The 60,948-nt window shown below is 43.6% G+C and overlaps 3 protein-coding genes across 3 annotated transcripts; 1 reads left to right on the top strand and 2 right to left on the bottom strand.

Moving 5' to 3' along the window:
• Window positions 1–945: 945 nt before the first annotated feature.
• Window positions 946–9,541, top strand: LOC128804128 (cystatin-A-like). The gene is made up of 3 exons (XM_053971625.1): window positions 946–2,401; window positions 7,207–7,308; window positions 9,332–9,541. The coding sequence occupies exons 1-3, from the start codon at window positions 2,336–2,338 to the stop codon at window positions 9,458–9,460; spliced, it is 297 nt and encodes a 98-aa protein (XP_053827600.1). The 5' UTR covers window positions 946–2,335; the 3' UTR covers window positions 9,461–9,541.
• A 224-nt stretch (window positions 9,542–9,765) lies between these two features.
• LOC128804248 (cystatin-B-like) lies at window positions 9,766–15,121 on the bottom strand. Its single transcript, XM_053971863.1, has 3 exons — window positions 14,730–15,121; window positions 10,969–11,070; window positions 9,766–10,580 (listed from the first exon to the last, which is right to left on the bottom strand). Exons 1-3 carry the CDS (start codon window positions 14,793–14,795, stop codon window positions 10,452–10,454), a joined length of 297 nt encoding a protein of 98 aa, XP_053827838.1. The 5' UTR covers window positions 14,796–15,121; the 3' UTR covers window positions 9,766–10,451.
• A 2,009-nt stretch (window positions 15,122–17,130) lies between these two features.
• Window positions 17,131–59,316, bottom strand: CASR (calcium sensing receptor). The gene is made up of 6 exons (XM_053971944.1): window positions 58,896–59,316; window positions 50,396–50,702; window positions 47,066–47,947; window positions 26,715–26,945; window positions 23,141–23,264; window positions 17,131–20,279 (listed from the first exon to the last, which is right to left on the bottom strand). Exons 1-6 carry the CDS (start codon window positions 59,078–59,080, stop codon window positions 18,829–18,831), a joined length of 3,180 nt encoding a protein of 1,059 aa, XP_053827919.1. The 5' UTR covers window positions 59,081–59,316; the 3' UTR covers window positions 17,131–18,828.
• Window positions 59,317–60,948: the final 1,632 nt, after the last annotated feature.

Here is a 60,948-nt window from a genome sequence, read left to right as displayed (position 1 = left end):
TGGTCATCTTTGATCACAGGTCTGTGAAATGTCAGCACTTCAAAGTAGTTTCATTAAATACTTGTGCAGGATGAGTACTGCATCCCAGTCTTAGAAATATCACTGGATTTTGGGACAGCCAGTAGCACTGTCGTGGAAAGGAAACAGTCTGATTTGCCTCTGTAAACTTCAGCATCAACTTGCTGACAATTAGTCTTGATTTTTTTCCCCTTGTGCACAACTGTGCATTCTGGGGGAAACAAGTTGTTATGCTTTAAAGTAAAAAACCAGTAAACCCAGAAATATGGAGTCCAGTAAATGATTTCCAGATATTATTAATATCTTCAGTTTCACACCTATTCTTTCCAAGATTATAAATGAACCCTCCTAGACTTTGTGCTCAGTGTATTTGTTCCTAGACAGAATCAAGAGTTCTCCAGGAGTGTACTAGTGCCCTAGGGATCTTAACATCCCTTCCCAAGGAACTTAGCAGGATGTGTATCCTGGTGAGTGGACAGGTTTATAAAATATCCTGTTTTAGTACTGGTGCTGTGCAGTTGTGGGACACATTCTCTGATTTCTGGCCTCAGTAAGGTGAACTGGCTCTTCCAGTTCCTCAACTTATCTGTCTTGCTGTATGAATAAGGCACAGTTGGCAGAACATGATCAGCATTTGAGTGAATCAGCAGGGTCTTATGTAAAAGAAGGTTTGAGTTGTCATCAGCTCCATGAATAGGACTCTGAGGAACTCCTCATCTGGAGAGAAGTTGTTGAAAGTGGCAGAATTCCAGTTTTAACAGCTGCCACTCCCTTTATTCCTGAGTATTGGAAGGATTTTTTTCTGTTCACAAAAATACTGTCTCAGGACAATGAATTTTCCTCAAATGCTTTTTGTCCACTTCCACAGCACTGCTGCTCAAGTCTGGAAAATTCTGCAATATCTTTTTCAGTAACATGCTGTAATACTCATCAATACTGCTGAGTGTAGGGCCCCTACAGCCCCAGTTTCTCAATCTCAGGGGCTTTGTACCAAAACCAGGCCTCGAAGTCAGATCTGAAGTACTTTTTACAGTGTCTTGCATAATTTGTTATCTCTAAGGAGGAGGTTCAGTAGTATGGGTAGGACACAGATAAGTTTGTTGATATGGCCATAAACCCACCTCTTCCTAGCAAATTCCCTAATACTGATCCTAGCAGAAATGCCCATTGCCTGTGTGCAGCACATATTCTCATTTCATCTGCTCCCATGTACCTGCCCCCGCAGACTAAAAAGTGTCTGGTCTGCTGCTGCTTCTCTGGTCCTCACGCTGGAACAACATTCCTCTTATTTGCTGCTGAGGGGAATGGCAGGAATATTGACAGGGAGTAATTTTATCTGTGGTCTTGAAATGTTAGTTCTCCCTTCCCAGGGAGGGCTGTTAGCAGTTATTAACCTTCCCCCAGTTGGATTTGAGCTTTGTACATTCACATTTGTGAGTGTGAGTGTGCCATGGCACTGTAACTGCAGAATGAATACTTCTGACTATATGTTCTCATGTGATCTGTTTCAACAGCATAATTGAAAATAGGACAGCTTTTGTGTTTTTTGATTGTACTTTGTCTTCCAGGAAATTGGCACTAGAGTTAGAAAGCAGATTTTATTGCACATTCAGTTGGTATTATGATTGCTGAATGCAGTTCTTGGTTTGATGGGAATGAAGCAGAAATGCCTTATTTTCAGTACTTACCTGAATCTGGGATTGAATTATTTTCTACTTCTGATGTTAGTGTTTACCCTGGCAGCTTTTTGGTCAGGCAGAGGAAAGTCAAGTCACTGAATGTAAGATGCTGTCTGCTCCTGTTTCCCCTCTTAGAAGGATATTGAGAGATTAAAATTTCAAGTTAAACAGGACCTATGCTAAGGAAAGTGCTGCATCCTTTCCTCTGATCAGTAAAGGTGTTGAGAAATACTGGGTGTGTCTTTGATATGTTTCACAAGAACTCAGCCTAGTCATCTGCACATGGGTGGGGAGGCAAGAGGTTCCAGCTGCAGCTCAAACTAACTCTCTTTAAGATGCGGGTGACTGGAGGCTGATGTTTGCTTTTCTTTTGGATGTGAAGACCATAAACACTTCTTTAAGTGCTTTTTACATTTATTAATAATATTGTCAGTGCTTTACATTGCTTTTCTCCCCCTTTTCCCCTTTTGTCTCCTTTTCCAGATCAGTAATGGTAGGCTCCGTGTGTTGCAGGTCACATGGTTCCATGACACATGTGTGTGTGTGTATATATGTGAGATGCCTGGGGACTCTGCTCAGACTGCACTGAACTTCCCTCTTCAGAGCCACTCATCGTTTCAGAGAAGTCACCTGCCACCATGATGCCTGGGGGCTTATCTGACACCAAGCCTGCTACTCCAGAAGTTCAGCAGCTTGTTAACCAGGTGAGTTGCACCCTCTCTTTAGATTAAGTTACTTGTGTGCAAAGAGGCTATTCCTGAAGCTTGTGTAAAGCCTGGGAGACTGAGCCAGAATCTTATGATGAAAGTGGGAATCCCCTTGATTGGCAGTGTTTTCTTAGCATTCTATGTAGGAAGTGCCTTGGTAAGACTGAGACAAACCACTTCTCTGTCTCTTCTTTTTCCATGGCCAAGCATGGTACTGGCTACCTTCAGTTAATGTCTGTGTGAAGTTCCAAGCCCAGCTCTGCTATGCCAGCAGTGAGGTCACTTGTTTGAAATGAGAGGTGGCATATTGGAAGGGAAAAGGTTGTACCTGGCAGAGTTCATTCCTCAGTTGAAGGACTGCATAGGACAAACCACATGCTAGTATGCAGTAAAGAATTATATACGCAGGACAAAGCTTTTAAATTGTGTGTTCCCTGCTGGCATTATGTGTTTTCTAGAGTCACAGCTGTGATACAGGGGCTGCTGCTGGGGCAAGATGAGCTTTGCACAAGGCAGGGCACTAAGTGAGCCCAGTTGCCAGGTGATTGGTTACAGGCAGTGGTCCTGAACTGGAGCAGCTGTGTGAGCAGCACCTCACACAGACGTGATCCTCTAATGCCCTGCAGTGTAGCAGCTCTTTTTAATGAAAGTATAAAATGCATCCTGAGGAATGAAAGGGGTTCCCACCCACTCACCAAATCATCTTCACCCTTCTGACTCTGAAAGACGAGCTCTTGTCCCTTTGGCACTTGCACTCAAGCACTCTTTGAGGAAACAAAACTAGGAAGTAGCAGGGCTGAATGCATTGGCCAATACTGCAGCACACTCACTACACCTGATGTGCACGGCTCCCAGCTCTCTCCTTTGCTGTGCCACCGAGGACAGAGTTTGCACCAGCATCATGCCATGTCTTCCACGATCTTGCAACTGAGACCAGGCAGCCCAGTATTCTGACAGGACTCTTTTTGGTACTCCACCAGTGGAGGGGATAACTTTAACATCCAGTTTACTGATTAGAAGATACTCCATGTCACTCCGTGTGTCTGATTTAGCAGAGATACAAATATGCTGGTAACTTGATACAGGTCTAAGTTACTCTTAGCAAAATGTAGCGACTGCAATCCCAGTTCTCTGAGGATACCAGCGTGTTCTGCACTCCTGGTGTACAACACCCTCTGTCACCACACTGGGCATCCTCAGTGACTGGGAAGGGGGATGTGGGTTGAAGTCAGCTCTAGCCAGCAGTTTTCTTCAAAATTCTTTTGTCCAACCATTTAGTTTTTATACTCAGGGTTGGGCAGAGCCATGTGTTCACTCTCCACATGCTGGTCTGGCTAACTCAGGTGCGTATTCGCTTTCTCTTACTGAACTCGAGGAGTTGCACCACCACATGATCCCTTCCATTGACAGAGCTATTTATCAAAAACACCCTGTGGTCAACCTTTATGTTGAGATAAAGTCAGCTCATTTGCAAAAGCTGTGGTCAGTCACACCCTGCATTATTCCGAGTTTCATGGGTGGAAAGTCACCCTTCCCCAGCTCCTCTGAGCCTTCTTCCATTATAGGGCTTTATTGATCAGTCACAGCTTGGGGTCACCAGAGCTGGGGACATGTACATGAGGGAGGGCTGGAGTTTGGGGTAACTGGTTAGTCAGAGATGATTTACTGCAGAGCAGAAATGGATGATCTACAGTTGTTTGGGGGCCACTAACTAAATTACTTGGGAGCAGTACAACTCCTCCTTCTATGCCGGCAGGAATGTTTGAAGGAGCAGCACTTGCAGAGATCAGAAATTCCCTTTTACATATGGAGGGGAGACCTTAGCAAGGGACTTGTAGCACCTTTGTGTATTTGCCATTTTTGTTTCCTCATGTTTAAGATGGGGCCAGCTGAGGGCTGTGAAAATTAATTTATGAGTCTGTGAAATGCCTCAAGCACCACACTAGATACTGAGCTTCGTTTTCAATGCTGGACTGTGTTATTTATGGGTCATCAGAAGTCTTGCAGTGTGTATTGGAGGTGAAACCACAGCACTTGGGTGTCTGTGAGCAAACAGGCACTTGAAAATGTGAATGCTGGTTTCAGGCAGTGTTAATGTCCCCGGAGTACAGGGCATGTATGGAATCTGAAATGTGGATAGTGCAAAGTTTCTGTTTGATTCTAGAAAAGGGCTGATCCTAATTTTAGTGTTCTTTTGTAGCTTCAGGAAAATGAAAGCAGATTGTTCTTTGCTCTTTATTTTCTTCAAGGTGAAATTTCTGCCCTGTGCTGAGAGCAGGAGAGAGAACACTTCCTGGTCCTTTCCCCCTCTGCAGAGGCTTTGGTACAGTTGTCTATGGAAAATATACTTATGGAAACCTTATGTTGGGGAAATCCTTCCAGCATAAGTGTCACCAATTCATGAAGCAATTCTGGGGGCTTTTATGCTCTGCTGAGCAGAGAAGCAATTCCTATGATTTCAGTGAAGTTGTGAAGAGCGTTTGCAGAACTTGTGATGCTCAAGGTCTGTCTGCTCACGGGATTACACAATTATTTTCTTATACCTCTGCCTTGTCTCTAGCCATCATTAGTGAGCTGAGAAATGCTATTTACTTGGTCTCCCTGTTTTACAGCTGTTGCCCAAAACTGAGGAATGTTTTGGATTTAGGATGCTGTTAGATAAGAGCTTAGGAATGTTACATTTTTTCACCTGAGGATTAAGAAGCTGTTTGCCTTCTTGATTTTACTTATGGCTTAGTCTGTAAATAACAAGTGGGGGATACAGTGTCCAGAGGAGAGAGAGCAAAACTGGAGAGAGGTGGCTTTGTTTTGTTTTATTCTGAGAGAGGAATATAATGCACCAAAAGTTGCTACTTAGGCGCATTCTAGGAGGCCCCTGCCCCAGTCAGCTGGAAGGTTGTTGGGAATTAAAATTTCCCTGGTTTGCAAGAGTTAGCAGCTCCTCAGCTGAAAGTATAGTTGTCTGTTCGTGGGGATAGAAATCCTGTGAAAGCTACTCAGCAGAAGAGCAGGGTAAAAGATCATGAGGAAGCTGAATAGGATGATAATTTCTGGCTCTTTGGAAAAGATCTGGATGTTTCTTGGGTGCTTTCTGTGGCCTTCCTGCTAGGAAGGAATGTCATGGGAGTGGCAGCCAGCTGTAGGTGCTTGTGCTGGGAAAGTTAATTAATTCAGTGGGTTCTTGTGAAACAGGTGGGTTGTGAGAAGCGCTGAGGTACTGCTGGCCTGGCCAGGGCAGCCTGAGGAGGCTGGCACTGACACTGCTCCTCTGCCCAAACTCAGTAATGCACCCGGTCATCAGTGTGGGTGTCATGTGCAGAGGGGCACTGTGTCACCCAGCGCAGGAGAGACTGTCTCTGCTTTCTGTGTGGTCGTCATGCAGTGATCATGAAATGGGAGAGTTTTAAATTCTTGGAGAAGTAAGGAAGAGCAACAGCAAAACCACTGCCTTGGACTTCAAGAGGGAAGACTTTGGCCTGTTTGGCAGACTGGTTGAAAGAGTCCCTTGGGAGGCAGTCCTGAAGGGCAAAGAGATCCAGGAAGCCTGGGCATTTTTCAAGAAGGAAGTCCTAAAGGTGCAAGAGCAGGGTGTCCCTATGTGCCAAAAGACAAGCTGGTGGGGAAGAAGACTAGACTGGCTGAACAGAGGGTTTTGGCTGGAACCCAGGGTAAAAAATAGAGTTTATAAGCTTTGGAAGATGGGGCAGGCAATTCAGGAGGATTATAAAGGTGTTGCGAGGTTATGCAGAAAGTCAGAAAGGCAAAACCCCTATTAGAACTTCACTCTGGTCACTGCCAAAAGCAATGACAAAAAGTGTTCTTAAGAATACATAAGCAACAAAAAGAGGGCTAAGGAGAATCTCCACCATTTGCTGGATGTTGGGGAAGTCATGGCCACAAAAAATATAGAAAAGGCTGAGGTACTTAAACCCTTCTTAATCTCAATCATTAATAGTCAGACCAGTTGTCCTAAGGGTACTAGCTCCCTGAACTGGAAGACAGAGACAAGGAACACAATGAAGCTCCCACAATCCAGCAGGAAACAGTGACCTGCTTCTCCATGTGTAAATCTATGGGGCTGGATGGAATCCACCTGAGGGTACTGAGGGAGCTCATGGAAGAACTCTCCAAGCCACTGTCCATGATTTACCAGTGGTTCTGGTGAACCAGGGAGGTCTCACACAACTGGAGTTTGGCTAATTTGATGCCTCTCTAAAAGAACATCTACAAGAATGGTAGGAAGGAAGATCCAGGGAACTACAGACCTGTCAGGCTGAGCTCAGTGCCAGTGAAGGTCAAGGAACAGCTCATCCTGAGTGCCATCACACAGTGTGTGCAGGGTAACCAGGGATTCAAGTCCAGCCAGGATGGGTTCATGCAAGGCAGGTTCTGCTTGACCAACCTGATCTCTTTCCATGACATGCTGAGTGGATGAGGGAAAGGCTGTGGATGTTGTTTCCCTGGACCTTAGTAAAGCCTCAGACTCCAGTTCCTACAGCATTCTACTAAGAAGCCTGGACAGGTGCACTGCTCACTGGGTGAAAAAACTGGCTGGATGGCTGGGCCCAGGGAGAGGTGGTTACATCTGGCTGGTCAGAGGTGGTGCACCCAGGGCTCAGTGTTGGGGCCAGCTCTGATTAATATCTTTATTGATGATTTGGACGAGGGGTTGAGGGCACCCTCAGTCACTTTGTGGAGTTTCGTTAAGGGAGTATGTGTGAAAGGATGAAAATTGGAGTGGTATATGTGAAATAAATCCCTAAGTATCAACCTGCCAATAATTTTTCCATTTCTTTTTACAGGTGAAGCCACAGTTTGAAAGCCAGACAAACATGAACTGTGCTGTCTTTACAGCCATAGAATATAAGACTCAAGTGGTTGCTGGGACAATATACTTTATTAAGGTTTGTATATATTGTAGGAGGGAGTGTTTTGGAATTAAATGATACAGGTGACTTGCAGAGTGGCTTACAGCTAGAAAGAGAACAAACATAATAGGAAACTGAGTAACAGAAGTTGGGACTACCTCCAAATGCTTATAAAATTCTTCTGTTTGGCACTACTGTAAGCAGGAATATAAATATTATAAAACATGTGCTGTGTTTTTTCAGATGTGACTGGTAAGCTTCTTGGGATCATCTCCCTCAAGGACTATAGATTGCCTTCCCAACTCAAATTATTTCAATGAGTGTAACTGGTCTCCTGTTTCCTTTCAAGGCAAAATAGTATCTGAGTCCTTCAGTTGTGTTTGTTGGGATGAAATTGAAGTCAGCTTAAGGAACTGATGGGAAGATAGAGTCAATTTTGTTATGCAGTGCACACATTTGCTGACTAGTTTTGCATGCAAGCAGGTGTGTTGATGTTTTGGTTCTGTGTCAGATGCTGCAGAGGTACAGCCTGCCTGCTGGTTCTTTCTGTATTTTCAAAACCCCCTCTCTGATGCAGAGGAAAAATTGGGTAATGCTTAATTTGGAGCCCTCTGATAGCACCATTCCTCCTCTACTGGAAACCCATACCAATGGATGTGAGCAGCTTTCTGTGAAGCAGCAGAGAAGAAATGGCTGAGTGTATTTTTCATCTGAAGGCCAGCAAGCAGTGCTGAGCAGCAGGCTGGCCTTCTGGAGCAGAGCAGACATGGCCTGTGACTGCTGAAACCTCACGTGTGTGTGGGCATGTGCCTGACAGGGTATGTCATATTCCAAGGGAATTGGAATAATTCTTTTATTAGAGGAATTGGCCTGTAATGTTTGGGGGAGCGTAATTCTGCAGAGAGACACTGTGAGCATTAGCTCCACACTTCTCATACTTAGTTGATACCAGGAAGGACAGATGCTGCCAAACCTTCTTTCCCAGGTGCTTCCTTAAAAGAACTCTTAACTCAGAAACAAAGATTGATTACTGAACTTGGAAGAAATCCATTTGTAACACTGGAAATTGATGATTTGTCTCTTCTTTCCCAGTTTTACCAGTGATGGAAAACAGTTCCTCATTTTAGCATTAAATGGAACAAACTCTGGCACAAGATTCATTCTAGCATTAAATGGAACAAACTCTGGCACAAGATTCATTCTTTTATATTTCTGAATCTTCCACCTCACTGATCTTTTACCAGCAGACTTACAGCTGAGCTGCAACCCAGACCAAGCATAGTGCCCCACTGCAGCCACCAGAAAGCATGCAAAAACCTCTTGGAGCCAAAGGCATTAAAGTTTCCATGTCCCTCACCAAGGGAGAGCTTAGCACTTGTTGTACTTGGCTCTGTAAAAATGAAATTTTACAGCTTCCTACCAAGTCTTCATGTGAGGACTTTCTAGGGGGGAAGGTGAATTTCTTTGGAAGAGTATTTATTGTAGGCACTCCCATAAGCACCGGGATATGTCAGGTTCCCTGTTCAGGCATGGATGTGTTTGGAATAACTCTGCAGACCAGGGGTCCTGGCTTTCAGGTTGTCATTGCTTCTCAGGACCATGTTCTGGTCTTTATGTATTAGATGTTTCTGTACCCTTTGGGAGCTGACATTGTGTCTGCACTGTGTCCCACCCCCAAGCCATGGAGGTTTCCTCATTGTCTCTTGACGAGTGTGTCAGGAGGCTGTGAGCAAATGTGCTGACATCCTGGTGACTGAAATAGGACACCATCAAAACCTTTCTCCTGTTGCATCTTCTGGTGCTTCCACACCAAAGCAGTTCTGCTCATTTCCCCTTCACCTGAGTCTGAGGGTTTTTAATAGAGTTTTCTACAGGTGTAGATAGTTTCTGCCACCAGTTACTATCCAGACTTGGATAAGAGCTGTTGAAGTAAAAATGAAGGTACATCTAAAATTAAGATCCTGAAAAAAGATGTTCTTTCAAGAATGTAAAGAACAGCCTTTTGTTTGAACCTGCTTTGAGCCCTTGATCCTCACTTCCCCGCTCTTTTGGTTTCTAGGTCCAACTTTCCGATGCTGAATATGCCCACTTAAAGGTGTTTCAGAGTCTTCCTCAGGAGAACCTAGGTCCCAGCCTTGTCGGTTTTCAGACTGGCAAAACCAGAGATGACCCTCTGACCTACTTCTAAGACATGATGTGTTGCAGTGCCTCACCTCTGCAAATCCTATGGGGATTCTGCCCATGACAGTAAATAAAATAATTTTGGAAAGCTATTGTCCATATTTTCCTTTTGCTGCTGATATACCTGCAGAGGTCTTGTTATCTTTCATGTCTGTCACAAGACTAAAATAAAGTTTTTCTAATTAAGACATAGAATAAACATAACCTTATCTGGAATATAAAAAACACTTAAGGAAAAAAAGCGGAGCAAGATAATAATCAATGGTGAAAACCAATGAAGAGAACACTAAAGCACCAGTCAAAGATGCAATCTCAAGTTAAAAGAAATGTTTATTGTTTTAAATGCAGAAATGCTCGTCCAGCTTAAGTTCCTTTCCAGGACTTTTCCATAGGACCGAGAACATAATCAAGCTGGTTTGGTATTTTAAACTCACACACCCTCTATGGGACATTACATGTTACTGCTGCAAGAGGATGAGCGTGATTACCAAGGGAATGTTTGTTTCAAACTACTCTAAGCCTCTTCCTTACAGAATTGCTTCCACTCAAGTCTCTCATCAGATCTTTGCCCATAAAATACAAAGTACAATTTAAATCTACACATATATTCACAGTTGCAAAACAGCACAGAAAAGACTGAGGCTTTCCTCTTGTTCCTTGCTGCAAATATATGAGTGCTGGTGTCATTCCCCTTTTGATTTCCGGACCAAGGAAGTCCACAAACAGGACTCAGCCACAGTATTCTTGTTAAGTTGCACTAAAGCCTAAGTTAAGTTGCAATAAAAGTAGGATTTACATTAGTGCAGGTAATAGGAGAGCTCTGTGACTCTCAGGTTTGGAGATTGCACAGGAAGGGAATGGCATAAAAGAAATTGATTTTTCCACCATGATGTTAAAAAGACACTTTTTTCTGCCTTTGTTGGCACAGGAATCAACATTTTGCAGCCTGTAGAAAATGTACATAAGAACCAGCTAGGGAAACACAGCAGAGAAGGTTGCTAGAAATAAGCCAGTTCATCATGCTTTGTCTTGCTGCCCTGGTAACTGTGGAGGCTCAGCTGCTCATTCTCATGGGGGAGGCTCTTGAATACCCGCAGGTGCATGAACTCCTCATTCCCAACATGGACCTGCAAAGCATGAAACCCAGTGAAATCTCTGCTGGGGGAGCAGCCTGCAGCAGGAGGGGTGGCAGAGGCTGGGCTGGTTTGAGGATGGAGCAGCAGACAGGCAGTAAGAAAAACCATTGGCTTGTTTTAAACCAGACTAGGAGCCGTGACTTTGCAGAAATACCAACTAATCTTCCCATGAAAATGGAGAAAAGAGGATCTCTCTATTTAACAGATAGGAAGAGGGGCTGGGAGGTGGATATTTGTAGCTTTTTAATGCACAATTTTTTTTTCTTATAAAGGTCAAATCATAAGCATTCTCTTCTAGTTAAGAAAAGGAAAAAACCCACCATTCCAAAGATTATACACATTAATAGAAAAGAAACAACCCAGCTTGTTGTTGCTCTACCTTGATGAAGTAGTTTGTTCCAGCAACCAACTGAGTTTTAAACTCCACTGCATTGAAGACATCAAAGGTCTTCCCTTCTTTTTCTTCTAGCTGAGCTTTTACCTTAAGGAAACAATAGGTTCTTTAAGACTGTTGCAAGATTCAAGTATTTAGGACTTAAAGCTTACAGTTCACTGCTGCTGAATTCCCAGACACAGAGTTCCCACTTTTCCAAGACATTAAAAGATCAAAATGAATCATGTTAAGTTTTGTGTGAAAGCAGGACCAGGAATCTAGAGAGGTGGCAAAGCTGAGTCAGAGGTGGGAGTCAGTCACAACAGGCTAACACCAAGTCTGGAAAACACTTGACAGTTCTTTCAGCATGTCTGCTGGAATCTGTGTTTTCAAACTGAAAAACAGTGCTCAAGAAGTCAAAGTAACCTGTCCAGTACCCAAGAGGGAGCCATGAACTCCTGAGATGCAGCTCTTCTCTCCTGCACTGGGCACTCTAGCACATTGTGGCTGTATGGAAAATTCTTGGTCAGGAAAGCAGATTTCAGCTTTTGTTTTGCAGGGCAAGAGGAGTTAGTCTTGGAGTCCTTGCTTGGAAGTCCTTGTCTGCTCCAGGCTGCACCTCCTGCATGCATCATTGCATAGCCCTCCCTTCATTCCCAAGGCAGTAGTACCAGCAATGAGTAGATCCTCCAGCTATATGGTGTACTTCTCCTTCTTCCTAAATTCAAGGAAAATAGATACATCTGCACTCCTGCCTAAATCCCACAGGCTTCCTTGGGGAAAAACAAGTGCCAACTTGCCACTGGTCAGGTGCTGTAGGTGAAGCAGGAACAGAAGAACCATTCCTGCAATGGGCTGTGTTCTCCCACCTCTCCAACTCCCAGAACTCTGGTGCCTTTTCAGTGACCATCCTGAGAGCTGTGTCCATGCTTTTTATCTTCTCTTGGAGGTCATACCTCTACACTTCCTCCAGATTATGATCAGTATGTCACATGCAAGATAATAATCTTTGAACACTTTCCTGTTTGTTCTTTGCCATACGGAAATCCAAGATGCATTCTAAGATGCACTGAAGGGCACAGCCCCAGAAAGCACCATAATTCAATCCTGCCTCCTCCCCTTCTCCTGGCTCGTGTCCTGTACTCCATTAGCAATCCTAGGCACTGGGCAGCTTGGTTTCTGAGGTCACTAAATCACTCCAGCTCAGCACATTTTGTATTTCCACCACCAAGCTGAACACTGGACCCTGGGTACAGATGGCTCAGAGTCCTGCAGCTGCAAGCTTGTCATGGTGTTTGTGGCAGTGAGTCATCACAGCATGTGACAAACCACCATCCTGAGTCAGGGTGGAGAGGGAGATCCCAGACAGAAATACTCTTCCAAAGACCTGGTTCTTGATCTCAGTCTGGATTTGGGAGTCCTGGAGGACAGGAACCAGCACTGTGTCCTAGTGGTAGCAAAGTTAATGGCATACTGGGCTGCATCAGCAGGAGCCTAGCCAGAAGACAGGCAAGTGATTATTATTACCCTTTACTTGGCCTTTGTTAGAAAATGTGGAATCCTGTGCCCAGTTCTGGGCCCCCAGTACAAGCCAGACAGCAATGAACTGCAGTGAGCCCAGTGAAGGATCACCAGGAGCACTCCATGAGCACACCAGGATGGCTGGAGCACTTGTGCTGTTAGGAGAGGAAGAAAATGAGCTTGCTCAGCCCAGGGAAGAGAAGGCTTTGAAGAAAACTTTCCAGTACCTACAAGAAGCCAGGGTCTTTACAGGGATGAAACTTTCCACATGGCAGAAGAATGAGACAGAGTGGTCATAAACTGAAACTGGAGGTTCAGACTGGATATAAAGAGAAACATTTCCCCTGAGGACTGCACTACAGCAGGAGTGTTCAGAGAAGCTGTGCAGTTTCCATCCTTGGAAATTTTCAAGACTGACAGGACAAGGCTCTGAGCAGTCTGAGGATGCTGACCCTGTGCTCAGGCAGGAGGTGCAGTCCCTTTCCACCCAACCAATCCATGATTCAGTCACAGGGCTGGAAATGATCATGCCCTGAAGACTCTCCACTGCCCTGCATGGCCTGTTTGCCATGCACTGCCAGAGCAGTTAACTAAAAAGCAGATGGTTCACAATCACCCTGGATAAGCTCTGCCACAATTACCAGTGAGGAGCCAAAGCTGAACAGGCCTGGGTGGAAATCCTTGCCGTGAGGAGGCTGTTCCTATGGGATTCCTAAGCCAGACACTGCCAAAGGAAGCCTTTCTGCCCCGTGTGACACTACACCCGCTGTGGGTCACAAAACTGAACATTTGGCCATCACAAGGATTCTTATGAAACTGTAAAATGAAGGCAAGAACTGGAAAAGCAGGAACAGGGAATATGTTTATGGCAAGCAAACTGGTAGGCTCTAATAAATCTCCACAAAGACCTGACTTTAAGCAAATAAAATGATTTGAGAAGGCTACCTCGATTTAACAAAACTAGTGTTTTCTCCAGCAGTGTCCAGATGAGGATATGAGTGCATGGGCAAGTTTCAAGTTTGGGTTTTCCCACATGTATTTCATTAAAGGAAGTAATTTAAACTGGCAGTCAAACCAAGCTGGCTAAACTTTAAACTATTTAGGTGATTTAAATGAAAACATGAGTTTTTTGGTTAATTCTGTTTATTTCTGAATCCAACAGGGTTTTGTTTTTGAATTACCAAACCACTGCAGTGTGCTACAGAACAGAAAGTCAGGATTTCGAACCTAGTTTTAAGCCCATGTTAATTGCATATCTGCATTACCTTTAACACGACATGTAGGTCTTTTTTCAGATCAAAGCAATAATTACAACTCTCAGCAATTCTCAATCATGTGCTTATTACTGAAAACTCAGGCTGGTGCTTAGGAGATGCACATTCTCCTTTTTCCTAAAACACAGAATCCTTACACTGTACAAGGTAAATGTTAATTTCAGTATCTGCTGTGCCTTTGGATGCTCTGTATGTGTTTGGGAACTCCTCCTGCCTGGGAAACAGGCCCAGGCAATGACAAAGTGTCAGAAGCTGGAGCGCATCCTTTGTTTTGTGCAAGCTTTGCTCTCTAGCTCACCACATCCTAGCCGACAAAGCCAAAAAGCAGAAGGAACTTGAGTTTCCATGACAAAAAGAAGAACGTGTGCTTTGAAAGAACTTAGTTGCACGATGGCATTTTTAGAGTAAAAGCATGTGCTCCAATAACATGAGTGGTAATCTCAGGTACTGTAAGTAGTATCAGGATTTGGAGCAGGTTGGAGTTGAATTCTGTGCTGGGGAAAAGCAGAAGCAGCGAAGAAGCTTTCTTGCTTATTCCACGTTTCACCCCCTCGGGGAAAAAAAAAAAAAAAACCACCAAAAAAGCCACCCAAACAATCCCCCCTTTCCCAGACAAACAACAAAAACCCAAAACCCCAAACGTATGCACGCGGTTCAGATTCTGTAAGAAGCACAGGAGCTCGTTCCCCGAGCTCAAGGCCATGGCTTTGTCGCGTTTCCCCGCGCACCCAGCGCTGCCCACGGTCCCTCTGAGTCAACAGGGCCACGCCAGGCGGGCACAGAGAAGGAGAGCTCCGGGAGCCGGCGGCTGCTCCGTGCATTCCCCATTCCTTCCATCTTTACACCGGGGGGCGGTGTCTCGGCGCTCAGCCGCGCAGAGCAATGGCCGAGCACACGCTGGGCCCCGGACAGGCCCTGCGCGGGCCTTTCCCCGCCTGCGGGACCCTCCCGGGGCGCGCCCCGGCCCCTCACCTGCTCCGCGATCCGCTGCGTCTCGTCGGTGGCGGGCCGGGCCGCCGAGGGAGCTCCGCACAACATGGTAGCACCGCTCCGCTCCGCTCCGGGCCGATCCTGCCCCTCGGGCGTGCCGGGGCGGTGTCGGGGGCGGTGCCGGGCCCGGGGTTGGAACCCGCGGGCGGGGGCTCGGCGGCCGAGGCGGCGGCGGGCGGGGGCGGCCGGGCCCGGCTCCGCCCAGCCGGGATCAGCGCGGCCCTGCGGGATCAGCACTGCCCGCGCTTGGCGGAGACATCGCGGTCCGGCGGCCGATGGAAGACAAAACCAGCCTAAAGCGACACTTGCAGTGAAAGCTGCCGGCAGAATTTATTCAGCGCCCTGGACAGAAGGGCTGCAGCCGCTCCTCAGCGAGCGGCGCCTCCGTGACAGCCCCGCGAGAGGACAGGGCTGCTCTCAGCCGCTGTGTTTTCCCTTCCCGTGCGCCACCTTTCCCAGCAGTAGCGTGTTCACTTAGCTGCACGGAAAGGTCCATCTCCGGACTCCCTCGTTCACCACGTTCATCATTCCCTCTCCCACGCTGATTTTGTCGCTCCTCAGCCAGCAAGCTGAAGGCGGTGGTGAATTATCCAGCCTCTGGGGCATCCCTGGGGAGATTTTAGTCTGAATGTTAAGGTCTTTACCTAAATTTCCCCACAATTTAAACATACAGACTCTTGCAAAACCAACAACAAACACCTACCTTACTCCTCCCGCTTTGCAGCACCTCTTGGTAAAGTTGGTCAATATAAACCTAAATTTAACAATAGCAGGTATTGCAAACTGAACAGAGCTCATGGACTGACAAGGAGGACATGGTGAAAAGCATGAAATATGGAAGGTTTTCTTTCCTCTGATATCATCTAGAAATAAATTCTCTGCTGGGGCTTTCGGTAGGCAGAGTTCTGCCAGGTTTGTCAGGAGACTGGGAATGAAGGGTTGGGCTCTTCACTGGGATGGTACCCAAGTTTTCCAGTGGAAATCCCACCAGACAGCTGATACACTGTTGTTGTTTCACTACTGGACAGTTCACACTGAGGCAAGCTTTCCAGTGGATTTTTGAGCCGTGGTGGGTGGGATGAGGCATTCATGTGGGCATCTTCTGGTAGGAAATGTCAGTGGAGGTTCTCAGGCTCATGCTTTCAACAGAAGAATGTTCCCCAGCATGGCTTCATCAGTGTTGTCATGTATGATTCACTGATAGGCTTTTGGACAGGTGCCTGAGCAAGCCTTCTCCTCTCCTGGACTTGACAGGATGAGAATATATCCCCCTCTCTGTGCATGGGAAAATGGGTTTGGTTACAAAGAACCTTCCCAAAGGGGTCCTTTTTTACTGAACTTCCCTTGTGTCCAGCGTGTGTGTCACTGCTATCAGCTGCAGCAGCAGCTCTCATGCAGCATGGAGCTGGAGGCTTAGGGCTCCACATATGAGAGCAAGGAGGGTGAAAGGGGCTTCCCCAGCAAATACAACACAGTTGGCCATGCTAAAAAATGATTGCAGCTCTTGGAGACTCATTGTGTGCCAGGGTATAAATTCCTTTTAAATAAATGTAAAGAATTAAAACCACCCAAGGAATGGAAAGCACCCAAATACATAGCTAGTATACATAGCTAGTGAATATTGCTCTTCAGACAAGGCAGCTGATGGTGAATTTCTATTTCTTACATTGCCTGTGTTTGTACACAGTCTTTGGTTTGGACAAGTAAATTCTGTTGTTTTCATTTCACTCATTGAACTCTTACATGTTTCAGTGCTATCAGCTTCACTTCATGGGTTGCTGAGCTGGGTTTGCTCCAGTAGGAATGATTTACTAGCACTAAAACTACTTGGCTATTGGAATTTTGTGTAGACCATAACCAAAATGCCTTTTTTAGCCCTCTCTGCCATCTAGTGCTCATCCCTGTTCGTGCAGTTAGACTCAGGAAACCCTGGAGCTCAATTCCGTACCCTAAACTGAGCCCACAGCCACAGTCAGCAGCCTGGGGAAGGGACCTAGGTTTCAGAAGCAGTAAGCAGCTCTTGGCTGGGTCCAGGGGCAGAATGTAGTTTCCAAAATTTGGGCTAGAAGGATTTGTGTTTTCAAACTAACTTCCCCCCCCCCCCGCCTCCCCAATCATCTGAGCCAGAGTTTTAATCAAATATTGTCATTTGCCAGCCTTACAATTATAGAGTTGGTCCTTATGTGGTGTAGTTAAAATTTGAGCCCACTCCAAGGGGGATGTAACAGATCAACAGAAGGGTTAAAACAACTTGTCTGAATAGCCTGCTTCTTCGGGTTCTGGACTTCCACTTTGCTCCTGTAAGTCAAAATTTATCTTCCTTGTCAACAAGTGGAGGTGGCAAAACAAAGTTTTTATACAGTAATCTCACCTGTAAGTTTTATTTGCCTGCCCTGGCAGAAGAACAACCAAGCAAAAACAGTAACAAGAGAGTTGTGGTGTTTCCCCCAGTGCATTCGAACACAGTCCTTTTGTCTCTGCTCACACTGAGCTGCAGGTCCATCTACCTTTCTAGAAGAGGTCTAGACTACCTTCATGCTCAATGAGGGAGGGTACTGACATCTTCCTGACAGATGCTTGATCTTCCACGGGGAATCTGGGAAGAGGGAATTAAATTCTTCAGTGTAACCCTAGCCCCTCCCACCAGGCTGTCCAGGGATGTTTCTTCTCTTATTAGGCTGCAACAAATCTCTCTGCAAATGACTCTCTTCAACTTTTCCAGCACAAATCAAAAAGAACAAGGCATGCCTTAAAAAACCAGGAGCACTTATGTCTGCTTTAGGAAGAGTAGAACAAGAGTAATCAAGTTCTGCTATGCTCTCTGCTGACATCCTTAGTGTTTTTCTTTAGATACAGTCCACCATTCTTGTGCTAGGTGCCCTCTCTTCAAACTCGGAAATAACCTAGTAGGTGGCCTTTAGGAGCAAAACTGTATCCAGTTCATCCATTTGTCTCTATGTGTGTCCAAGAACCTAGGTCTGAATGTCTTTCTCACCCAGTCATCTACCATCATGCATGCTTCAGATATTCACTGCTCCGGTGATCCTATTACCTCCTCCATCCCCAACTCCATTTCCCCTTGTTTCATTTGCTGTGCCAGGCCCACCAGTACCGCCAGGACTGTCGCAATGCTCCATGTAGGTGTGAGGCAGATTAATACAGCAAAGCACAACACTGACTATGGTGTGAAAGGGTTAGCCATGTATGCCTTGTGGGATAGTACAGCAGCAACACTTGGTTAAGCATACAACTACTAGCGACATAATCAGGGATACATCTCATTGTGTTTTTGCAGCGTTCTCTGGGAGGGATTTACAAGCTGTTCTCCCCCTCCACCAAAGCAGGCAGGCTGGAGGTAAAGCTATTTCAGCTGGAGGAAACCAGTAGGAATCTAAGTAGCTTGGTCTAGTGCAATGGAATCTACGGAGAGTATTGTCCAGTATTTCCTGTTGGGCAGAAAGGAGAGACTGGGGCATTACTAAATATAAATAGCAGGGCGCTCTGTCACATTAAATACTTTACATGTTCACACCCTTGGCTGTACACAGCGTGTAGGATGTTGGGGGCTTTTTTATTTTCCCCATGACTGTGCTTTCCTGAAGTGAAACCGTGTACCTTGCTTTTGTAGAGCCAAGAGTCCTGACGCACATGGTTACAGATCACATATACTGGATAAAGAGGGAATATCATACATAGTGGGAAAGAGGAATATTATACATAAATGTAAAAGCAGGGTATAGTGGAATTGCCTAGTGCCTCCCATAGTCAGCTGAGTTGCAGTCTGGCAGGAGAAGCTTATGGAGGCAAGGCAGCATGCAGACTTCTGCTTAAGCCCCACCAGAGGCGATCTTTACTTGTCCTTCTGAGATGTCCTGGTTTCAATAAAGCAAATGCAAATTCAGTCCAAGGCTCCCCAGACACAGTCCTTCCTCTGGAGGCACATGTGCTACCCTGCTGGCGCTAACTTTAAGGTGTGGTGGGGCTGTGTCACAGCACTGTGTCTTTGTTGCCTTTCCCGTTCAGAAGCAAGAGGTGAGCAAGTTCCTCTTGGGGCTGGTGTACTTTTTGCAATCTTCTTTCGTTAGGAATGTACCGTATTCTCTGTGACAGAGCCACCTCCAGTGCCTATAAAATTTCGGGAGTTAACCGATGGCAGGGAAGGCTCTGCCTCAGGGCTTGGTCCCTCTTCTTTGTTGTCTCCCACCACCGACTCCTGTGAGCTGGTCTCTGGGCTGGAAGCTGCCTGGAAGCCAGGCTCAGCCCCGAGGGGCTCATTGATCTGCAGGGGAAGCAGGGCCCGGTGCCGCATCAGGCTGTCGTCACTATTCTGGGCCTCCAGCGAGTTCTGGCGCTTGGCGTTCCTGTTGGCCATGGCGTTCTTCTGTGGCTCCTCAAAGCTCAACGACAGGGTGACCGTTCCACTCCCAAAGCTGACTTTCTGCTTGCACCCGCGCTGCTGCTGGCGTTGCCGCTCGGCGCAGGCTGGTAGAGGAAAAGGGTCCTCGTGGTTGCTTTTGCTGCTGATGGAGGAGGAAGGGGTGGAGCCGGTGGAGCCCCCCAGACTGTTGGAGCGCTTGCGGGACACGTTGCTCCGTCTCAGTGTGGCCCTGGCAGCCACTTTGAAAGCGTGGGCAGCTGTACTGCAGCGCACCTCCTCAATTGTGTTGCGGGAGGGCTTGAAGAGGATGATGTAGACTTTGTTGAAGAAGATGCAGGCCAGAAGCCCAAAGCTGGCAGCCAGTATTGCAATCACCTCCACAGCAGACACGAACTTGCCGTACGTGCTGGCGTAAGCAGGGATGAAGGAGATCCACACGATGAAGAATATCAGCATGCTGAAGGTGATGAACTTGGCCTCGTTAAAATTCTCAGGCAGCTTTCGAGACTTGAAGGCGAAGAAGAAACAGATGGCCGCCAGTAGGCAGGTATAGCCAATGAGGAAGCCGAGGGCCATCAGGGAGCCTTCATGGCAGGTGATAAATATGATCTCATCCTCCAGTTCATGGTTTCGGTAACTGGATGGTGGGGCTGTATAAAGCCAAATCACACAGATGACAATCTGCACAAATGTGCACAAGAAGACTAGGAGGAACTGAAGGTTGAGGCCCCACCACTTTCGGTGGAGACTTGTGGGGATCTTTGCCTCAAAGACAAGAAGGACACGGTTGGTTTTCACCAGGATGCAGGAGATGCAGAGGACAAAGCTGATGCCAAAAGCTGGCTGCCGCAGACGGCAAGTCCAATTCTGGGGCTCACCAATGAAGAACAATGAGCTGGAGAAGCAGCATAGCAAGGAGAAGAGGAGGAGGTAGGATAGCTCCCGGTTTGTGGCCTTAACGATGGGTGTGTTCCGAAATTTGGTGAAGACTCCCAGAACAAAAGAAGTCAGGAAAATTCCAAGCACAGCAAAGAGAGTCAGAGCAATCCCAAAGGGCTCAGTCCAGGCCAGAAACTCTATCTGCTTGGGGATGCAGGACGTGTGGTTCTCGTTGGACCAGTAATCCTCAGGGCACTTGTCACAGGCACTTGCATCTGAAAAAGAAGTGACAAGGAGAGGGAAAGTTTGTCAGAATGAGAGGCTGAAGTGTGGGATGACATATATGGCAGCTACACACCAGCCTTGATCTTAAATACATGGAGTGTTCCACTCCTGTGCGCGGATCCCCAGAGTCATATGTTGATGCCTCGGAGTTTCTTACTCTGAAACAACCAACCTCCCATGGGCCATATAGCAAAACACAAAATATGCTTGGTTCCGGCTTAAAAGAGGTCCTGCCTCTGCACTCATGTTTTTTGTAATCCATTTCTTGGCAAAACTTTGCAAACTTTGATTGCTATCAACTCTTACACAGGCTCTGGTTTTCCCTCTTGTTCCTTTACTTTTATCTTCTACTGCTGTCTGTCTTCACGCCTCTCACACTTTTATCATCATTTGAATATCCTGCCTTTTTCTATTACAGAGAAAATTAAAAACGTGCTTGCCTCCTTAAATGATTTGAAAGCCTATTTTGCATTCCATGGAGGCAAATCTTAGTGTTTAAATTGCTCTTCCCTGAAGGCAGGCAATGCCCTTGACTTGCAGCACATTCTCATTTCATGTTGGAATGCCAGGGAAAGATGTGTCTTAATAATATCACTCTCCCTACACCCATCAAATGTCCCACTAATACTTGCAAAGGGAAAATTGGTGCCTCCATCTCCTTCATGAAGGTGGTTGGGCCTGCTGTGATAGCATGGCCATGCCAATGGCTTGCATGATCAAAAAGTAAGGACCTGTTGCTTCTGCTCTTCTTCTTTGACTCAAATGGGTCTTGTGCTCTAGCAGGGAGGGTCACAACTCTTTTGATGGCAGTAGAAAGGGGTTGAGAGCAGAGGGTTGGAGGTCTCAACTTACCTCTGCTTTTGGGATCCCAGAAGGATAGCAAGAGGGCTGCAGAATCCACAAACTCCTTTAACAGCAAGCACCCTCTGAGTTTTGCACCTGAGCACAGACACAGACTCTGACAACAGCTTCCAGAGCAGAGATTGATGCTAATGAGAAAGTCAGGAATGCCCAGCTAATGAGGCCAAAGGTTTTCAAGCTCTCTTGTTCTTGAGGTGTGGTTGGAGAGACCATCCATGACCTGGTATGACGCTGCTTTCCTACGGACTTTTTGCCCAAGGCCTTATTTGAAAATCTGGCACTAGATGCAAAAGCTCAGTCAGAAGCTGTTATCACCACATAATTTCATTTGCATCCATTCAGCCAATAATTCTTATTTTTCTTGTTCCTTTTACCTGGAAGTTCATTACAAACTGCAAGCTGCAGACAAAGCAAAGTTAATTTTGTGTAGCAGGGAATCTAGCAGCCTCTGCCAGAGACAGCTATTTAGCACTGCACCCTAAAGACAAACTTTCACTGCTGTCTTGTGGTGGCTTAGAGACCATGCTGCCACTGAAGGGAGTAAACTAAGTCTCCCTCCTCCTGCAAGACTGCTCATTCTTTCCCCCTCCCTTGCGTTGTTAACACTTGAGGGCACACAGCTTCTCATTCTAGTTAGAAACTCAGCCTCCCAAGAGCTTGTTTTCAGGAAGACCAAAGACCTGATCCAACTCACTCCATGGTTGCACAAGTACCAGCACTGCTCCCAGGCAAAGTGTGGGAGCAAACAGCTGGGAAAGGACAGATTGCTTCCACTGGTAGCATCACTGTCTCAGCTGGATGGAATTGGTTGTAAAGCTGCTCTCTATGCCTATAAAACTGGCAAGCACAGGACATAAAGACTGTTACTGTCAGCTGAAATTGCAGCAGGAAACTGTAGAGTCAGAAGATAGTCACCACCTCAGCCCCATAAATTTCACCTCCATACCAGAGCTAGCTCCCAAAATTATGTGAAAAACACCAGAAGATCCCTATTACACATGACCAGAATTGCTTCTATTCAATCTGAAAATCCTGCTTCCAAGCATCTGTAAGTATCCTATATGATCATGCTAAAAAAATATCATTCCTGTCCGATAGGACACAAATTAGATTCTCCCAAAGAACACTTGTTCAGTTTTGCAAACAGTTTACTGAATTGCTCATCTCTGGCAAGGTCTGCAGTGTTTGCTGGGACCAGTGCACTGGAGAGGCTGTGAGGAGGTCCCAAGAGCCTTACAGTGTTGAGAGGACTGATATCCTGAAATATTTTACTTGCCTTCATTACCCTGGGGATGCCCAACACTGAGGGAGCACTAGTGGTGTTGGAAACTCAAAATTTTTAAACCATTTCTAGGCCTGAGTTTACTTTTTCCGTCTCTTCCAGAACCTGACTAGCTTGATCCAAGCTCCCAATGAAACAAACAAAAAACGTGTCCATGGTGCTTCGAAGGATCCACAGATTCTGATCTTTTGTAGTGCCAGTGATCAACAGAACCTGTAGTTGGTGAGTCCATAAAGGGAAATATTTCTCTCTGCTTGTGAAATCTGGGATGTAATGGATGTTTTTTCTTTGTAAAGCATGAAATAAAACCCTGACATTTTGAGGAAAACATGGGGGCAGACAGATAACTACAGAATTTAGGATGGGGAATCTCTCCCTCCTCCAGGTTTTTGGAGGAAAAAAAGCTACTGCTACAGTGCAATGGAGTTTGCTTGTGGCTGCCTGAGAGGCTTTCTATATGTAAGTTGTTTTTCAGGTTCTCTGCCTTAATTTTCCTAATGCAGAGCAGAAGGGACAAGCAGGCTTAGCAGTAGACAGGACCTGAGGACCACGGGACTCAACTCCTGTAAGCTTTTCAGAAGTCTGTGAAGCCTCCTGGCAAGGCAGGCACCAGCCCAGGCCTGCAGGGAAGTGATTTCAGCACAACTGCAGGTGGTGCCTGGAGGGCACTGCCCTAGACAAGGCCCAGAGCAGCTCTGTGGGCGTTACCTGTCTCATCACTGTACTCCCCATCGGGGCAGTCCACGCACTCGAAGCAGCAGGTGGGCTCCCCCTCAATGATGCCCTTCCTCGTGCCCGGCAGGCAGTCCCTGCTGCAGTTGGAGAAAGGCACCTGAAAGAAAAGAGCAGGTTAATGATGCCAATGCCTTACTATGGCAAGATCTTGGCTTCCACCAAGGGTATTATTGCTTGGTTGGCATTGCTGGATGAAGACCCTCAAATGCTCACCTCTTCCTCCCACAGAACAGACACATTTTGCACAATAGTCCTTCCCCAACCCACTGCAGTGAGATTTCTCTGAAGGAACACATCAAGAGATAGTAAGTAAGATCAGCAGACCTTTGTAATCTCTACTGTGTTGTGGGCATAGCAAACTGGAATGTGACCATGATATACATACCCCAAAACAGTCATTAGATGGTTAGAAGAAAAGACAATCAATCTCTACTGGCAAGAATTTGAGTCAGCCTTGGAGATGATGGGCCCTGACGTCTGATCCCCAAGCTGATATATTGCATATTTTCTGCTAAAAATTCATGGGAATTGTTAAAAAAGAAAAAAGTTTTCTGAAACTCGCTTCTTCTTTAAGAACACTGAACATCGAAAGATGCAAATCAGTGGTGCTTTACAGATCCAAAGATTTCCAGACCTCGCTGCTGTAAATGACGTCACCTGCTGGCTGTGCATTTATGCTGTGCCTGAGCCCACCTGAGCATTGTAGTGTCCTGGCAGCAAGTGGTTGCATGGGCACACTCACTGCATGCCTGTAGTACACTGACACAAAGACTTCAGCATGATGAGTGGAAGCCTGGGCCTTTGTTACACAGAGTCATGACCCGAGGTTGAGCTCAGCTCTTTCCAAATAAATTAGAGAGCTGACACAGAACATGGCCTTCTCAGCTCAGGAGAGTTAAACCTACCATTGCCACTGTTAGCAAAGTACCATGATCCATACATAGTTAATGGCTGTTCTGTTTGGAAGCCTCCATTCACCTATTGGAAGTTTGATGCTAGTTTACCCAAGTGCTGCCAACCTGCTGATCTCCAGGAACCTCCTGTGTTGATGCACTTATGCAATGAGTCCTAGCTGTGGTTTGGAAGTTGCCTAGCCACAGGGGATGCCTTAGCTACAGGGGAAGCAAAGCCCTTGCTAATGACATTTGCTATGCAGAGATGACCACTCTGTGGCTCAGGTGAGGGCAGTCTGTTACCTATCATTCTGAAGTGCAGCTGCAGCACAGTTTGGGAATGCTGTTCCTAAGCTGTTCATCAGGATTACATCATTGATAGGACATACACAGGGCAACTCCCTGCAGCTCCCAGCTTGAAGCACTCTGCTGTTTGTGCCTATTGCTATAAATACAGTGCTCCTATTCCTTGGGACAGTCTTTCAGCAGGCAGTGCATCCATGAAGAGGACTTCATCAGTCTAGGCTGTCTTTCTCTAGGCTGCCACCAGATTTTTAACAGAGCGGAATCAAAGGCCTGGCTGAAGTTACATGCTGCTTCCCCATTATCTACAAAGTTGGTTGAGCTTCCAAGGAGGAAAATTAAATTGCTTTGGCATGAGTTTATCTTGACAAATACATGTTGGCTTGTTCTTATCAGTTTATTATCCTTTAAGTGTTTATAAATGGTTTAATTTTTTTTATCAAGTCTTTTAGGTTACTGAAGCTCAACTCAATTGTGTATAATTCCCTTGGTTCTCCTATAACTGCTTTAAAACCAGGTATTATGATTGCTCTCTGATCCTTTGAGACATCATGCATGCTCCACATTTCTCAAAGATGGATTGCTAGTACTTTTGTGATTGCTTTGGCTGAATTCTTAAGTATTCTGTGGGGAATTTCATCAGGTTCTGCCAAAATGAATCTATCTATCTTACCTACTCTTTAACTCATGCTTTTGCAAGTCTGCCCAATGCTCAACTTCCTGAATGTTAAAATTACCTACATTTAAACTTTTGTTGGGGATGACAAGAGGCACAGTGAGTGAAGTACTGGCTACTCTTTTTGAACAGAGCCTTTTATCTGAAAGAAATTAGAAATATATAAACTGAAAAAAAGGCTGCAGCAGACACAGAGATTGCAAACCCCTCCACTGCACAAAATTTACATGCCCTGGCACTACACTCAGCAACATTCTGTCACATTTTTAACAATTTAGGACAGAGAATGAAGTTAAATATCACACTCCTAGAGAAATTTAGACCAAGAGAATACAATCACTCAGATTAAGTAAAAAACAATAAATTCTAACTGTTGGAAAAAGTGCAAGATTCATTTGCAACAATCAGAAGGAGGGATTATAATATCAGGGGTTTTTAAGTTCCACTTGTAGTTTGTGCTTAGAGACTCCAGGTGGACTTAGAAAAGCTCTGAGCTCAGTATTTCTGTGGTAGTATGCTCTGTTCAATTCATGCCTCCTTCAGAGTGCTCTGGACTTGAACCAGAAGTGAAGTTGGAGTAAAGGAAAGGCTGAACTCATGCTGTAACTGTTTTGGGCAAGTAGCTAAGGCAGAAGCATTACCTGATCTGCCAGCCAATGTTAATAATCACCTGGAAGTGAATTGCCTCGTTCATTAATCAGGTGCTGGCTTAACACATTGAAACATCCCAGCAGGGCCTGGCAGTGACATTTCTGAGCTAATACTCTACTCCCTTTGTCAATTCCCAGACCAGAAACCATATGCCCACTCAGTATTCCCTCTGGGAGTCAGAGTTTCTGCCTATCTGGCTGCTGCCAGCTATGACAGCAGCTCATTTGGCTCTGGTCTGGAGATGTCTGCAGCACATTTCCATCATGTGGGTCAGACACAGCCTGGCTGCTAGTGACAATAATTATGCTGAAAAGATTAAATATATGCAAGACAGTGGAGAAGGACTTAGGCCTGACTGAAGTCAATTGATACCTCTTGAGATATCTGAGGCTACTTCTGAGGCTGCAGAAGCATCCTCAAGGAGAACAAAAAAAAAAAAAAGGTAGCAGGTGCTGGCATCTTCCACTATTTGAGCACCGTGTCCAAGTTAACCCAGGCAGATTGACGGGGCTTGTTCTGTTGGTTTGCAAGACAAGGGTGTGAGGAAGGCTCTGGGACTTGGTGGGTGAAGCTAGCAGAAAGTATTGTGAATATAACTAAGAGCAAGAAGAGACACTTCTTGATACAGAAATAATGGGAGTGAAAGAGATGGCTCTTTTCAGCAATGAAACTCCTGAGCTCAGAAAAAATTGATTTTGTCAACAACCAGACTTGGGTAATGAATTTTTCATCCTTTTGAAACCCTGCTATAAAATTCCACTGTATCTGCTTGGGCTAGGGAAAAAAAGACATAATTTAAAACATTAATATCCAAGGTGAACAAATGTACAGAAGGGGAGGAGACATTGTGTGTTGTTTTAGTCTATAAGAAGGGTATGAAAGACTATGGTGGAGACTGTGTATACAGTAAGGTGAATGGATCCTATCATGAGACATAGAGCCATAATATGAGGAGTGTGCAGGGCTAGTTCAAATTTCTGCTTGTGGATCAGGAAAACATTGCTGTGAGGATTTAAGCACTTACCTCCTTAGAGAATCCACCCCATAGGATCTTGTTTTCATTGATAAAAAGCCTCTCCCCTTTCTTGGCATAAACGTTGTAGTGCCCAACCTCTTCAAAGACGACTGAGCCATCCTCCGGAGAGAGATGCCAATTGATTATTGAATAATTTCCTACCAGGTCCCCAAACTCATCAAAATCCACTTGCTCCCCCATGTTATTGGTGAAATTTAAGTGTCGCAGATGCTTGAGAACCTAGAGAGAGACAGAGAGACACTATGAATGCCTGTGTGTTACAGCCTGACCACAGCACACATCTGCTACAGGGACAGAACTGGGAAGAATCACTTTACTACAAACTTTAATCACTTAAAATCTTTTATTTGCAGCAGTAGGAGGTTTTCTATCACATGAACAAACAACTGCCCTCTGGGTGGTTGGCAACCCATCTGTAACACTTACTGATGCTACCCCATCATCCATTTAGCATTCCTCTTTGCTCCTCTGAGTCACCTCTGCAAGCCCAGAGCTCTTTGTTAGGACCAGGGAAGTGGCAGCAGCCTCTCATGTGTTTCAGTCACCCATGCATTGCTGTCACCCTGCTCTTGCAACCACTGCATGAATGCTCTCAGTTGGTATCTCTAGTCTCTGGATGATTGATCACTCATAAACAGGAGTGCTTGAGAAACAACTCAGACTTAACTCTGGATTGAAAAAGCCCAAGCCCAATGCACTTCAGTAAGAAAACCCCAACAAATCAACCTCATTTGCCATATGGCAGACCTGAAGAATTCTTACCACTTTTTTGGGCTTCCGTCTCATGGTTGCATAGTTGAAAGTAATCACATTCTGCCTGTTCCCAGGAGTTCTTCCCTGTAATTTTCACCTCATGCCTTTAAGTGTTATATAGAATCATAAAGTGTTATATAGAATCATAAAATCATTAAGGCTGAAAACTACCTCCAAGATCATCAAGTCCAACCATTAACCCAGCACTGCTCTACTGCTCTATTTACCACTAAACCATGTCCCCAGGTGGATCTCCATATGTTTTTTGAATCATTCCAGGAATGGTGATTTCCCCACTTTCCTTGACAGCCTATTCCAATGCTTGGCCACCCTTTCAGTGAAGAAATTTTTCCTAATATTCAATCTAAGCCTTCTTTGGCACAATTTAAGGCCATTTCCTCTCATCTTATCACTTGTTACCTGTGAGAAAAGACCAACCTCCTCCTTGCCACAACCTCCTTTTAGGGAGTTATAGAGAGTGATAAGGTCCCCCTAAGCCTCCTTTTCTCTGTCTAAACAGGTCCCTCCTTCCCTCAGCTGCTCCTCATGAGACTTGTTTTCCAGACCCTTCACCTGCTCTGTTGCCCTTCTCTGGATGTGCTCCAGCACCTCAGTGTCTGTCTTGTAGGGAAGGGCCCAGAACTGGACACAGCACTGGAAGTGTGGCCTCACCAGTGCTGTATATGGGGGACAATCCCTGCCCTGGTCTTGCTGGCCACACTATTGCTGATAGTGCCAGGTGCCACTGGCCTTCTTGGCCACCTGGGCACAGCTGGCTCATGTTCAGCTGGCTCTCAACCAGTATGCTGCATGTCCCTAATCCCAGGGACAACTGTAGTTGTAAAATTCATGATCTAGATAGCCTAACAAGTAGACCTAAGAAACTGCAGCATGAAAGAAAGCCTGTCCTGGCAACTGTGGTACCATTCATCCATATCATATTTCTGTTCAAAAAATAATTGCTGGTTTAGGCACTTATCAGATTTCTCCCCAGACTCATCCATGGAAAGATGAGGTGACTCTGAGGGTTCCTGGCTGTCAGTTGCCCCTAGACCCCAGCAGCACAGCTGCTGCTGTGCTTCTACTGCCTGCGTCAGCTTGTAAGCCCAGTCTCTCTCCCTGTCTCTCTCCCTCTCCCCCCCACCCATGAGTGCCCAAACATACAGCTCTGGATGGCAAAATGTAAGAGAAGCCAAAACTAAATCAATTTGTCTGGGCAGGCAGAGTCCTCTTCACCCCACATACAGAAGAGACAATATTGTTTTGATGAATCCTTCTCACCTAGAAACACAGGGACAGGGGAACAGAATCACTTCATTAATTCCTGTCAGTTTTGCTAAATTGTCTCATTTTTCACTGTTTCCTTTTGGGATCCTCCTATCTCAAGCTAAAATCCCCAGAGCCACAGACAAAAAGGATCCTCCTGTCTCAAGCTAAAATCCCCAGAGCCACAGACACCCTCCTCCCACTGCCTGTTTCAATGCCAGCCTGAGAGAGTCTGGAAAAATCATTGTAGTACTACAAAGGATGTGACCAACAAAACCTTTTCAGCTTGTGTGATGTTGATGGAAGGATATAAAAATATTGCCACAGTATTCTGTCTTTGAATAATGGGTGAGACAGAGAAGGCAGGACTTTTTCTGTCTTCCTCATCCCTGTTGCCCCTCCTTTGGAGATCAGCTCACCCATAAGGTGTACAGCTGGAATGATCTCACCAAAGAACCAGGACCTGTCCCTGGAAGATCTCACCCTCTGATGGACTCAGCAAAAGAAGGTGCTCTGTGCTGGCACTTTGCTGTGGAGAGCTGGGCATTGCCTGCTGGGTAAAGAAATAGGAGACTGCTCCCCTCTCCTCCCCTCATTCCTGAGGGGTACCCAGGAAGGTGCTACTTGCCCAGCTCCATCAGAGGACAGTGAGAAGAGAGCAGAAGCAGCTCTGAGGTCAGAATGGGTGACAGGGTCTGCAGCTCCACAGTGATCTGTTGTACTGCCTCACCTCACTTTGGCCTCATCTGCACAGGGGCTTCAGTCTTGGTCTGGTTGTTACCAGAAACTTTGTCCATCAGCAGTGCAGGTGCTCAGCAGGACAGCTCACATTCCTCCACAGGTTCTGGCACCTACCACAGGGTGACAGCTGCAGCTTTGATGTCCAGATCAGGTTTGTCCTGATGCTGAGCCTAATGCCATGTTTCTCCTCACTCCAACTCAGTGTTGGAGACACTCATGCAGCACTACTGTATCCTTCTGAACGACACCAGGATATCCTGAGTATCACTGCTGGGTTGACTGTTACCTGCATAGACGGGAGACCTTGCCCTTGTTTTGACTGCAGTTGCTACACACACTAGGAGATAATCTTGCAAGAGGCATATTGAAGATTCTTCAATTCAAGTCCTGTCTCTCCTGGTCAGCTGCAGCAGCAGGAGACTCACTGGCCTTAGGGTCAGCGAGATGCATGGTGGAGAAACTTCTGGATTCCCTTAATGCAAATTTTTGCTTGTTTAATTTCATAACATTCATACAAATTAATTTGTTCCTTGGCCTTCCCTCCTGTCATTATGTTTCTTAAAAAGTAATACATACCCCTGGCTTCTAGTGGGGTTTTGTAGGATTAGTTAGATAGGATCTTTCCCTTGGTCACACACACACTACCACCTGAGGATTCAGGTTATAAATGATTTCATGTATGACCTGATATGTCTGTCTGACTGTTAATTTATATAAAAGCATATAAGAGCACTGATCTGCAATTAATGTTGTCTTTCCCCAGGCATAGAATAACAGCTTCAGCTCTGCAACTGTAGCCAGAGGGTACAAAATGTGTATCAGTTCATGCACGAAAGGCACATGACCTGATTAAAATTCCAAATGGAGAGGCAACAGGAACAACAGAAATAAAAAAGCCTGTTTTTTTTTCTTTCCAGAAAACAACAAATTTTATTTTCAAATCTAAATTTCTGAGGGGCAGCTTGTAAAATGAACTACCAGAACATATTCCTTTTTTAGAGAGCAAGAAAGTCCCAGGATCATATTGCTGTATCTTACAAGTTCTGCTCTTTACAGGGTGAAAATACAGTTTAAACAGACAAGGAATGTATAAGCACTAAACTTTGAAAGAGGAAGTTGTAGACTCTGAATAACTGCAGCACTATTTTATAATCACCAATCTATCAACGATTAGCTAAAGGCTCTACAGTTAATAATGTGTTTTGTAACTAAAGATAGAAACATACATAACCAGGACTCAGTCCACAAAGACCTAAAAGACCCTGCTTCAGCCAGGCCAAGAGCATGTGTCAAGGGTAGGTGTATCATATCCTGGAACCAAGAGATTATGAAAGAAGTGCTGACCTTGTGGCTTGGATACACTGTCAGCAGCTGGTGGGGAGAGCATTGTGCAGGCTGCTGTCTTCAGATATTTCTTTCTGTAATTTTTCCTTCTTTTCTTTTCTCTCTGTCACAGACTTCACCTTGAATTGCAGTGCCTTTTAATTAAAACACCTATTATCGGAAAGGACTTGTAAGCTGCCCTCTAGTTCAGTCTTCTTCATCAGTTCTGTGTCCTGCACATGATACTGAAGAGAGATGCACCAAAGGGTTGAGAAAGTGGCCCCAGGACACCCTGTTTACCTCTCTGTCCCTTTTCCAGTGTGACTCTTCTTAAAAGTGCATTTGCTTTTTTTGACTACTCTTCAGATAAACCTGAGGAGTCCACCATAGACTTGATCAACTTCATTTGTGATAAGTCAAGTCTTATAATTTATTTTTATCCTCTGCTGACTATCTTTCAACCAACACACACATAAGTTCTGAATTTGCTGACAGACTACCAGAAGATGCCTTCAAGAAGCCTAAGCATACTCTATGAATAGAAGTTCCCTTATCCATACACATCCCAAAGCCTTCAAAGCACTTCAGGATGTTTGTGAGGTAGGGCTTCTCTTTAAAGAAGTCATGGTCATTCTTCCTCAGTATATTCTATTTTTCCTTCCTAAATTTTTAAACCCCAATTTTTAATAATGTGCTCAGTCAGGCTCTGCTAGTTCCTTGGATCTCCTCCAGAACCCTTTCAGAAAATTGATGTCTCATCTTTCAGCTTTCGAGACCTCAGGGCCTAGGATTTTTCAAGTGAGGAGATGGAAACCACAGCCAGCTCTTCTGTTATTTCATCTGTGAGCTCTGGCATATCCTTTGGGTGAATATTGTTCACTTGCCCTGAAGTATCAAGGTTCATTTTGCTCTTGTGTTCCATAGTTTCTTTGATAGTCAGTTCAATTAGACAGATCCTATAAAAGTACCCCATAAATATCTAAACCTTCTTAAGTTTGTCCATGAGGAACACACTTTTCTTCTGTCATGGCCTTACCTTGTCTTTTGCAGTGATAATCTATGGCTCAACAAACAATCCTACTCCTAAAATGTTTAAAACAGGATTTATGAGCTTTTACCCCATTTCAGGATATTGCTAATTCATTTTTCTGGCCTGCCTTATTTTATTTGTATGTTTAATCTGCCAGAGTTTACGAATCTTCCAATTTTACTCACTGAACATAACTCAGTTATTTGAAGGATGCTGTCTCACTTTTAATGAACTCCACCTAATATCTTTGTTTTGCCAGCTTCCTTTCTCCCCCTTTTCTTGATCTACAGTACACACTCACTTCCTGTCACTAGTATTGAGGCTGGTGGCAGGCAAAAACATCCTTTTTAAATTTTGGATGCTGTCAGATAGCAGAGAATTTTGTGTTTGCATCAATGCCCAAAGCTGAACTTTGAGCTGTGATCTGAAGCACAAGCCACAAACTAGTTGAACATTTTGATAGCAGCTGGACTAAACAATAGTGGCATGTCCTAAACACTCCAATTAGTAACAAGATAGGAGACAGATCCACCAGTTAGGAGGCTGATTGCAACCAAAACCTAGGGCTCAGGGCTAGAAGCATGAAAGTGAAGATCATGTTTGGATGAAAAACACTGATGTAGGGCAAGATCCTGCAGATGAAGGACATGTGTGGAGACAAATGTTAGGGGATGCTCAGTAACCTATGGCCAGTAATGCTTGAGAAAGGCAACTGAGAGGAGCTGCACAGCATAAAGTGAAAACTTCCACCTTGAGAGACCTCCACAATGTCCCTACCATGAAGGGAAGGTGAGACCTGTTATGTAACACTGTGGGGAAAGCAAGAGTGTGTGAGATACCAAGCAGTTAAAAGTTGTAGTCTTGTTAATTCCTAAATAAACATAAATAAACGTCAGTATCTAGGTGTGCTATGAGCTGTCCTTTACTTTGTCTCAACTCTGACAGGTCCTTAACTAGTCTCCATATACTGTCAAAGGTTTCATATCCTTGGCTTCTTTCTGCAGTTTCTTTCTGATGTTTTTCCTCCCTAGGTCAAATGATCCTGCAATGGAAGGGAACCCGGGCACATTATAGGTGTATGTCACCATATAAAAGACAGACAATTACCCCTCCTAACACAGAGTTGCAAGCAATCCTGTCTTGACAATTAACATACATTTTCCCATGCTTAAGTTTTAATTTCTGTCTACCTATCTCTCTTTAGGCCTGTAAAACAGCTCTGGACTGATAGGTACCACATGTTTTTCTCTTTGGTTTGGTAGAGTGCCCATGCTAAGAGCATCCCCATCATGGCTCAGTGTGAATGAAAATGAAAAGCTGGCAACTGTCCTCAAGATGGCAAGTCCTGACTTTCACTTTCAATTGCAGAGGGCCCAATCTTCTCTCTTGTTTTGGATCTCTCATCAAGCACATTGAGAAGATGCCTTCATAATGCTGTAACAGGCATAAGGACTTGAGAGATCATCTATTGCATTAGGCCATGGGTTATGGTGCACAGGACCAGGGTTTTATCAGTGCTCAAGTATCACAAGGAAATATGCCCAGGCCAGTTCTGAAAGAGCCACTCGTAAAATAAGAGAAATGTTGTTTGAAGCAACAGTTTTTTGGGTTTTTTTTCTTTCTTCCTTTCACTTTCAACTACCTATGTGTCAATCTTCGTTTACAGGCTAGCAAAACTCAAGTTTTTACTTTCTGTATCAAATCCTTGATTCCTGCTGCATGCTCTAATTTAGAATATCTTGTTCTGCCCTTTTTTTTATGTAGGGACAACTCTTGGGGTCTCTGAAAGGCAGTGCTGTCATCACAACATCAACAAGTTCTGACACACAGGAACAGAGCAGGCAGGAAGGTGCTGGACCTGGCCCCCTGTGTCAGTAATACCTGTTTCCAGAAGCCTGAGGCAGGGCAAGATGAATTTCACCCTTCTGTCCAAAGTATTCTTCTTGCCAGCAGGAGTTGAACTTTCCTTCCCCTCTATAATCTCTCCCCCTTCCCTGCTGCCCTTTGTACACCAAGAGGTGTACAAACATCAGCATGTAGTGCTGAAGTTGTTTTTAAAACCAAGATGCCAGAATATGGCAACACCATTAATCTCACCTTTTCCAAAAGCCGTTCAGAAGATAATGGAATTTTTCAGCCAGTGAAGGGTGTGATTCATTGCCTCACACCACTTGATACATTCACAGAATCATAGAATATTCTGAATTGGAAGGGACCCACAAGGATCATCAAGTCCAATTCCTGACCCTGCACAGGACACCCCAAGGATCACACCATGTGCCTGAGAGCATTGTCCAAATAGTTCTTGAACTCTGTCAGGCTTGGTGCTATGACCACTGCCCTGGGGAACCTGTTCCAGTGCTCAGCAACCCTCTGGGTGAAGAACCTTATCTTAATATCTAATCTAAACCTCCCCTGACACAGCTTCAGGCCATTCCCTTAGGTCCTATCTCTGGTGACCAGATTCTACCTAAGCTGCCTGGTGTCTACTGGTTTACTGCTCTGAAGAAGTGACTGTTAATACTTCTTATCACTATAAGGGTATCTTAGGTGGAGAAGCTGAAAGGTACCAAGGAACAGAGCTGTGATTCTCACTGTAAATACCTCACAAAAAATTTGGATGTCTGCCTGTTACACACGTCAGGCTTCATGCACAAGTAGTGCCTGGTGTGTAGTTTGGATGCTGAGCACTTCATGCCAAAATAATGAAAACCAGTCAGCACCTACTGTGCAAGGCCTGGGCTGTACTCCAGGATTAAACTGTCAGGTTGGTAAGAGGGCAGATGAACAAAAGGAGATAGACTCTGGAAGAAGGGCTGGTGTTGAAGAGAGAGGAATTGATGGTCAGCCAGAGATACACAGACAATACTCCAAGGGAAATATGGCAAGACAGGATGGACATCCCAGCTCTGGTGAAATGCTAGATCTGCACTGAATTGAAAAACAGAATGAAAGCAAGAGCTCATTCAATTCTCAAGAATAGCTGTGTGAAGCCTGAGAATAACTCAAGAACATTCAATGTTGTTACGTTTTGATAGGAACCAAATTATTTCCGTGTAAAGCTGGGAAGGTCATTGGGTAACACAATTAAATGTCTATGACAAAAACAATGTTCCATATGTTAGAAGTAATAATTTAAGCTATTCATAATCTTTATTGAAGAATATTAACTAACCTCTCAAGACAAAGACCTGTTCATTATTGTAGGCAGCTCAGTAAAAACACTCTGTGCCTTTTGCAGTGGGAAGAGCAAACTAAATATTAGGATATGAAAGTAAGAAAAAAATACACTGAAAATATAGCACCAATAGTACAAGTCTGCTCTGGAAAAAGCTGTTATTTCAAGTCATTTGATCAGAAAAAAAAGAATAAATTAAATTAAGAGAGGTCCGTCCATAGGTTGTGATGATAGCTCTTGGACAGTTAGTCCTCTATTTCAAGAGAAATGAAAACATGGAATTATTTAATTGTTTATGACACACACACAGTGATTTGTGGGAAAGAGGTAGTATGTTCTCACAGAAGAAGAGACCCCTGTCCCTGAAAAGGCAACTGACCTTATTCAGGTCTCCAGAGAAATACGGGACATCCAGTTGACACGACAAGATGTGCTGATTGTCATATTGTAACTGATAATTGGTTCTGTTCTGCTTCTGTCAAGGATATGATCCCTAGGCAGATGGGGGCTGGATCTTTCTGCCTCTTCCATTGACCAGTGCCCTGTCCTCGAGGAGGGGCAGCACTGGTGCTACATGGGGACCCATGCATACATTATGTCCTTTCTCTGTGAGAGAGGAGCAGGATCTCCAGCAGAAACTTGCAGAAATTGGGAGAGCAAGGAACTCATGTGGACTGTGTTGGAAATACCCTCACTTGCTGCTCAGAGGAAGGTGCAAGGTGCTTCCCTTGTCTCATTCTATTCTGTGAGTGCTTAGTCTGTTTGGAAACTGGTGAAGCCTAGAGTTTCCTAAGACAAGGACCAGTTTTAGTGCCTGTAACTGGGCTTGATGGGTCAGCTTATGTGGTGTTCTCACCAGCAACCAAGTGACTCTGCTCTGCTGCTTAAAAACTGCAGCAGCTTTGATGCTTTCTTGACAATGAAAGGTGACAAAACTAACAAATTAATAGCTACTACTACAGCACTAGAAGCAAGTAACTTAAACCAAAAATGTCAAAGGCAAGCATTTCTAAATGGGACTTGATATAAAATGGGACTAATCTGATTTAGGATCAGATTTACTACAGTACCATATTTACAAGGATGTCCAGAGAGAAATCAAAAGCCCAAGCCTAGTGGATTTCATAACAGAGGCTGCACAAGTCAGGTCCAACTGTGATACTTCAGAAAAACCCACGTGGTATTTACAGGTGGTTGCAGATGCCTCAATTCCATTGCAAACCTGAGTCTGAAATGCTTCCAAAAGACTTGTCTGATGAATCACAGAGGTTCCCAAAGGAAATGATCTTGCAACATTTTGGCATTGCATGGCTGCTTTTCCAGACTGATTTAATCATCAGTTAGGAGGTTGTAGGACACAGTAGGGATGGGACCAGTATATTTTGTTTCCCCAAGGTCCTCCACAACTCCTGCTGGCCCTTTGCACACTTACAGTTCTAAATGCAATTGTCCATAGAACACCAGTCCTGAGCCTGTACTGTGCAATGCTTAGCTGCTAGTAAACAGCACCTCAGATAGGTGTGCTATGGTAAAGAATAATGATTTCACCCAGTGTGACCAAAGATTTACATAGGGAAACGTGAAATCCTGTCAAATGAAATTCAGTACAAACATATTTTTTAAAGTCAAACTCAAAAGTGTGACCTTCAAGTGACAGTTCTTTTTTTTTAACTGTAATTACTTATTTTTAGAGGGGAAAAAGGGGAAACAATTAATTTTGAGTCTGTCAAAATGCTGGTTTGGACAGTGATGTTTCCATTAACTGCAATTAGTGAATTTGACTAGCTTGAGAGTAGAAATGAGATGACAAAATACTTTTTTACCTCTAACGTTTTCCCTTTTTCTGTTTTAAATTAAGATCCAGCTGTATGATAGTACTCCAACATATTTGTATGGCCCAAAGCATTATAGTGTAGTATTAGTGCCCTAGAGTCCAAAAAAATCCTTCCTACAAGCAAATTCAGGAGTTAGGGCATCTGGACTAGCTTCAATCCCAATTCAGTGCCATCGCAAACAGACTTAAACTGATCTACTGACTGCAGTAGGTTTATTCTGGGGAGAAATGGCTGAAGTGACTGCACCTCTCCCCTCAAGTTCTGTGACCATTAATTCTTTTCATAGGAATCAGGACAAAAATTATGGCAGCAAAATCAAAAATTATGTCTGTGGAAACCCCCCAGATGCAGGATATAATGCTATATAAAATCAAGGAGACTTCTGACTAGTCTCTGCTCCGATGTTGTACAAGCATAGGACAGCAGTGATGGAATTCCACAGAATGGAAAAAAAACATGGACAAGCTAGAGAAAAGGACTGACTGAACTCTATGCATGATAAAGCCATTTTCAGTTCAAAAGTTTGCCTATGCTCATTAAAAGCATAGGCAAACTTTGCTCATTAATAAGAGAGTGATGATATGTTACCATCCTCATAATACAAACGAAGCTCAAATAGCAGTATTTATTATGGTGGGCTCTAAAAGCACTAATCCAACATGGAACATCCAAATAAGACTGAAAAACACAGGTGTTGTATTGTCAGAAAGCAGAACATAAAAATTCCTGGAGAACAAAGAAGAAAAAAATGACCAGGCAATGTATAAGAAGTCCCTTGAACATATTAAAATTGAAAGGTGCCATGTATGCCAGATTCCCACGACATGAAGTAAGCTGTAAGAGACAACTAAAGAGGATGGAATGCTAAAGAGAGAGCTGAGGAGGAGCAGGAAAGCTAAATGAACAATGTGTTAGTACCCTTGCTATCACAAAAAAATCATAGACATTCTTATCTCAAGGGCACTTGTTTTGGAACCATAATGTGACATTAACTGAGGTAGAAAGTCCTTAAAGAGAGATTAGAGGGCAGCCTGAGCAATTTAAATTGGATTTAAAAGGCTGACAGAACCAGACAGTTCATCACAGCAATCCATGAGCAATAAAGAGAGCCCTACTACAGTAGGTTTATGATATACACATAAAAATGCCACTGGCTTTGAATGACAAAGTCAATGTGCTATCTAATCTTATTCCACAGCAACCCCAATCCACCTTTCTGCTACACCTGCAAGTGTAATGCATTCCCAACACTGTATCCAAAGTTCTGTTCAGTGTCAGCCTCTGGTGGGCTGCAACAGCTGCCAAGAAAAGACAATACTGTAGAAGGCAGAGGGAGGTCCTCTGAAGACAAAGGCTGGTTAGCCTGACATGAATCACAGGAAAAACAATGGAAAATGAGAGTTTAGGGCTGAGGAGCAATTAATACAAAACTGTAGGATGGAAACATAATTGCTACCACCTAATAACATTTGGGAAATACAGATCTTCTTAAATTCAAGTTGGATTGACAGAAATAACCCTTCAGAAGTGAAATAACTGAGCTTTATACTTCATGTAACATGGATCAGGAATTGCCCAACAGATATCAACAGAGGCAGATCATCAGTTCGTGGGGAACTCCTCCAGCCTCAGTAAACAACTCACTGCTTCCCAATATGTTCATCAGTACCCTGGCAGCAGCTACACAAGCACTGCTGGCAAAATTTGCTGAAAATTCATGGATTAAGGTAATTGTAAATAAGATTAAAGAAAAAGCATTTTCCCTCAGATTGCTTTGAAATATTTGTGTTTAATAGAGTGAAATTCAGGCTTGTGCATCAAGGTATAAGGAATTCACACCTGGCACGGAAAGGGTACCACCACCTGCTGCAAAGGATTACTGGCGATTTAATGTGACTTTTCCATTGCACATGGTGGCACGGAAGGCTCAGGTACCTTGTGCTCCTACAAATGAAGAAGTAATAGGAGTATGCAAATGTGGGATTTTTTCCACTGTCTGGCTGTGCTGAGTCTGTTGAAGGAATACTGAATACATGCCAAAAAGAGGGATGAGTGAATGGACAAGGTATAGAACTAAAGCGGAAAACATACCTTATGACTAAAAGACTACTCTGTTTAAATTATCAAGGTAAGACCAAGGAATAATTTGATCAATGTGCATAAATATTACATGGAGAAAAATGATGCATACTTCATCTGGACTTTTAAATCTAATAGAGCAAGCTCAAGTAAGGACCAATGAAACGAAAGGTCAGTAAATCCCAACAGGAAATCAGACATGATCTGTAACAAGAGACGTGGCCTGCCATGGATCATACTAATTAAAAAAAAGGCCTACCAGTCAGCATGTCTTTGGGGAAAATAAATCTTGCTAAACACAAGTTTGGCTGTCAAACATAGCCTTTCAGAAATGAAATACCTAGGTTTTATATTCAATGTGAAGCAGCCTTTAGCTGGATCAAGATTAGTTACTTTCCTAAATGTGGCATAAATTTACATAATTAATTATAGAAAGGATTTCAAGCTGCATGATCATTTAGAAAGTGACACTGTTTAAACAAGTTTTAGGTTTTTGCTGAGGTTTTGTGGAGAGAGATGGTCTCCAGACAGAAAAAGGCAATCGTACAGGTACAATGAAACTTAATTGTCAGTGCTGCTAGATGGTATTTTGTGTTGTGTGCTCCTGTCTTTACCTACAGCCATGGTATGAAAAAAAATCAGAGCCACTTAGTCTAGACTTGATGCCATTATTGCTTTGGTTTTCACTTGCAGCAAATATAATATGGAGAAATCCATTGGGTATAATAGCCCAGGCTGCTGTGTACTAAAGGTGAAGGATCTATTGGCAGGAGTCCTAACTTTAATGTTCTTGAGACATCATGATACTGCACAATAACTGTTACAGAGAAGTACCTAACAGCTTAAGATAGGGCTCTTTTATTAATTTAAGTTTAATATTAAATAATATGTTAAAAAATTCCTATTATTAAAGCTACTAGTAGACCCTAAGGTTCAAGTGCTCCATGTTTTCAAGTAGTATAATTCATGTATGTTGTCTTGTGTAAAGAAAGTCTGATTGAAATGTTTATTTTCTGGGAGACTTTAATGCCATCCCTGCCCAACTGTGCATTTACAGTCCTTTGCTGTCACTTTCTTCAAACAACCCTTTATGGATCAGTCTCTTCAAAGTCCCAGTGAGGTCTGAAGCTGCATCCTGCACAGAGCATTGCTGATACTGCTTTGAAGAGCTGTGCTGCTCTCTAGGCCAGGAGAAAGTCATAGCTTTCGAATGTAAATTCGTTCCTATTTGGAGCTATAGGATTAATTCCTTCAACACTTGGGTAAGCTCTTTGTTGGAATGAGAACCAACAGATTCTGCACTCTAGGTGTCATTTCTTTTAACAGAACCATGGTAATTCATGAAACCTGAGTTCAATGCTTATTTATAATTGATTCAAGAAGTACTATCCATGGGGAAAAAAAAAAAGAGTCCCAAAGTTTCCTATAGTCACAGTGAGTTAACTGCACTCATGCAAGTGTTTCAGACATTCAGAGTGTGCAAGCACAGTCATAGGTCCAGGAATGGTCAACTAATGTTCCAGGGGATTCAGTTACTGTGTCTGGGCACATGTTCCACTTGCCTACTAGCTTAAATCTGGTTTTTCCATTTCCTCTATCAATGTAAGTCTTGGCCAACAAAGAAATCTCATGTCAAGACTTTGATTTCTTCGGTCTTTTATGTCTTTCTTCCTACAGACACTGGTAAAGGTCCTTTCAGGGCAAAGTGTTGCTTCTAGTCCAGTTGGAAGATCACTCTTATAATTCTACAAGGCAAAAGGGTTACCCTAAAAAGTAATTTGTTCTCATTCCTCCTAACTTCTGTGTGGAGCAACATGAGTCCTTCATAGTGCATAAAAGTTCACTTTGGGGATAACTAACTGTGACTGGTTAGTAAAGCATTTGTGAAGATAGCTGACTACCCAGAAAGAAATTAAATAATAACCTATGCTATGAATATAATGACTTTGAAGTTAGCTTCAACTCCATCTTGGGATAAATGGGAATTTTTTATATATCCACTTATTTCCTCATCCCACTTTGCGAGTGCCTTTAGGAAGCTCTCAAGGTGCCCTTTGTCACCAGCTCCATTTGTGAGTAGTATCAGGAAAGGTCAGTCCTGGAAGAAATTTTACGTCCTTTTGTGCAACAAAGGCATGCTGTGTCTTTGTAACAGATACTGGTGTCTGAGGTCTTGGTAATTCAAGGGATAATTGTTATCTGAAGTTGTTACAGAGAGACATTGTATGAGCATTTCATGGAGCCTTCCCTAAAATTCCCAGTATAAGCTGAAAAACTGACTTTTCCCTAACTGACAGAAGTACTTCATAAATGAGCTTCATAAATATAAAAAAGTTCTATTAAAATACAGCTTTTGTTGTAGAGCAGCGCATAAATGACTATATCAAAAGCAACTTTTGTGAAAAATTCAATGTGTTTAGGGGCAGACAAGAATACTGTGGGTTTGGTTATCAGGCAGTGTGTACTACCCCAGTTCAGAAGAATCTCAGCCATTCTTTACTTAGTAATTAATAACCATAACTCCTTTGTTGTATTTGCTGCATGCAGTTCATTCACCCTTCTTCTAGCAGCCTTGTCAGGGCAATCGTTTCCCAGCACATTTTCTGCTGGTGAGTCCTGTTAAGTCTTTATCCTTTTAGCTGTAGAGACTTCTAAATATTACTCCATCTATTGTCTGCTTAGTTGATGTTCTCAGCTGATGGCAAGTTCTTATCTTCAAACTGATGAATAAGCAATTGTCTGTTATTGGCCTGGTGGGGAAACAGTTGTGTTTGCTCTATTGACCTCTATATTTCTGTGTGTGGCTCAAGTAGTGTCCCTCTCAATTCTGTCTCCCACAACAAAGGCACACCTCTTGCCTTCTGTTCACAACAAATACATCTCCAGTGCATTTGTAATGCAGAGTAGGCAAGGTTTTGCAGTTGTCTGACATTCAACAGCTTCCTCTGTTTTCTTTGTGATTCTCCCCAAATTACGAATTTTCCCACCAGCCATAGCTAATAGCTGTTCTGATACTGTTTAATTCTATACCACAAAGCAGCTGGTTTTGAATTGTTCGACAGGCCTCTAGTTTAATAGACACAAAAATTGATTAGATAACCCATTAGGCTCAAAGGTCTATGTCATCTAAGGCATTATTTACTTCTTTAAAGCCTTGCACAATCAATTTCCAGCCAGGCAGACACACCTAAATGTAAAGCTGGAGAAGGCACCAGTCCATTTTTACCTCTTCACAAAGCGCATCACCAGCTCTGAGGAAGGAGCTGTTGGCTGGGAGGTGCACAAGAGTAATAAAAAAATTCAGGTGTTGCTAGGTGAAGCGATTTTGTATTTTTTTTTTTTTTTATTTTGTGGAGCAGCATATGGCAACTTTTCACTGAGTCTGAGGTCAGTCAGATAGAGTAATACACACAAGCATGTCTCTAACCTGAGAATCATTAGCACAACACATTTTTCAGCCCTTGCAGAGTGCTTTGCCTTGGTGCCTAGAAGAGCTCTTGTTTTTCACTCATGCCAAAGTTCAAAGCCTCCAGTGCAACAGCAACCTGCAAACTGTCTGGGAGTCAGCCCAAAGATGCTCTGCTAAATGACCCTGTGGCTGCACACCCTTGCCTTCTCAGATCATTGGGAGCCTGTCTTCCCAATCACATTTAATCACAATGCTTTTACTGCAAGAAACAAAGAGAGGTCCAGCACCTGCTCATCAAGAATCCAAATGAATGGGCAGAAACTGAGTGACCTCAGTCTGAAGAAAAGACAGGTCTTTCAACTTCTCACACAGAAATAATATGAAGCAGGAAATATTTGCTCTGAAGGACAGATTCTCTGTTAGTTTTCTTCCTATTTTTTTTTTGCAGGATCACAGAGTGTTTGTAGTGAGAGAGAGACACCAGAGAGGCTCCTGTAAATGCTCAGAGGGGAACTGAAAAAAGAACAGATGGACTTATGGACTTTTTCCTAGAACTGACTGCAGAAATAGCCTCATGAGATATTTGACTAAGAAAATGAAGGAACACGAGGGACCTGAGAAATCTTATCAGGGAAGATATTAAGAAAAAAGGGCTTCAAAATCAGACTGTTAAAGCAGTTATGGAGAAACAGGCCAAAAATACAGGGAATTTTGACAGAGAGGCAGCATCAGTACAGCAGTTCTCAGCCTGTATCCCACCCCTTGCCATAACTTCCCGCTTCCATTCTGTAGCTTATGGGAGAGCCTGTGTTTGGGGTAGGCAAGTCCACAAACCAGAGCAACACACAGAATTAGCTGTACTTGATATGGTCTCCTAAAAAGTCACAACTCCCCAGCAGAACAGAGTGGTCTTTTGACAGCCAGAGGTATTGGAAACCTTTATGAGGATTTTTTCCTGTTCTACTATTTGCACCCATGCACTTTAATTCTTAGTGCTTTTTATAAAATTTTGCCTTGCCCCAAAGTGACAGCATTTATCCATTTTGTTTTGGGGGATTTATCCATTTTGTTTTGCAGGGATTGCCCTGCACCTTTTTGTTACCTGAACAAAACAGTGTGAAAAGAAGTAATTAATCTGATCTTGTTCAATATTGTGCAGGACACAACAATGGCACATGCAGACAATACTGTCTGCCCTTTGCAGGCATCTTGCAAAGGTGTGCACTGTGGGAGGGGTCCCCGCCCTCCCTTGGGAGGCAACTTCAATATAGCCAGAAGTTGTCAATCACATGCTGTTTCCCTCCCCAGTTGAGGCTGTCTGTCAAAGCTTAACACACTCCCCGGTTCTAGAAAGTTCTTCTGTTCTGTTAATCCCATTGGACCCTGTTAGAATGCCACTCCTCTCCTGTATCCCGATTGGTTCATTACATGTCACCCCATCCCGTCTCCTCCCCTCTACCCGTTACCCATTGGTTGGTTTGTGCCCTAGCCACTCCTATCCCTCTGCCCTTATATTCTCAGTCCCGCCCTTGTACTAGGCTCCCTGAGTCAGTTTTCCCTTCGAGAGGTTGCTGTTCCTCTCCTACAATAAACCTCTCGGATCCTGCTGCTCGGGAGACGTCTCGTCTTTATTTGGTGGAGCTTTCTGGGTTTCATCTACCCCTCCCTGCGGACCGGCCAGCCGAGGATCACTCTCCGGACTGGCTGGGAACCCAGGGAACCCCCGGAGGACCTAAAATTTATACAGTGCACCTCGATTATCTTCTGCCTTGCAGCAGTGTAAATTCTTAAGACAGCTCAGATTGCTCTGAATAAGGGCAGCACAGGCATCCTAATAAAACCTGCAATTTTCTGCAGAGTTCTGAAGTGCCAGCTGCCCCATTTTCAGATACAGGATTCTGAATTCCCTGGCCAGCTCTGCATATGGAATGAGTGGCACAGGTTCCTCTGGGCACAGCCTGGAAGCTGTCCTGCCTGCTCGCCAGCTCTGCCTGTGCCTGCATCTCTGCACATGCTGGGCAGCCAGACAGCTTAGGCTGGCCAGTCCCATCTCCACTGGGAATGCCCCTAGCCAGCTTCAGAGGCACTGGTAAAACAAAAGGAAGCAAGACTGGGTTTATGGACAGGATCTGTCACAGATCACTGACCCAGGTGGAGAAAATGAGCCAACGGTTTCTTAAACAAGTAGCTATAAATTTTGAAAGTTGGTAGTATTTGATATTTCACCTTAGGAGACAAAAATCCTGTGCTCCTCATGCTGAAACACACCTAGAGCCTTCTTAAACTATAGATGGTAAATGCTTTATAGGAGAACTTCACTCACAGTGATTTGTGCTAGGCTGTCCATTTCAAATGAACTGATCACTGAGGTAAAAATCCTGGGTTTATATATGGACCCACACAAGCACCCTCCACAAATGATACAGAACACAACCCCCAGAAGATTTGTGTTATAAACACGTAAAATTAGCAATTACCAAACAACAATAAAAACTCATATGTGTTAATAGGATAACACAATTGAAAGGCAACAAAATTAAATAGTACATAATTAAATTGTGGAATGTATAATTTTTTGCTCCTCAGCCACTGACCCTGCTGGCAAAGGCTGCTCCGGACAGGAGCTCAGGTTAATGGAGTCACAAGTTCAGCAGGTTCACCTTATCTGTACCAAACAGCACCTGGCCAGTAATTGCACACATCGTGAGCAGCTGCCCTCCAGTCACAGGTGTGGGGGCCTCCTAGCACTGTCCTTGCTCTCTCGGGTCACTTCCCATCAAGAAAAGCCTGACCTGACTGTGAGAAAGGGAGCAGGCAGTGAACACTGGCAGAAGTACCACTGCAAATGAGATTGACTTTACTAGAAAGACTTTCTTTCTGTGTGGTTCTCAGAAAATCACTCTGGAAATGCTGGAGGCTGCGTGTTTGTGAGGTAAACTCATTACTCCCAGGGCTGAGGAAAGCTTCCTGAAGGTAATGAGCTGCAATGCCTGGTATGAAGTAGGTGTGTACACAAATTTGGCATTTACCTGCTATTCATGTGTTTGATTTTGAAACAAAGTGAAAAAAATGCACAAGTAGGCTTGAAAGCCATCATATGATGGTGGTCATTATAAGTATAGCCTGTTCCTTTGTTGCACTCCCTGCTCCTGCCCATTGGGGTTATTCTCTACATACTCCTTGCTCATTCCCTTCTCTCAGGCAGGTATGTATATCCAAATGCCTAGATCAGCAGGATGCTTTACATTTTGATGTGTATATCCTTCAGCACTCAACAAGCAACACAGAAATGAGAGGTCATGCTTCTCAACCATGTAGTCTTCAACAAACACCTTCTTTTACTTAGCAATGGCATGAATATCCAGCTTTACTTTCCAAGCTGACAAGGCATAAAGGAATGAATTAAACTACATTTATTCTGGATAATTTTTACTGACAACAGTGAAAGCTGAATCTGTCTGTGACTTGCCCATTTCTGCCAGTATTTTCCTGAAAAGTGGAATAGCTTTGAAAGACAGAAACTTTACAGCCAGCCAGCAATTACAGGATTCCTCTAAATCAGGAACTCGAGTTCACTTGGAGTTGCACTCATCAACTCTGAGTAAAGTGGTTTTGATAAACCTATACAGACACCTAGAGCAGTGCAAGTTTCCCATAAATGCCAAGACAAAGCTTTTACTTTGATCTGACTGATGTTTTTCAGTTAACGGAAACTAGACAGGAACCAAACTGCAGTTCCCATATGTGAATGCGACCTGACATCTGTAGTTTGTGGCAAGGGCAGCCTTTATTTTGATTAGACTATCCCAAAGAGAGGAAAACACCAATGCAAATGGGGAGGTGATTCTCCATTTATTCACCTGTGTTGTTCTGATTTCAGGCATGTTTGGGCGCAAGTGTTTTGTGACAACCAGAATGAGGCAGACAGAATTTGCTACATAATTGACATATCATCATCAGTCCATGCTAATTTTGTTAAGAATGCAGTAGATATTAACACCACAAAGTGAATACCACATTGGATAGCATGATCAAACACATTGTAAGGTAGAGAGTATTCATAAAGGATCAGAAGACAAAATGTGATCCATGTGCCAGTGGGCAGAATGCATTGAATGAATGAGTAAATGGGACTAAGTCATTAATATAATTTCATCAGTTCACAATTACCACTGCCAAATCAAAGCAGCTATCTATTTTCTACCCAAGAGCCACACATTATTTTCCTTCATTACTCAATCTTCTTTAGTTTGATGCTATATAAGCTTAAAACTGTGAGGAAAAAAACACAGCCTGTATGGAAAATTGCTGTGGGATTGCAAAAGATATAAAGCTTGCCAAGGAAAATGAACCCTGAAAACTGTTTTCCTTGTTTATGTGTTCTCCCCAGGCCCTCTTGTTTATGTAAAGCTCAATATATGATCAAGTTACCTTGCGTCAGGCAGGCTGTGGTAATTGTCTGTGTGTGCACTTTTGGCCCGCAGCAATTGCAAGAAAATTTAACCTGGTTTAAGCCCCTTTCACTGCAGGCCTAGCCCAACTTACCTTACATTCCCTGTGGGGTGGGAGCATGCACCTACCTCAGACACAGTCACACACTGAATCCGAGGAGCCTTATGCTGTGTCTGAGACCCAGGATTAGGAAAGGCACCCTAAAGGGCATTTGGGAGAGCTTAACTTTCCTTCTGCAGGTATATTCAACAGGCACACGAATGAAGAGCTTACCTGCCATGCCTCCACTTTCTTTATGTCTGCACAGGACCCATTGGTGAAGAGTCCCTTCCCAGGGGTACAGGTATAAATATCCTGCAAGGCATGGGCGATGGAATACACTGCCAAGTACACATTATAGGATATCCGCAAGTGTGTGTAGTCCATGTATGGTGTCTCCACGCTGGTGATGTTCTCATCCCCTGTGCATGGAGGTCGGAAGGCAGATGTTCCATTTCCAGCTCCCAGCCCCTCTTCATGGCCCTTGTGGAAGGAAGTTGAAGCAGGAGAACTTTTGGATCCATCAGGGAGATAGCAGTTAAATGTCTCCTCCCAAAACTCCTTGGCAAAGCCATTGTTGGTGGACTTCTTGGGATGCACCTTCTGCAGGAACTCACGAAAGCCTGGGATCTGTCCTGCTTTCAGTGCAAACCCGATGGTGCTGCCAATGACACGGAAAAACTCTGGCATGGCTATTAGGGAAGAGCTGGCCCAGGCCTCGCTTGCCAGCCAGATCTTGCCAGTGATGTTTCTCCTGACAATCTCTTTGATGAGAGGCTCCAGATCTGGGCCACTGGAAAAAACAACAATCACTCTTGCTGTGGAGTTCTGGATGACCTCTACCACCTGCTGGATCTCCTCTTCGTCTGAGTACTGGGAGATGAGCTCGCTAAAATCAATGCAGATATCTCTCTCCTCTGCCTCTTCCCGAAATTTTTCAATCCCTGGCCGGCCATAGTCATCATCAGCTGCGATTGTTCCCACCCAGTTCCAGCGAAAGTACTCGATGATGTCTGCCATGGCTGTGGCCTGATGCTCATCATTGGGGATTGTGCGCAGGAAGGACTTGAACTGGTTCTTATTGCTCAGGAGACGACTGGATGAGGCATAGCTGACCTGTCAGAGCACAGCAAACAAGCAAAACACATCATGAAGTGAAATGCCTGAAATAAATTGCCTCCATTTACCTAGCATCACTGTCAGCCTGGGAACCACATTTTCTTAGCCTGTGTTTGCAGGTGATCCACTCCGAGGGCCTGTACATTCTTCTAGCTGTACCTATCCTACAGAGGCACTCATACAGGAGCAGCTGCTCAGACCTGAGAGGCTGGAGCCAGCTTGTAGCTTGTGCCCACCTGCAAGGTCAAGGATCTGAAGGAGAGAGAAATGGACACTAGATTGGAGAAATAGCAAAGATTTCTGTCAAATTCAGAAATAAAAAGAATGTGCCATCTAGATAAATGAGGGCAATGCACCGAATTAAGACAAAACACAGGCTTTCTCTGTCCTGAACCAGACATGAGACAGCAGGATGGTATTGCCATTCCAAAGCTGCTCTGTCTTCCTCTCCTTGCCTTTGACATCCATCCCCAACCTTAAACAGGCTCCTTTTGCCTTTTTATACAATCCCTGTCAGCTGATATAAGAAGAATGTGATGTATATCAGCTTCCTTGATCCTGCAGAGTGTTATGGTAATGCTACTTGAGCAGTGTTTCCTGATTGCTGGCCAGAATCAGCAAAGAAGCCAGTCCATGCTTCATAAGCCGCCATGTTTTATGGTTAAAACTGGATTTTATTTCATTTTCTAAAACTATCTAGAAATATTTTATTTTCCTAATCACAACAAGTGCCACATGCTCTTAAGATATAATTTGAATTATCTACAAGTAGGAAGAAAACCATAAACCCCAGATAATAACTGTTTAAAGATCTGGAGAACTTCTAAAACACATTTTGAGATTGGTATCTGAATTCTTTAGGACTGACTCTCACTTGAAAAGTCTTCTATAAATAGTTCATTTTGTACAAAGTGGAAATTTACAGAAAACCTTATCTTCTCCTTAAACTCTGTTATTTAATGTTTCTGCAGGAAGAAAGAAAAGGAGGTCTTATAGTGCAGTTTCAAGGGCCCCCGGAGTAAATCCTCCTTTCACAGAACTGTACTCTCCCCTGGACAGGCTCTTGCCCAGTGCTACTCTCACCTCCATCAACCTTTTTCCAGGAGTACAGGCAATGTGTCCCACTGCCACGTGTGCTGTAAGGGGACACAGACCTGAGGTATTGAGAAACAGAACAGAAGTTGTAACATTTTCAGTGTCTACGTCAACAGAATGAGTAATGAGCCATACATAAATTGTAAAATACACCTCCAACTCCTACTGAAATGCAGGGCCTAATAAGCCTAGATTTGCTAATGGCCTTGATATAAATGGCTGTGACAATTCTACCCAACATCTGCCAGTCTAAAAGTCTGCTTTCAGTTGTCATACTTCAACCACCTAGCTGAGACTTCGTTCCAGAACTGAACCTCCTGACATCTACCCTTTTCTGCAGCCTCTAGATAAGGTTACTGCCTCATAGGACAAATGTAATTCTCTGTTTAAAGAGAAAGTCTGAGAACTGCAAACATCTCTTATGTTCAGTTGAACTCACCAACCCTTCTCAGCTGCCCTTGTTCACCTGGTAATGTGATGTGTAAATCAACAATGCCCCATAAGATGTTTATTACATGCCAACTTCAAATGCCACTCTGAGCAATACCCAGATGGCACAGCTTAAACCATTCTTGCCCTGCTCAGAGACCAAATGTCCAGTTTTTCAGGCTCCTGCAAAGGAGTCAGACTGATAAGACTCAACAGACAAGATCTATTACTGTGCACAGGGCAATCAAGAATCCTTCCTTCTTCATTCATGGTGCAGATGAGAATTGGAGCCCTGGCTGAAGCAAAGATACATTTCTCAGCACAGACTGAGAGCACATTCTGACACAATCTTGTTTTAAGGGCTCTTGTGAGCTCTGGCACCTCTATTAATTTTGGAAGAGAGATTGGAAGTGTTCGGCTATACAAGGTAGCACTTAAATGGATAAGGCCAAGCACTTTTTCCAAAGCTGATTTCAGTGTAGAAAAGTAAAATCAAGAGCACCAACATTAAGCCAGCCTTGTACTTTACTTAAGGTCTTGGCAGATCAACAAGCCTCTTAAACCAAAGGATGGGGCCATGGATGCTGGCACTGGCTCCAGCAGAGTCAGAATGCTTACAGTTACTGCTGTATTCACAGACTAAACCACTCTACAGGACTCCAGTCCTCCTAGGCTAGGCTGCTGTTGGCCATCTGTTGTTATGGCTGCTCAGTAACCTTGGCATTTGGGGACTGCAAAGTGCTAGCAAGATATATTTCTATCACAACAATGACACCCACTCCCCCTCCCGCCTGCCATTTTATTGTTTCTCTCCTATAAATGCTACTGGAAATGGCAAAAATTAAGCAATCTCTGCTTAATCTCTGCAGAGTAGAGAAGCAGGCCACTTCTGTAACCTAAATAAGTGAGGTGGAAGCGTACCTGAGGTATGTAAAAGAGTCCCAGCAGATTGGCCACAGCAGTGGAGATGCCAGAGCCAGTTGCTCCCACGACTGCAATGGTGGAAGGGATATGTTCTGAGCAGTTACAGAATTCGTCCAGGTTCAAGGAGTCTATCTTGTTCTGGGCCACAAAACTCAGTGTGGCCTCCAGGGCTTTCGAGACTGTATTGCAAGTGTCAAATATCCTATATCCCAGGGTCATGTTGGGAAGGAGAGTTGGGCTACTGTTTATTTCTTCTATGGCAAAGATCATAGCCTGGAGCCAGCGGAAGCCTCGGAAATTATACCTGGGGGAGCAAAAATAAAGACAAAATAGAATGAGAAGGAGGAAAACGGAGCAGAGGAGACAATGAGCAGCGGAATGAGGCAAAGTCAGAGTGAAAAATTCCAGATACAAAAGGCAAAAGCAGCTTATGCTATTTCTTCACCCTACTAAAAATTTGGAAAATTTTGCTTTTGTCTCTACTACATAAGAGACATGCTTTTGCTACAAGGTTTAATTCTGGCTTTCAACTTTTCAATTTGGGTGCTCACTCCAGAGGTAAACTTTTCTAAGTCCCCTAAAACCTGGGAAAGTTGAAAGACAGCATGTCTGGAATGGTGACTCTGGCCTATCCCTTGTGCTCAGGACCCTAAACCTGATCTCATGATCCCTGAGGAAATGGATGTTGTGATCCTCTGACTGAAAGCTACACCTACCAGGTTTGCTTCCAACCTCCTCTGACATGTTTCTGAATGCAGATGGCAGTGTCTGCTAAGCCTATGCCGATGCTGCCTGGGACTTAGGCTCGAGGATACTCCTGGAGTGTGTCAGCTCCTCCTGGCTTTGGGCAGGCAGAGCAGGCTGAGCCACAGCACTGGCATGCTGCTGGATGCAGAGGTGCCCAGGAGCTCTGCTCAGGGAAATTCGGCCTCACATGACACCATTCAGTTTGTGAGAGAGAGCACAGACTGTTCATACCAGAGATCAGAGACATGCTATAAATATAAGTCCTAGTGCAAACTGATAACTTGTTATTTAGATACTTCAGTGCCTTCACAGAAGGCATAACTTTTCTCATTATTATAGTTCTCTCACACAATTTGCTCTAGACATGAACTCAGAAGATGCCCTTAGAACTGGTCTGTGAAACTGAAACTGTTTTTTGAAGCCTCTGCTTTTCTCAAAGATAGAGAAGCTGAGTTTTCTGATCATCTTGCACCTGTGCATGGAGCTAAGGCAGAGGTGCAGATTGGTGGCCACTGTCCTGTGGGAGCTAGCAGTCACTGCTTATGGCATCAGTAGCCTGGCAGTGGAAGAAGCTGAAGCATGATGATTGCTTATCCACAAAGGAGAGAAACTTCTTCGTAGAAAGCAGCAGCAAGAAAGTATCTTTGATACATATTATTCTAAAGTTTTACTGTGTTTCCCCTATAAAGTTGCCCTGGCAACCAGTTGTGCACCTGTGAGGCTGTCGTGTTTTAGGGCGATGCAGCTGGAATGGCAGAATCTTTCATCAGCTGAAACCTGCCCCTCCTTGGAATGCACTGTGAGTCAGGATACCAGCTAGTTTGCAGCTTTGTGCTGAGTTGCAGATGAAAACAGGAAAGTGTCAATGCTGTTATGCTTTACACTGCTGTTACACTGGGAAAAGTGACGGGCCCCAAAACTGGAAAAGCCTGGGGAAATAGCCTGCCCAAGAACAGATTCTATATGAAATGGTAAATTGTAGGTTTCACATGAGTTACATTTTGAAATGCTTAGAGAAATGTTTTCATTACTAAGGTGAAGATTTCTAAAGATAAGCTTCATGAAATCACCTTTCAATCTCTGAGATATATGACCTAAACTTTTTTAATGGCTAGATTAAATTAATTGCTTCCAAAGTTGACGTTAGCTATGTCTGACTTTTTCAAAGCTGAATGAACAAAGCCATGTTACTTCCATTCCAGGAGTTTTATCTGATTCATCTGGGGTCAGAATTTCTAATGACATTGCATCTAAGGTTTATCTTTAAGTCTTAAAAACTTCATTTATTCAACTTGACTTCACCTCTCCAGACATCTTTGGCCAAATTCCAAATGAGGTTCAGCTCTGAGGTTATACCTCAAAGCCCAGACAGCACAGTACAGATCTCTTCAGGTCAAAAAGTTTGAGTCCTTAGTTATAACTAATCACTAACTTATTATCAAAGGGACAGTTAGCTTTATTAAGATTAGTCTTTAGATGCATGGGAGTGTGGGTTACTGATAGAAGCAATTTGGTCATTTAGAATATTTTTTGCTCTAGTTCCAAACCATTAAGGGATGAGATACAACGAGAGAGCTCTTAAATAAAAGGCCAAGGCTCAGAGGGATTGAGTCAGTGAGTGCTGTGTACAGGAAAAGATGTGTTGGGCACACCATGTTGCTACATGTGGTCAGTAATGCACATTGGGATAAATGGAAACAAGGAAGGGTGCTGTGAATTTTTAAAAAGCAGCACGTGTTTACAGAGATTTTTAATATGAATAGGATTTGAAGCAAGGAGCCATATTCAGGCTCCTCATGTAAAAGATCGCATATTCTGTATTTAAATGGAAGGCTACTGAGAACCTGGGAAGTTCAAAGATACCACTATACTACTGGGAAAAGCTTCACACATTTGAGTATATGTAAAAGCAAATTTAAGCCTGCTTACTTTAAATTATATAGGTGAAGTATGACAGAAAATTATTTTGCCTGCTTGAAAGGAATTTGGCTTTATTTTTTTTAAATGCCACAAGGTGGTATCTTCAGACGGTGTATCTTTGAAAGCAGTGATCTGGATCGTCTTACCCTTCACTTCAAGGAAATATCTGGCATTTAATTCAGTAAATGCAGACTAAGGCCCACGATACATGGTTGCCTTTGTTTTCCTTTCTGACATATGCTCCTGATTAGTGTATATTTACAGTATAAGGCCTCTAGTTCAGGTACTTGCATTTGGAATGGTTTTATTTTGGAGGGAAAGGAGAGTAGGGGCTGTTTCCTGGGAGCTAGAATCCAAAATATCTTTGAAATACTTTCAATAATTTATCTTAAACTAACCTAGGCAAGAGACCTGCGTTTCTCTTCACTTGCATGTCTGCTGACAGCAGCATGAGCAGCTCAGGAGGAGAGGATCAGATGGGATGAAGACAGCACTCCTCACTCTGTCTTCTCTAACACCTGATAGACAAGCTTCTTCAGACAAGCTGTCATTTTGTCATCTGAGACAGTGTTGTATCGGTTCCATAACACAGATATGGTCAAACAAAGGCAGTGCTGCCAAACTCCTCTAAATAAAGCAAGATCCTTCCAATTTCTATGAATGGATATTTTGTGGACAATTTCTCTCCCACTGTACTGTAAGATCCCAGCAGGGGCTGCAGATAGGTTCCTCTTTGCTTGGTGTGTACATGAGGGATTGTTAAGAGCAGCCTTTGAACCTGGCAGTAGGTCCCACTGATGCAGCTGACCCCTGTGCTGTGCTGCTGCTGTGATTAATATGATAAGTCACTAGAATGCTCTGTCAACCATGCAGAAATTTGACTGGTAATTTACATGAAGAAGCTGTACAGTATTTACTATCAGAAGCAAGCTTTCATTAGATTTCCAGAATATTTAAATAGCCACTGGTATTTTCTTGATGGCAAAGAAGCAGCCTCCAAAGCTCATTTTCTGCTGTATTACTTTACAGGTATGTTCACACAGTCTTGCATTTTGTGAGATGTGGTGCTATGAAAAGTGGCCATTAAGCTCTAAATGAGAGTTTAATGTAAATAATTCAGAGCCCACAGGTGTAGAGGGGAATTTTTATTTACACTCCTTCCTTAAAGGTTTCCCTTCTAATACTTGTTCTCCCACCTCTCAGAGTATTCAACCCACTGATCTTTGTATTCCCAAGGAGAAGCACAAACTGGGAGAGAGAAATTGGAAACAACACCTTGCTGTAATTGTCACCTCTGCAGAGGACAGCTGTGCAGCAGACCAGTTTGCTAGAAACTAAACATGTCTGACAAACAGCGCTCAGGATGGCTTAAATGTCCCAGTCAGTGTTTTAAAACAAGCAATTTGCCCCCTATGCAAATTAAGGGGCAAAGCTGTCTGCATGGTTTAAGCTCCCCAGAGCTCCATCCCCAGTTGGTTTGTGTGGTTTGGTTTTAACAGCTCTTACTGCCTGGATCCAGCAGGGAAATTGGTCCTGATCTTTGCTAGTCTCCATAAAGAAATAATTCACAGCCTCATGTGTATTCATGACCTTCATTTATCACACCTGCAAGGTACTAAGCAATGGAATATGAAGAAAAAAAAAAAAAAAAAAAAAAAGGAGAAACTGATGTGAAATAAAGCTCTGAATAAAGCTTTCACTTACCCCCTATATCTGACAGGTACTTATACTCAGAAATGGTGGCAAAGCCTGCATATACCTTTCAATCATGCCAGCACTCCTCTTTCTCTAGTGGTTGCATGCACATACTAATTTCTCTGTCCTCTCTAGATTTCCAGTACATTAATTGCATGTTATCACTGCTACTACCACTGTTACTTCTAAGCTATGCAAGGGGGAGACTTTCAGTCATTTGTTGGATTCCTGCAGTCATAGGTATAATGAGTTGCTTACCACTCTTACAATCAAGGACTATGGGTGAGGGGAATTACGCAGAACAAAGAAAATAAAAAATTAAAAAATTACAATTCAGAAGGTGAATGGAAGAGAGAGAAAATGATATAATTACATCTTAGGCAAGAGAAATTCCAAGTATCTTGTTGTACATTCAGGTCTGCAATGGGATTAGCAAATACATCTGCAAGGGCTCAGATTAAAATTCTGTTCTCTCAGAAGGACAGAAAAGCTCAGTGGGGTAAAGACGCCTGGAGCCATGCGACTATGTAAAGACTATGGAGCCATAGTCTTGCACTATGACGTGGGGACAATGTCTCACCACAGTTTCACAGCTTGAAAGCTTTGTGTCACAGTGTGGGACCTTGGCTAGACTGATGATCAGAATACAAGAAAACTGCTAATCTCCCTGAAATCAAGAAGGGGTAGAGAAATCAGGTTATGAATAGGCCTATGGGGGTGCTGACAGGGAATGGAACGGGGCTCAGGGCTTGCTTGTGCTGTGCTCAGTCTCTGCCTCCCCTGAACACATCAGATATGCATCAGCAAATGTTATAAGGAAAGTTGCTGCAGCAGCACCTGAGGCATACAAAGACAGGAGGTGTATTTATATCAAATGCAGGATCCTTGATTGCTGAAACAACAAACAGGAAACAAAACTGCTCTCACTTTGTGTATTCCTATCTGACATTTAGTGTGGCAAAATCATGGGTACATTTTCACTTCGGGCTCTACAATTCAGTGTTTAGAGCACAAGGATGCATTTTCAGTAGCAGCAGCACAAAAAGAATGGGGAACTGATTGTTACCATTCCCTTTTCCTTTCACCGCTGAGTTATGTATATTGTTTCTAAATAATCATGTGCCAGATATGCACAGTAGGTTCAGGCCAGTAGGTTTGCTGAGCTGAGAGAAAGGTGCTGAGCCACAAGAGCATGAAGAACATAAAAACTGAGAAAGTGGAGAGAAAACAGTCCTATCCTTTTTGAGAAGCCCCAGCTGTCCTATCCATTGGGAAGTCCAGTTAGGGAGCATAGGTATAGCACTGAACACAGCTAAATGTCCAAACAGCACTGATCAGGTTGAACAGTCCTCAAAACAGAGGAAAACCACATTATCTTAAGTTGTTTGATTCTGAACTCTAAAATAGACCACCCACAGGGTTTCAGTGGGACCCTTAGGTCTTGTCATGGAGCTTTTCATGTGGTCTGATGATATACTGCTGCAAGAAAGCACGAGGACAGAGAGAGGATGCTCATTATCCCAGAGTGATCTGGGACTAATTTTCTTATGTGATATGAGACATATTTTTCTACATAATAAAGAGATTAAAAACTGTATGCAGCCTTCTGAAAAGGGGTGGGTATAAAACTTATTAGCCTCAGCTTCGAAAAGATACACAGTGCTGGAGAAGGCTCAGAGAAGGGCAACAAGGGCAGGTAAAGGTATAGGACAGATTTAGCACCTTTGGTTTGACCATGTACAGTCACATTTGTGCTTCCCTATGGATTTCTATCTAATTTGCTAATCTGTAGATTTCCCACCCTACAGAAGTTTTTGACACTACAAGATCGGGGAGACTTACTTTGTGAAGAAACTAGAACCTATATTTTTTTTTCTGCCCCCAAAAATATAAATTTGATAATTCCAGACCAGTCAGTTGCCTGGAACCTAGGAAACTCACATGTGATAATTTAAGATTTTAGAAAAAAACTTGATGAATGTATTGAACTCCTACAGTCAGCATGCAGAACCCTGCCAAAGTCTAACGCCTGATCAAAACAAAAAATGACTTCCATGTTTGTGTTGAGAGATTTCTGTACAACTTGAGCAGAAGGAATTTTCTGACTTCAATACTGCTTAAAATAGAAAATCCTTCCAGAAAAAGATCTGCTCTCAATTTGACGTGTACCAATAACAACGAATACACACAAACATTCCCATGTATTTATTACCTCCATCATTAAAACCTGATGACCAATCTCAAAAAGTCTTCTCAATCCAACCTCTTTTGAATTAAACATTTCCTGCAAATGGACATTTTCTTGTAAAGATGTGTGCAATGAAGCAACTTCCAGTTATTTCTGGTCCAATCATCCCCTTATTCCTTTTGTAGTTTCTACTACCTCTGCAGCTAGATCTCTGACCTTCATTCTTTCTTCAACAGCATTATATTATCAACTCTCAATTTATCCATCTCCCTGAAGGATATGTGCCACAAATGCCTGCCTCTGCAGACATCTTTTTTTCTCTTTTGCACCTATATCTTCTACCTTCATCACCTACTTACAAGGGTAAAAAGAACAGGGATTTTATCCAGGCAAATTTCAGCAGGAGGATACCTTTTAGCAGATTGAATGCCACCCAGAAGGAGCTCCCATTGTGTCCTTAAAACAGCTAGTCTGGCTTTTCAGGATTTGCCTGTTGTTGGCAGTGCTACTTCATTAACATGCCTTTTGGCAACCACACACTTGTAGTACTTGTGGCAGAACATTTTCCAGCCATCTCTTCCAATAATGTGACCATGTCAAGACAGCCACTGAGGCTGACCCAGACTCGATAGAAATGAAAGCTGTTTAGTTTGCAAATATCTGCATTGTCCTGCCTGCCAGCTGGAGCAGGAGAAGAAGAAACTAGAGCTGAAAACATCTATTGCTTTCCAGCATTCCACTTTTAAAATTATGCATTTGGTAGAGGAAAAAACATGCTGAAAAGCTGGCAGAGATTCTTGCTCCATGAAATAGACATTGCACATACTTTTAGTTCATGACTTTCCTGTGCACACACAGAAGAAGCCAAAATAACCCCTGCTTATTGACACTTTTGTGTGCTCCCCATAACAGGTTCTGGGCATGATCTCATAACCTAGATGGTTGTGTCTTGCTCAGTGTCTCAGTGGGAAACCACACCTGAAATCTGTAACAGGAATGCTGTTGGCCATCCCTCATTGCCATCTGCAACAAAACTGTACTAGATCCCCAGCCTAGGATGAGAGGTCCAAATAATTTCAGATAGACAGTTCTTCACACATGGTAACAGAAGTCCCATAACAATGAAGTGTTTTCTCATGCACTGTCATGACAGAAATCCACATTAATTTCTTATATTTTGTTTATATGATGTTCCAGTTGCAATCAGTTTCTGTCACACTTTCCACTTGTTCTGTGTATTATGTGCAGGCTTGTAATGTTAAAAATTCCTCACATTTCATCATAAAAATGCCTACAATTCAATAATATGAAGAACTGTTTTCATGTGCATTTCTCACCCCAAGGTTAACTCCCAAAAACTTAAGACAAAACATAGATGTGTTGTTTACACAAAAGAGAAGAACTCTGGGTGAGGAAAGCCTGGTCTCAAGTTTGGGACTTTTACAAAGTCCTAAAGAGACATTTATGTGTCATTCACTGGGATTTTTCAAAAGCCCTGACCTATCTCACTTTAATCTTTTCACTTGTTTAGGCAACTTAACAGTTTGTAAAGTCTTAGAAGATGACAGGCAAAACTGGACAAAAAATTGATTTCTAAACTATTTGGCCATACATTACTATAATCAAATAAACTAAAGGGCATTTATTGGTAATTTTCAGTCCTGCTAGGGAAGCTAATTTTCAGATACTATTCAAATGTTCCCTGTGAATGGCCAGATGGATCAGTATATGAATGTTTTGGCAGCTTCAGGTAGTACAAAGTTTGCCCTCTTTTAGTGTCCAAATAGTATTTATTTTACTGTTTCACATAAACACTTGTTTTTTCCATTATTTACATCATACCTTCCAATCACAAGCATCAGATTACAGACCATATTTACACAATTTAAAGTCAAGAAATGTGAAGACTTCCCCACCAAAACTTTATTTTCCCTTTTACCAGCTTACCTTATACACTCCACTGATTCTGGCCTTGATTTTAGATCCTGATCTTTAGCAGCCACTCCAAAATGAATAGGGAACAATCCTCCAAGAATAATGTCTCCCTTTTTCTGTGCCCGTTGGTTTGGCCCATAGGCAGCAGTGCTCCAGGTAAACAGCAGAAGAATCAAACAGCAGCTATATGAAGTCATTGTTCCTCTTTTCACCAGGGGGTTATTGGATGCAAAATTGGAAAAGATGACGTAAGAAAGCAGATGTCAAAGCTTTTCCTTTCCTTAATACAGCACAAAGAGGATTTGGGGTACATGTTGGCAGGGAGATAAGCAACAAGGTGGGAGCCACAGTGCTGGTGTTTCTCCCTCTGTCTTCTCCATTGCAAAAAAACAATTCAGCTTCCCTTCTTCCTTCATAACTGAAGTATTATGGAGAGCCCATCTCTGAGAACTGTAAGAGAAAGATTTGAAAAGTGATTCCAGCTATACACCAGGACCCCTCATTGCCATGATGGTTCTGTTTTGTCAAGCCAAGTCCTCAATATGCCCCTGAAGCTGTCCCCACTCAAGAACCCACCTGGGACATATCACAACCTTGGCAAAGTCATCCAGGCACCCTGGTGACACAGCCACACCTCCTCAAACAATGTCAGATGCCTGATTCTCTGCCACATACCTAAGGTGGGTGGCTTAATCTTCCTATGGTTCTGTGTGACTCTGGTCATAGCAGATGCTCTAAAATGTGTGACCTGATCGGTGTCCATGAACAGAGCACACTCTGAGGCCTGGGTGGGCAAGTGGGGAATAAGAAAGCATCACAGTAAGAATCAAGCCTTTCTCTTAAGCAATTAACCATAATAATCTTTTGGTGTTGGTCCATCAACTCCTATCCATTGATCATTCTTAACCCTCTGCCTTTGAATTTATCCTTGATAAAAATAAAACAAGGTCACCAGAAAGAGTTATTTTGCATTGAAAGGGAGAATGAACTCCAGGGAGGCATTTGAAACCAAGTTTTGAAACTTCTCCATAATGAGTCACGAAGGCTTGAAAGGTTTGGCAATTGTGCCTTTGTAAGCTTAGCTATAGCAGCCTTTGAAGCCTGTTTCCTGGGGATGAAAAATACTGCAGCTTCTCCATGCTCAATACATTTTCCCTGCAGCATGTCTACAGGGCTTCCAAATGAAGAACTAACTTAATTATGGCATATGAAAATGGCTATGGCTACAGGAGAGGAGATAGCACAGAAAATTCACAATGAACAGCTCTTCAGCCTATTTGAAACAGGTCTAAAAGCTAGTAGTAAGAATCTGAAGTTAGTCAAATTTAGAGTAGAAGCTAGGCATACATTGCTCATCCTGAGAACAATTAATTTCTGAAGCAAGTCATCAAGAGTTTTTAAGTGCTGAGAACCTTTTTATGAGGCTGACTTATTATCACTAAATGCAGCTGTATGGATTTGATCTTTACCTAGATCAAATAAAGAGCTACTGCAGGGAAAAACTGTGATTGTGGGGCATCTTCTGGTAGCCAGTCTGGACGATCATGCATGCTGTATGACCACCAAGCATGTGGAACTATTTAATACATTTTCATTACCATGAAGGTTTGAATGCAGAGGTAAATGAGAGAGGAGAGACAAAGTTCCTGTTGTTCTCATGCCTCTGTGGTTACTGCACTTAGCTGGGCAGACACTGTAATTCTTTGTGGCAGGTCCACTCTAAACTATTCTTTGGCCCTGGCTTGAACAAGTGCATTTTTATTAGCAAGGGCAATCAAATCTTTGGCTAGATATCAAGGTACGTCTAGGTATTGGCAAGTGGCCCTTTGACAGCTGGATTACAGAATGTTAACCGGAACCAGGATTAGGAGGGGACAGATCAATGCAACGAGTGAGTGTCATGAAGTGCTTGTGTTTTGGTCTTTTCTGGCAGATGGATGGTGGTTTTGGCTTCTTCAGTGCCCAACACAATAAAGAATAAAACACTTTTCCATATTCCAGTTAGAGAAATGTCATCTTCCTCCCATCACCTGTGGTTTCAGGAAAGATACAAACACTAGTGAAA

The sequence above is a fragment of the Vidua macroura genome, chromosome 2 (genome assembly GCF_024509145.1).
Source record: "Vidua macroura isolate BioBank_ID:100142 chromosome 2, ASM2450914v1, whole genome shotgun sequence".
Lineage (NCBI taxonomy): Eukaryota > Metazoa > Chordata > Aves > Passeriformes > Viduidae > Vidua > Vidua macroura.
Note: the sequence above shows the minus strand (reverse complement) of the source record. Positions and strands in the feature narration are given on the sequence as shown.

Coding starts and splice junctions, on each gene's coding strand:
- LOC128804248 (XM_053971863.1), bottom strand. CDS start 14,795: ATGTTGTGCGGAGCTCCCTCGGCGGCCCGGCCCGCCACCGACGAGACG. Junction 11,071..14,729: donor CGCAGCGGATCGCGGAGCAG/GTGAGGGGCCGG, acceptor TGTTTCCTTAAG/GTAAAAGCTCAGCTAGAAGA. Junction 10,581..10,968: donor GAACAAACTACTTCATCAAG/GTAGAGCAACAA, acceptor CATGCTTTGCAG/GTCCATGTTGGGAATGAGGA.
- LOC128804128 (XM_053971625.1), top strand. CDS start 2,336: ATGATGCCTGGGGGCTTATCTGACACCAAGCCTGCTACTCCAGAAGTT. Junction 2,402..7,206: donor TTCAGCAGCTTGTTAACCAG/GTGAGTTGCACC, acceptor TTCTTTTTACAG/GTGAAGCCACAGTTTGAAAG. Junction 7,309..9,331: donor GGACAATATACTTTATTAAG/GTTTGTATATAT, acceptor TTTGGTTTCTAG/GTCCAACTTTCCGATGCTGA.
- CASR (XM_053971944.1), bottom strand. CDS start 59,080: ATGACTTCATATAGCTGCTGTTTGATTCTTCTGCTGTTTACCTGGAGC. Junction 47,948..50,395: donor GACTCTTTTACATACCTCAG/GTACGCTTCCAC, acceptor GTGCTCTGACAG/GTCAGCTATGCCTCATCCAG. Junction 26,946..47,065: donor AGAAAGTGGAGGCATGGCAG/GTAAGCTCTTCA, acceptor GTCTCTCTCTAG/GTTCTCAAGCATCTGCGACA.